Source organism: Pteronotus mesoamericanus, unplaced genomic scaffold, assembly GCF_021234165.1.
Source record: "Pteronotus mesoamericanus isolate MK-2021 breed Mesoamerican mustached bat unplaced genomic scaffold, CSHL_Meso_final contig_74, whole genome shotgun sequence".
NCBI lineage: Eukaryota > Metazoa > Chordata > Mammalia > Chiroptera > Mormoopidae > Pteronotus > Pteronotus mesoamericanus.
Genome location: NW_026555247.1, coordinates 13,165,660 through 13,230,104, shown reverse-complemented (window position 1 = coordinate 13,230,104; position 64,445 = coordinate 13,165,660). Strand labels below are relative to the sequence as shown.

The 64,445-nt window shown below is 36.2% G+C and overlaps 1 protein-coding gene across 1 annotated transcript; it reads right to left on the bottom strand.

Moving 5' to 3' along the window:
- Positions 1 to 6,185: 6,185 nt before the first annotated feature.
- Positions 6,186 to 42,953, bottom strand: LOC129078874 (desmoglein-1-like). Its single transcript, XM_054583846.1, has 15 exons — positions 42,909 to 42,953; positions 33,886 to 33,921; positions 33,488 to 33,619; positions 32,136 to 32,291; positions 30,226 to 30,370; positions 29,361 to 29,527; positions 27,098 to 27,232; positions 26,620 to 26,805; positions 24,279 to 24,538; positions 22,824 to 22,963; positions 18,363 to 18,671; positions 14,494 to 14,627; positions 14,097 to 14,160; positions 9,529 to 9,737; positions 6,186 to 7,253 (listed from the first exon to the last, which is right to left on the bottom strand). Exons 1-15 carry the CDS (start codon positions 42,951 to 42,953, stop codon positions 6,192 to 6,194), a joined length of 3,180 nt encoding a protein of 1,059 aa, XP_054439821.1. The 3' UTR covers positions 6,186 to 6,191.
- Positions 42,954 to 64,445: the final 21,492 nt, after the last annotated feature.

The following is a 64,445-nucleotide window of genomic DNA, read 5'->3' as shown; positions in this document are numbered from 1 at the left end:
TCTTAGGACGTTTGATGAAAAAAATAAATGAAAAGTGAAGTAGTAGGTACAAGAAGGTGTGTTAATGGAAATGCTTCAGGAGGGAGAGAGAGACAGAGTGAGGAAAGGAAAAACAAAGAGCAGACATAGCAAAGAGTTTACTAGGGAAGGAACAAGGTCCTTGAGTACAAATTGGGATTGTCTTTTTGTATAAGTAGGACAGTAACTCTATTGTAATAGGCAGGGGGAGGAAATGGTTGCACACACAGGTGGATATGTAGGTTTGGCTGAGGAAGATGAGTGGATTTGAGAGTGATGACTTATTATCTTACTAAACAATAGGATTAAGTCACCAACTAGGAATGGAGAGGAAAGAGGAGGTGTGGGAGGTTTGAGGACCAACAAGGTATAGAATAGTATCTAATCTATTAGATTTCAGCTGAGAAGTCTATCAGGATTGTAAAAAAAACAACAAACAGTTGATGTTGCTCTATGATTTAAGTTTAAATATTTAAAATGAAAAAGTCAATTCACTTGCATCATCTGTTTAGCCGTTTGTGTATAGACAGAAATGGAGGGTGAAAGATTTGGGATATGTAAGTGGAATAGCAAGGCAAGGAGGTTGAAGGTATTCATCAAGAGATGACTAGAGTTGGATTCTTAAAGCTTGATTAGAGAAAGAGGGAAGCTAAACTAACTATAGTGAGAAAGTGGTGGGAGTCACAAGCAAACGGAAGTTTTGTTGAAGGAGAGGACCTGCAACCATTGGAGTACTCAAACAAGTGAGCTGGAAGGATGAGGAGGAAGTAAAAGAGGCATCCAAGGTACTGCCATGCTGGTTATGACCAGGAAGAGGTGGCATAGGGAGAATGGGGGCCTGGGAACAGAATCTGGGGTGTCAAGGGCCTCACCCATGCGGTCATTTAAGTCACTGTGAACACCCTCAGGAATTAGAGAAGTCACAGAAGGCTGTGGGCCAGAATATGAGCCTTCTGTAAGAACGGAGACAAGAGGTCAGTTAATAGCACCTAGAGAACAGAGGGAGGGGGGATATAAGCAGATCACATATGTCTCCAAAGGGTAAGGTCTTGTGCAAGTTGAAGGTGACTGTCGCAGGGGACGGGAGGGGCAACATGTTGCGGGCAGCACCGCAGTGGAGCTTAAGGCTCCTGGATCTGAGGGTCACTGTCTGGAGCCAGCTGAGGAGGGATAGGGGCTCTGAATCCCACAGAACCCGTCCCGGGGTTGTCATGGATGGGGGAATAAACACAAGTTGTCGCAAACACTTCTCTGTTTGCCAGGAGAGGGGACATGTTTCTTCCCTCTAGGGAAGAAGGCCCTGAACCCCAGTGTCCAAAGGCTTTTATTGAGAACCACAAGTGCAGAGGTATACAGCAAAAGTCATCAATCAATGCCAAAAGGCTATGTTTACAGAAAACAAATAGAGATCATGGGTAACAATTGAAGGAACCCAAGAGACCTGCCTCAGGTCAGGATCTATGAATAATGTAAATTTCCTTCCCAGTATGAACCTGTTATCATAGCTTTTGAGGGAAGAACAACTCATGCTTAGAGGAACTTACTTCTAGGCCTGATTGTCCCTGGGAACCGCCCAATCCAGTTAAGGGCTGTACCTGCCTTTAATATTGTTTCAAGCCTGAGCCAGCAAGAGACAAGGAGACTTCTTTCAGATAGAATAAAGACTCTGGCCATCTCCAAGCTGAGCCGAGGGGTGCGGGCCTTTTTGCCCTTTCTCCATGTCCCCCGTGCCTATGTATCCTGCCCACACCAGCTGATGTCTGTCTTAACTCGTTTTCTCTGCATGAGAAAAATTTACCCATCATGGATCTCCAACCATCACAGGGTCAAGGAAGGGGATGCGAGGGGGGCAGGGGCTGCACCCCTGCCAGGGAGACAGGTTTCATCTCCTCAGTGGCCTGTTTTCCCTAGGCCTCCTTGATTATATCCGGCCTTGGGGACCTCTTGCCTGTCAGTGGGGCTACAGTCCCTGAAACCAGACAGGTGATAATAGTCCAAAAAGTAGCATTAGAGAGCAAAGAGGAGAGTCACCCAATAAAGATGAAAGGGTATCATTTTAAAGAAATAAAATGCTTATGCAAGCAAAAATAAATAAATTAGAATAGCAAAGCGAGAAAGGTAAAAGCGTAAAGATGTTAAAGGTATCAGATAAAAGTGAAAAACACAATTATTAATATGTATCCTTAACTCCTCTGTGCGGGGCTGCCCATGGCCATGCTCTGACGTCACTAAGCTGCACTCTGGAGAGTAGGCTCCCCAGTGAACAGGAACAAAAATTGGAGATATAAAGTGAAAATAAATTTTAACAGTGTGAATGAATATTTTAAAAAAACGTTCTTTGATATGGGCTGAAAATAATAACTAGATTTGATAACCTTTAATTATTCATTATAGTCTATTATCCAGCCCCCTTTATAATTCAAAAAATAATAAAAGCAATATTAATAATTTTTTTGCTGTAAACCTAACTCTTTGGGAATTACGAACCAACTTAAACCAGCCAACAGATGACCAAGCAAGAAATAGCACCCAAATAATACATGAACATTTATTTTGAAACTTGAAGGAAAGCCCATTGTCTGAAACATTATGAAAGATGGTTATTAGAGTTTAAAAGTACTTGTAAAGTAGCAAAAGAAAGGTACATTAGACTAAGCACAGCTTGGGAATGAAGAGTTTAGTAATTCTAACATAACTAAATGGCAGGACTGTATGCAAAAAATAGATTGCTGTTTTAAAATTATTTGATGGATAACAGGTTGATTCATTCAGATTTTTGTCCTAACATAAACTGAATAATCTAGAACCGGAAGACAGATTCTATCATGTAGCTACTAGTAATCTGTGTGGACTGGTATATTTCAGGGCAATGTGAAGCAGGTCTTAACAATACTGAAAGTCTGAAAAAAAGTTGGAATTTATTAAATAGGCATGGGAAATGTTGAAATACTTTTAAAATTTTGTTTCGGGCTTTAAATGTCTTTTCTAAATAAATAGCCATGGCCGTTTTAGCCAATAATTATAACATTTCTTACTTTAAACTCCTACTAAAGTCCAAGTGTATTATATATGTCAAATCCCAGATTACATAAGTTGATATAAATTTAGAAATGATTTGTGTATATAATTAAAAATATCCAGTGAAAGAGAATATGTTAATTTTTGGAGATATATAATTAAAATTTTGTCAGAACATTACATTGAATGAAAATTACGAAGCTAAAATCTTTGCACATGAAAATAAGATAGATGTTCTGATGAAGACCTATACATAACCCTAAATATATACTTTCATTTTGTTAGTTTTTCAATGCAAATTCAGTTAGATCAGGCAACATAAATAGAGGTAATAACATGTAGTGGATATATCTGGAATTCAGTATAAACTTAGCACAAGATGGTATTTTGTTTGATATTACATAGTAACGTAAGTATTAATAATGCATTAACTTTTGCCCCCAACTGCCTCTTTAGAAGTCAGATGCTTTCTAAACATTAAACACTGCTTTGAACTATGTGTATATAACGTTTAAATTATGTCTTCTCTTTTGTTGAGAAAAGTGATCAGAAATTCCATTTGCAACGTGGATTTGAATGATAACTATTCACATATAAAATAATTTGTACTTCTTTTATTAGGTGTATGGAAAAACCTAAGGCCTGTGAATTAGAGTAAAGCATCTAAAGGCAAGAATTAAATTTTCCGAAAAAGCTGTTCATTGAAAAATAATATGCCTTCAAATAACTGTTAGAATGGTCGATGTCTTAAAAGGTAATTTAAAAAAATAGGAATAAAATGTTAGAATATCGATTTGTAATCCTAAAAACAAAACAAAAAAAAACCCAAAACAAAAAACAATTTTAACTGAAATTATCTTCCTAGAAAAATTGATGAATAATACTGCTATTTTTTTCTCTGCATGTTCCATTGTTTTATGTAACTAATGGATCTTAATATCACAATTATTAAAGGTGGTCATTCTGGCAATGGATAGACAACCTAAAAAGCATATCTGAAAGATATCAGGAATCTCAAGAATACTTTTGATGATATATCATATCAAAGTAATAAATAGGATACTTGTGGTCAGAAAAGACTCCCTTTAACTAATTAAGTAATATTTAATTAGTAATGATGTTATTTTGCCAAACTCTGGGACATAATAATACTAAAGTATATTTCAATACTCTTTGACTTTATTTCTTGAAAAAGTACCCATCACTAATGGAAGCCTCAAATGGGAGAAAGAAGTAAAAGAAAGATTCCCAGTGAATGACTTTATTTACACCTCTGCACTTTGCATTCTACAGAACATTACAATTTTACATAGTCTACAGAGTTAAAATAAGACGTATTCTGTGGCTTTGAAAATATTGACATCATCTGCAGTAACATAGAACAAAATAGCTCTAGGTAAAATAATTCATTCCCCAGCCCTCTTTGACATGTGTTGGAAGTTGAATATTCTTTGATCTTGTAGGACTCTGGGAAATTTGAGTAACTGGGAGTAATAATCCTTAGGAGATTTTGTCATACCAGTTTTATTTTAGTCAATTCATAATAATATTGAGTTTTGAAAAGAGAAAGACATTCCTCTACCATGCAATGGTAAACTTACCTCTGGCTAAGAATGCTTGAATTCTATTTACAGACATTTACTCAGGCAACACTAAAGAGCAAACATGCAGAAACGACATATTATAAATAGTATATTACTAAATTTTGAAGCTAGAAAAATATAGCATAAGATATAATTTGGATTCCATAAATTGGAGCATATAAGCCAAGAATGTATTGACAAGTCAAATTAAGAATGGAAAATGTATTCTAGTGAGAAAATTCTTGGGAGTGGGACAGAATAAGGAAATAGGGGCCTCTAGTATAATTTCATTTGTGCTAACACAGTTTAACTCTGTTATAAGTTCCTAATTGATCCTTTCAAAATAGCAGCAGAGGGTGTTTTAAAAAAAGTACTAAACTCAATTTGAACTAATAGTACTATATTATTTACTGAACAATTCTGTTTCCCCATTAAACATTTAACATGTGGTAAAAACTTATATTTTAGATCCTGTTTTAAAAATTTCCCCAAAGCTTAACCATACATCTCAGCTTAAGTAAACCATTTTAACTTAGGAGATGTGAAATAATGAAGCTGAATATAAATGAGTAACACTAAAAACACAGTCTGAAAGTACAGTGCAGTTCCCTTCTGCTTCCTTGCAAGGTTGTCTATCACTGGTGAGGGTGACCACGTCGGTTGTTACCTGCTTCAATGTAAAAGGTACAACTGGCAGGTGTTCCCTTTACTAAATCAGAGCCACAGTGAAAAGGGAAAAGGAGTGTGATATCCTGCAACTTTACCAGTAGGCAATATCAATTACGATTGCATCTCACTGAACACAAACTAGAAGCAGACAAGTCTTGACTCCATAAAAGTTTTAGCTGCAGCCCCACCTCAAGATTCAGGCCCAGACATTGACAGTTTACCTAAAATGGATCTAACACTGTTGCCACTCTTACAGAATTCCACCCCCTGCTCCCCAAGAAGAACTTCTTATTTGAGGTTTATTTTATCTAGTGCAATTACTAAGTAGGCGTACTTGTTGGCTGGTGGATTTCGCTATGTAACCAAATTCTTTTTTCTTTAGTGGTTAACCATGGTCTGGATATGTGGTTGGATTTTTTATTTATATTATCTGTGAAATTGGCAGGGCATTTGCCACAAATTTCAAATTCATCCCACATACATGAATACATATGACATGTTTAGATCTTTTTAAATGTTGCCTGAGCTACATAGCAAATGTAAAAAGAGCAAGAGAATTGTGTCAATTGCTATCGAAAAGCCCATGTTTTTACATAACTGAGTTTTATTTCTTCCACATGCTAGAGATGCACTACAAACCATACAGAAGCAAAGAACATGACGTCTAAAGTTTTAGTTCCCTGTCACGATTCCAGTAGTATTAATATAAAAAAAAGTTTACAAATGCCAAGGAGAGCTCTTGCTCAACAGCACTGTTTCCATCTATTTTTCTCATTGTGGTTTCTTCTTGCTCCACAATTACCTTAGCACCTAGTTGTGCATCATAAATGACATTGTTAGCTTTTGGTGGTGGGAACTGAACCTAAATCACAATTACTGAGGAAAACTGTGCTGGGATCCTGGCTACTTAGTATACTGTACTGTACTGTACTTTGTGATTCGACTTCGGGCTGTAGTAGGAGAGGCAGATCCAAGGGTCTGGCTAAAGTGATGGTCAGAGGAGCTCCTCATGTGGCCACTGCTGACTGTGCCCAACATGCTGCTACTCAGGCCCCCGCCTCCTCCCAGACTGCTCAGCCCGGCACCACCGGCACTGATTCCAGCTTCACTGCCAACGAAGCCACTGCCGACTGTGCCACTGCCTCCAATGATCCCAGCTGGGCCACTAATTCCAGTTACGCCAGAGCCAGAGACAACCCTCTCGGTCACAATCACATTGTGGGCGTTCGACAGGTCGGGGTGCATACCCAAACTGCCCATCATGCCAGAAGTGGGTCGGATTACTCTCTCTGTCACTACCACATTTGAAGACTCTCTAGGATCAGGGATGGTCAAAGTGGTGGGGAGACCTGAACTTGGTGCAATTACTCTTTCTGTCACTATAACGTTGGACCCATCTCTCAAGTCAGGCATCTCTAACATTCCATGCAAATTGGCGCCAGAGATTGGGCCGACCACCCTCTCTGTCACCACCACGTTAGAGGCATGTCGATTATCATGAAAGTGGACAGAGGGCTTCAGAGTGCCAGAGGTGGCATAAGACTCGGTCACAGTGACATTACCATAGCCCAGAGGATCAGGAATAGGCATAGGATGCTGTACACCAGGTCCCGAGGGGTAGGTGCTCTCAGAAATGACTGTGGTAGTGCCGTAACGTGGGGAGATGGGCGGGGGTCCACTAGCAAGGGGCTCTGTTTCCTGCTGAGGGTAAATCGGGTCAGTGCTCTCAGGTGGCCATGAGGGATCAAGGTCTGGATATGGTTCAACACTTTTCCCCAGGCTGATATCTGCCAACTTCTTAAATTTAGGCCCCAGTGTATCCAAGAAGCTGTCATCAAAGTCTTCTCCAATGAAGCTACAACAACCCACAGAGCCAGCAGGGGAACCTACACCTTCAATATCATATATGAGCAAACAGTCATTGGATGGTCGTCCTTCTTCTTCATCTGCGTAAGCATATGCTTTCTAAATTGGTAGAGGAAAGAGGAAATGAAATCATGAGTACATACTTAATAATAATAGAAGTCCTTAAGTTAATTTTTTTTTACAGGGCATTACCAAAGAAGAATATAAAAAACAAAATCCTAACATTTAATAAAAATGCTCTAAAAACCATACAACAGGGTGAAAGAATTTTCTTGGAAATTATTTTAACTGTAATTCCAATATACATTTTGAATTTTAAAAAAATATTTAGATAGACTTTATAAGAGTGTACTTTGGACACAAAAACACAAAAAATATCACATGAAATATTTTATAAGCAAGTTAGAAGGAGGTACTTAAAAATGCTTATTTTGAAGTTCACCAAATTGTGTATTTTTTTTTTTGGTTTATTTAGAAAAGATAGCTGATTTGAGTTTTTCAGGATTGTGCTTTCCTTTATTCATTTAGTTATTATGGTGAATCTGTGAAAGTTATTTCATGTGGCTCTTTCAGCAAATCAACAGAAAAATTTAACTCTGGGTCTATGCTACTTTTGGATTGAAAACTGAAGGTGACCAAGGACAAATTTTAAAACTAGAATCTCCTTCAATTCAAAATGAAAGCCCACAGACATGCATACTTTTAGTTTATCTTTAGTGCTTATGATAATGGACTGCAAGCTTTCAGGTGAAGAATCAGAAATGCATTTGTTAGAAAACCAACTCACTGAGCCATTCATTCACAAATACGTTTTGAGTCCATACCTTTTGCAATACACTCTATTAGGAAATTAGCAAAAAAGTGACAAACAAAACTAGATAAAAGCTTTTCTAGTAGGGCTTACATTTAGTAGTATGAGACAGACAACACACAAACTTATTTGTCAGGAGGTGAGTACAAGGTACAGGGATAGAAAGTGATGGGATTTGATCTTTCAGGTAGAATGGCCAAGGATGGCATTTCCAAAAGTGATGTTTGATCAGAAATTTGAATCAAATGGTTGTGAGTACAGCAGATAGAATGTTGTGGGCAGAAGGAGCTGTAAGTGCAAAAGCTGGGAGGCAGAATTGTACTTTTCATGAACATATGAATTAACATATATTAATTTGTTGGGGTCTGGATAGAAAGCATTCCTATCGATTTCAGCAACAGACCTCGTTATTATCTACTCAGATTTGAAAGGCTTATACTAGTATCTTATTTCAAAATATCACCCACCATCTAAACCCTTAGGAGAGCTCATGAAGGCATTTTGCCAGAATATAGAAGGACATAAATTTTTCAAGGGCAGTAAATTCCTTAAAGCTTAAATATCACATGGCGTGTAACCACGGGCAATTCTGTCTCTACCTGCGGATGGCTAAATTAATTCTTACTGGTTCTTAGAATGTTCTGGAATTGTACTATAGCTCTTGAACCAACTTTTATTGCATGTTTATTATGTGCCTGGAACTGAGCTAGGTACTGGAAACACAATATAGAGAGCATGTATTTGAGGTACCAAAAAGTGTAGTAACATATAAACCAACAGATTTTAGCAAAGGTATGTTCTATTAAATGTACAAACAAAGAATAAAAGGTCCCTGATGTACAATGGAATGACTTAACAATTATTTGATTTATGATAGTGTAAAAGTGATGTCCATTCAGTAGAAACCAGCTAGGCCAAGCTTGGATGTTTGTTAGGTCAGGTGTATTAATGAACTTTCAATTTACCTCTTTTCAACTTATCATGGGCTTAAGGGGATATGACCCCATTGTAAACTGGGGAGAACGTGTACTATAGAAATACAAGTAAGGAAACACCAATTCTATTTTCAGTGAAATGGACAACAATAAAACTTCAGAAGCAGTCATATTTGAAACAGGGTCTTGAAAGATGGGTAGGGACTTAGGACAGAGATGACCAGATAAAAGCATTCCAGTATAGGCACAGAGTAAACAAAGACATGGAGGGCAACAGACTGGTGTGACAAAGGCAAAGGCACTTGGCAAGTGGAATTAGTAGTAAGGAGTAATTGGAGATGTGAGGGCAGGGGCCAATTTGCAAATAGGCTTATTTGTCTTCTTGGACTTGATGCCATAGACAAAACATAGATGGGAGTCATTGCCTGTTTCTAAGTGGGGGAGTAACAGGCTGCAGTCAGAGTTTTAGCTGTATTATTTAGCAGTACTATGGATCTCCAGGCATTTAAAGACTCGAGGCTGGAAGCCCAGCTAGGAGATGCCTGCTAAAGCCCCATTGGGAAATAGTGGGAACCTAGAGCACAGCAGTGCGGGATGGACAGGAAGGCATGGGGGCTAGAGCCCTTACCTGACAGAAGTAACTTTCCATGAAGTCCATATTCAGACCTCCTTCTCGACACTCCCTCATAGAATTTCTTCTGAATGTTCCAGAGTATTCTTGACATGTGTCAGGTGCTCCTGATGTTTTAACTGCATCGGTTAGTTCAAATCCTGTTGTTCTTTCTTCTCCTCCCATATCTTGCATTTCTCTACCGCCATACTCATTTGTGTAAACCCCTGAAAGTGTAAATCAAATTAAATTTACTTCATGTAGTGTGTTATAGACTGAAAATCAGTGACTTACTTTAATGTATGGTTTTTTCATCTAAGTATGCATTTGTGAGCCAAGGAAAAAACTGAAGGCAAAATCTAAATACAGGAATGAAAAATGTGATATAAAGTTCAAAATATTATCAATTAATTTCTTAATTATTGTTTTAAATTATTCATTGGTAACTATATATTGACTAGGAGAGAGGAGCTACATAGTGGTAACAACTTTGGAGATTATTTTATTTACTTATTATTTGTTTTTAACTGTACTTTTAAGTATACTTTATTATTTATACTATTAGTTGTCCCAATTTCATGTTCATGTCCATGGGTCATACATATAAGTTCTTTGGCTACTCCATTTCCTATATTGTACATCCTCAAGGCTATTCTGTAACTATCTTTTTATACTTCTTAATCCCCTCACCTCTTCACCCATTCTCTCCCTACCCCCTCCCATCTGGCAACCTTCCAATAACTAACTTCTTTTCTCTTGCTTTTAAGAGTCTCTTTTAATCTTTAACCTTTGGCCTTTTAATAGTGACATGTCTTGGAGTGGGACTCTTTACATCTATCATAATTGGGACTCTCTGTACTTCCTGGACCTGAATGTCTATTTCCTTCACCAAATTAGGGAAGTTTTCCTTCACTATTTTTTCAGATAGATTTCTGATTTCTTATTCTTTCTCTTCTCCTTCTGGCACCCCTATGATGCGAATTTTTGACTTCTTAAAGATGTCCCAGTGGTTGTTTATCCTATCATCTTTTTTTGGATTTTTTCTTGTTGTTGTTCTGCATGGTTATTTTTTGCTTCCTTGTGTTCCAAGTCATTGATCTAATTCTCAGCTCCATCCATTCTACTGTTTTTTTCCTGTAAATTGTCCTTTATTTCAATTAGTGTATCCTTCATTTCCAACTGGTCTTTTTTATGCTGCTGAGGTCCTCATTAAGTTCCTTGAGAATCCTTATAAATAGTTTCTTGAACTCTGCATCTGATTGATTGCTTATCTTCATTTCACTAAGCTTTTTTTCTGGAATTTTGACTTGTCCTTTCATTTGGGCCATGTTTCTTTGTCTCCTCGCTTTGGCAACCTTCCTGTATTTGTTTTACATATTAAGTAGAGCTGCTATGACTCCCTGTCCTCATAGCATGGCCTAATATAGTAGGTGTTCTGTAGGGTCCAGTGGCACAGCCTCCCCATTATCCAAGCAGGGTATTTGAGGTGCATCTTTTGTGTAGGCTGAGTACACCCTCCTCTTGTAGTTGAGCTTTGATTGCTGTTGGCAGGTCAATGGGAGGATTTATCCAAGCCAGTCAGCTGCAAGGACTGGCTGTGACCACAGACTACCAACCTCTGCCGTCCATGGAGGATCAGTTGTGCAGGGTCAGGGTTGTGGTCCTCCAATGTGATCTGTAGCTGTCCACTGGGTGAGCAGGCCCTGGGGTTTTCTGGGTTGTATAGGCCAAGGTCAGCCTGTGTTTTGCCTGGACCACCCTCTAGAGCTACAAAGCAATCTGAGATGGCTGCTACTTTTGCTGGGCTTGGAAATTCCTATTTGAAGCCAAGCTGTAAATCTAGAATGACTGCTTCTAATATTGGCCCTGAGGTCACTTAGCAAAAGGTATGAGAGTGGGGTGGGAGAAGGGTGGGGGGCAGTACTCACTGATGCTTGCTTTTGCTTGTTTGAAAGGATTTAGGAAGTTGTGAAACAGGAACCATTCATATGGAAAAGCAACTGGTAACTCTAAGTTGGGTGGGGCAGAGCTTCAGGGGAGTTCCAAGGTGGGGCAAACAGTAGTAGCCAGGTAATGGAGTATCAGATATGGCACCTGGCTGCTGGCTCTGTGGCTCTGTGGGAATAGTGTTCAGAAAAAGGACAGTGGTCTCTACCTACTTTTTTCTCTGGGAGAAAGCTGTCCCTTAGCTCTCACCTTGATGCCAGACACTTCAGTTCCTCCCTGTATGCCACTGGTACCTTTCAAGCTGCTACCGTGGTGCTGGAGCTCAGAGGGAGTGAGTCTGAGTAAGTCCGTGTGTAGGTTCATTAGGAGGAACTATTAAAACTCCAGGATTTTCTTCCACTGACTCAATCCCCTCTGGTTTTTGCAGCCAGAAGTAATGTTGACATATCCTCCCAGCACTGGAACCCCGGTCTGGGGGTCCTGGTGTATGGCTGGGACTACTTTCTCCTGAGGCATCCCTACCAAATTTTTATCCACCACACATGAGTGTGGGTCCAGTCTGTTCTGCATCTCCACCCCTCCTACCAGTCTGGATGGATGTGGTTTCTTTAATTCCATAGTTGTCAGACTTCCATTAAACTCTATTTCTGATGGTTCAGAGCGATGGTTATTCTATAATTTAGTTGTAATTTTGATGTTGTACGAGGAGGCAAGCTTCGTTTACAGATGCCTCTATCTTGACTGGAAATCTGCCTATTCATTTTTAATTTTCATGGGCTCATCGACATGAACAACAGTGTGGTGATTACAGATGGGAAAGAGATATAAAGGGACTAAATGGTAATAAAAAAATGCAATAAAAATTATTAAATAAAAAATTAAAAAAATTTCTTTCAGTTACAGCTTACCTTCAATATTATTTTGTTTAGTTTCAGGTTTACAACACATCGATTAAACCATCATATACTTTACAGTGTTTCCTTGAAATTCGCAAGTACTAGCTGGCACCATACATAGTTACTATAATATTTTAATTTTAAAGTAACAAAAATTGGGGGGAAATATCCTAAATTCAAAAAGTTAAATAGGATGAGAACACCCCAATATACGAGAAGCACAGAACCTCCAGCGAAGGCCCTGAATGACGGCTCTCAGAGAAGCAGCCATGGCTGTGGTGAGGGGAGAGGTTTGCGTGGGCTCTGGAACCTGCACTTGGACGTGAGGAGTGACTGGAAGTCTGGCAGTATTCTGGGTCTGTGAGCTACAACGACGGTCTGCACCGTGGGAGTGCGATGGACAGGCGCGTGTTGACATGGGATAGGCGTCCCCTGCTTGAGGATTGGAAAGGTCTTGATTTTAGGGTCGGTGTGTTTTCCATACTTCTCTTACTTTGGTGCCTCTCACTGTGCTCTCTTCAAGGTTTGGGTAACAGTTTGAGACTTAATGAGAGAATAAAGGCGTAAATAAATCCTGGAGGATTTGACAAGTCTTGAGAACTGATTGGATATCAATGAATACGGAGATATAAGAAGATGATTTTCTGCTTCTGCGGTGGGGGGGAGGCAGGTGTCATTAACAAAAGTTAATACATGAGGAAGAGAAATAGTTTTAAAGATTGGCATGTCCAGTTCTTGAATAAAGTCCAGTCTACAAGTTACAAACATCCTGTGACTCTTGCATATTAAAGAGTTCAAAGTAGAAAAGTCATGATTACAGGTTTGAAAAAGCCTGAGGGAAAAATAAGAGAATCAATAATAGTTACTTACCTTGAAAAAAGGAAAGCTGATGCAACTCTTTTCAAAGGCATAAGAAGTTTTTAAAAGTTAACTGTTTTTATGGGAGTGGTAGTTATTTACTTATTGTGAAAATCTAATTGTTCCTGGTGTCTGCCTATGAATTGGTCTAGACCTCTGCTGTAAATTAAATCGTACTGAGAGTTTTACCCACGTGCAAGGAGTAACTCTACCACATGCACACACCCTCAGGTGAGAGCTTTAAAAGATTTTGATAGAGTTTCACACATTCACTTTCATTTTGATAAATGGGGCAAAGCTTTTTAGGTCAACGTTGACGGTGACATGAAGATTGGATGCAGTATTAAATTTTGTCACGATAGCAGCTGAAGTCAGAGTGAATTTAAATCATTCATGAATTGTGGGGGTTAATTCTAGTCTCAATAAATGAGCACAGATATATTTTAATGGCATTGCACTTTATCTCTAATCAGTATATTTTGGTAGTAGATTTAATCTCAATAAATAAGCACAGATTTATTTTAACTGAAACATACTTTAATTCTAATTAGTATTTTGGGGGTAAATAAGATTTGCTCTTTTGAACCAAAAAAATTAACTTGTGTTTATGATTTAGTTATTCTTTCTTATTTACAGACATCTTAATCAGGTCATCTCTTAAGTACTTTCTAATGATTGAGAATGATGTAAAAAAATTCAACACTTAAAAATAATATTTACTGTAGATTTTCCCTTATTTAATTTGCAAATCATATGTTTAAGAAGAAATAATAGAAACATTTTAAAGACAAAGAAAACAATTGAGAAATAGTGAAGTATACTAAGAGAAAACATAATGACTTCTAAGTCATTTGTGTTATTGAAAATAAAAAAATAAAATATTACCTGAATTGTCAATACATTCAATCACATTTGCATTATCCAGTGGTACAGGGAAAGCGGTCAAATCCTAAAAGACAAGAAACAGCATTTTCCCATTTGTATTGACTTTTGACTCTATAGTCACACATTGGGTTAATTGTCAAATTAGCTCAGATTTTCTGAATGAATACTACTGAGGAACCTTTCAAAATCCATTTAAACAGGAACCTCATTCAGAAAGCCTCCCCTGGTTACTTCCACCGAATTGTGAGGCGCCTCTGATTTCTCTCCATTTTCCCCACCCGTTAGCCCAGAACAGAGAACAGCATAGACTGGCAGTGACCTCCCACATCTGGTTTCATGAGCACAGGGCTGAGTTTAGGTGACGACCGTAGGCCGTTTCTTACAGATGGACACTTACCGTGAGCTGAGGCTGTGGTCCTTCTACTGCCCATGACTGAATTGCTCCATCTGAACATTCAGGAACAGGCTCAAAGCCGGCTCCCCCACCAGGGGCACCTCCACAATCAAGATAGGTCAACAGAAATGGGACCACTGATGGTGAGAGGATGGGAATATTGAAATTAGCAGCGGGGCCATAGTAAAACCAAACAACTTGCTTTTCGTTATTAAATTTGAACCCTTAATATAACCCTATTTGGTCCTAAAATCATTATGAAGTTTCAGAAAATAACCTGAGTAACGGTGAGCTATCAGAATCACTGTGAGCTTCACTATACTAGGTGACAATCCATTTTAATTTGTAATATGGGATTCAGATTGCAGATAGCATTATACTATTGAAACAGATGCGTCTTCCCCCTGTCATTACTCAGGAAAATAGTAAAGGGGAGAAAAAAGAAAGCTGGAAAGACTCGTCCATAGGTCTGATTTTTCCTTTTCCTCTTCCCCGTCTTTATATTTGTCCGTTCACACATGCCTGCCCTTTTATCTCCAAAGGAACGTCTTACTCAGGCTTCAAGCAATTATCCCCTCGGAGGCTATTATTGGCCTGTAGACAGATCTCTTTTCTTGAACTTACTCATGCAGAAAGAGAGAACATTACACTGCTTACCAATATCTTTTACTATTAAGCAACTGGATTTTTCTTATCTGTGTGTTTCTCTCCCAGGGTTTTTAACATAATATGGTCTTAAACAAGGATTTGGAATTAACAGGTGTATGGAGGAAAGGACTTGTACATTTTTTACAAGTGAGGCAGGAGGGAAAGAAGAAGAAAGCAGGGTGGGGTGGGTCAGGAGGAGCGCAGGAAGGAGAGCAGGAGGCAGAGGGAAGTGCTGGGCAAGCCTGGGTTCCTGAGAAACAGGAGAAAGTGCCTGCACTCTTCTTGCTACCTGCCTGCCACTCCCCCCGCAGCTGGAGGACAATGTGTTGTGCCCCAAATGTATTCCTAGGGATGGGGTTTTCATGAAAAGCCTTCAGTGAGAGTCTAAGGCCAAGAAAACAGCAGAGCTCTGACTGTGACTGATGGTAGCGGGCGACCACAGTCAGCTCTGGGAGCCCATGGCAGCTGCCTCCAGGCTGCTAGGCCCCTCCCTGGCTTCCTGCTCGCAGCGCCACTGACTGGCGGGCAGCAGGCGTTGCGCTCAGACTCCCAGCAGTGCAGCCTGTTTATCTGCTGGGATACAGACATTTGTGCTTTAAAATGGCAGAGCATCTCACAGATCACGGTTCATTGCAGCTACTAAGATGAAAGCGTCACTTCCCCATGGCGTGATTACCCTTCTGAAAGACAAGTGACCTCAGCAGCATCTTCAAGGAGGGACCCTGGCTGGGCCTGGAGAAGGGAGGGAAGAGACAACCCAGCTCCTGGCCATGCTGTTTCCTGCCTCAGAGTTCTGGCTCCTCGGGGCTTCTAGCTCCAGGTTCAATGACTTCTAACTGTTGACTCTCTTAAGCCAAAGGGAAAGCTGTTATTCTCTCCACTCCCCCCTCAAATATTCTTAACCACCAAACAGTTTTTAAAGTTCTCTTAACCCGAGATTTCTGTGGTGTGTCTCTGAATAAAAGCACGGGGCACTTTGCCTGCATTATTTTTGCTTGTAACTGTTTTGTGTATTTTTGCTGTTTAAAATGTTCAAGGTTACTTCTGAATCACAGATGCATAACATGTTGAAAATGTGCACGTGAAATGATTTCTCTATGGTGTTAAGGAAACTGTATTGTTGTATGCAAATTATTGTTAATGTATTTAACTCCATGGAGTTAAGCCACAAGGCATTATTATTAGTGTTTGTGTTTTTTAGTGTAATAAATAATATAAACATTTTTTTTTTCTAAAAAAGAGTGAGAGAGGGAAGAAGAAAAAATGGAGAAAGATAATTCCAGGTGTTTGCTTTCCTGAAAACATGCCAGGCTTAGAGATAGCTTTGAATCTAGAGGTATTTAACTCTAAAGCCTATATATACTTTATAAATCTTTTAATAACTACATTACCCAAAAGTAGTCACCAATATAAAAAGCAGACTTAAAGTTAATGTTATATATTTTTGCAGCAGAGATAATCAGCACCTGGTAAATTTTTAATTTGAACAATATTTAATTTCAAAGCTTTAAAATTTTGATTGATATTTAATTTGTTCAAAAATGGGAAATTAGAGAATTTTTTATGTCTTCTCATATATCTATATTTTTAAAGATTTTATTTATTTATTTTTAGAGAGAGAGGAAGGGAAGGAGAAAGAGAGAGAGAGAAATGTGTGAGAGAAACATGGATTGGTTGCCTCTCACACACCCCCAACTGCGAACCTGTGCAGCAACACAGGCATATGCCTCAACCAGGAATCAAACGTACAGCCTTACAATTTTCAGGCCAGCACTCAATTTGCTGAGCCACACCAGCCAGGGTTTTTCATATATATATTTTATGCTTCATTCTGCAAATTTGCTAGCATTTTCTTGCCTTGGTTTATTTTGATAAGAATTTTTTTTAATCTTTCTTCTCTTTAATAGAACTTTCCATGGTCATTTCAATTTCTTATGAGGGAATAAGAATGAAATCTTATTATTTCACATATAAATCTTGTTGCTTGAAATTTATTTTCACTTGTGGAAAAATAGCCTCAACTTTAACCTGAGCTATAGGCATGTCCATAGTCTATGTGGTTGAGATGAATTCAATTTTGATCAAAAATTTAAAGGTGAATGTTATTTAAAATAGGAGGAAATCCAGTTTAGTAATAAATTTAGTGTGAATTATTGTATAGCTGCTTATGTATGTAAAAAAATGAAGGTAGAAAAGATATGTCATAGGTGGACTTGTTAGATTTCATATTTTGTATATATGTTTTAAATGTTTTAATTAAATAATGTCTGAGGCATGCTCGACACTAAGGTTTTATGATTATATACTTAAAAAAACGGCAATGTTTACATTAATTTAATAGTAATGTGCAGATATCAACCTATTGCTTTGGAGCTTTCTTTCTCATTCCTCAGAGACTGTAGGACCTGGCTCATCTCCACTCCAATTTCTGTCATCATCCAAGGCACTCTTGAAGACTGTTTAGAGAATCCGTTCGATATTACACCTTCATGGCTAGATAGTTGACTAGGTCTATCTAGTGACCATAAATGTTTCTGTGTGTGGTACTTCTATTTCATCATCAAAACAATGTTGCGTGGTAACAGATGACAAAATAGAGGCCCAGAAAGTTATGTACCCATTGAATGACTCAGACAATTACATTTAGGAGCTGAAGTTTAACTGTACATTCATTTAACTCTGCCTTCTATTAAGTCTTAGCAGAGCATCCAATCCCTCTATGGTCTGGTGCTTGTTTATCTTTCTAGTCTCAACTGTCAGAATACAGTCCTGCACATCCTTTCTTCTTCCTTATTGGAATCCTTTACGTCAGTAACCAGCACTTCATTCTTGGGGGGTTTGCCCATTGATATTTTTTCTCCTTGTATTGTGTTTCTTTTTTCTATTTATCAAGTTAGTTCTGTTAAAACCCAACTGAGAATTTACTTTCTCTATGTAGGCTTTTCTGACTGTTTTAATCAATTGTTTCTCATTGTCTTCCTTGCTCAAATAGCAATTTGACCTGCCTATTATGGGACTTCCCATTACACTAAGATTGAATGCTAATAAATTTTTATCCTCCACTCTGTAGCAGATATTTTAATCTTATCAATCCAGTACCAAGTGAAATATCTTGATAATTAATAAAACAAGAATTTGTAAAATACATTTTATCAAGAAATCAAAAAACTTCTCATAATTGTTTTGAGGTGGGGACACAGAAATTAGACTCTTAAAGTACTTACATCCTAGCACCAAGAATCCCATGATGAGTAGCCCAATGCCAGCAGGACCAAAATGTACGTTATCTGGGAAAAGGGGCACGAATCCAATAGGCTCCCTTGGAAAACCGTCTCCACCTTCTCCACCTCCTCCACCTCCTCCACCTCCTCCACCTCCTCCATCTTCATTGTTAAAGTCATTATCAGAACCTTTAAAAGTAGTAGTTTCACCTACGTATACAGGGGTAACTATTGTAGTAAGTTCAGGAGTGGCCCAGCCACCATTTTCTAGGTTCACAATAACCGTACCAGTACAAGTTCTTTGAAGAGCATCTGAAACAAGGTTTAAAAGTGGAAGAAATATTTTATACATTTAGTGTAATAAATGTTAGACAATACAAAACTATTTTCTTTTTGCATCAATACTTATTTCAATGTCTTTATTCCCGTCCATTCAGCAACTTCCCAAATTTTCCCTTGTTCGTGACTCAGTTTTTAAATCAAACCGTTATGACTATTAGTGCTCTTGAAAAACTGTCTCATGTGTCGGGAAGCATAAATAGTAGATGCCACAGAAAGTAAGTATTGGCCAGTGGTTTATTACAAGCCACAGTGGAGACATTTCTGGGCTGTTTTTTTATATTAGAGCTAGGTGTTTTCCGTTGCTGTTTTATTGTCTTTCTTCCTCAACTGTATTTGTTCTTTTCCTTTTATGAACTGACAAAATGAACAGATTTTCAGCAAGTTGGTAAATCAATTCTACAAAAGTTTCTTAGTGATAAAGCAGCATATTCTCAAACTCACAACCAATAACTCATAGGAGAGGGAACTGGCACTATTGGAGGTGGGGGCAAATTTTCAATTTAATTAGAAGGTGAAACACCTTAGTTTCATAAACAGATATTCCAAATTTCTTTCTTCTTGTCCTTCAAAGTTTCAGTAAAGCATTGTGTTCCTTGACTAAATACTGGGATAAGAACATTTTTTATTTGTTTCCATGTAATTGCTCCACACTTGCTGTTTAATTCATCCAACCAGCCAACAAACTAATCAACCAGGCAACCAGCATTTCAAAACAGTGGGCTGATTTTGAGTGCACGTGATACAAAGGGCAGTACATCAAAATGCATCTGCATTTAGATCAGCAGGTGCCTGGAAGCAGAGCTGTGGTAATGACTGCAAAAGGGAACTCCTTATGATGATGAGTATGTTCTAGGTCTTGTTCATGGCAATGTACAATATATATGGATGTATACATCTGCCAACAGTCATCAAGCTCTATACTTAAAAAGAGTGTGTTTTTTAAATGTGAATTACACCTCAATACAATTGAGTAAGAAATACATTTGAGTCTATATTTGAGTCCTTGTAATAAAATTGGACCATTAAATGCTATCAAAATAATCATATATTCATTCTATAATAATTTAACCAAAAAATAGTATATGTGTGTGGTGATAAAAAAGATAATTTTAAATGAAAAGTTGCTCAAGACAATATTAAAAACACATTGCTACAACCATTCACCTTTGATTTAAAAAGTCAGTCATACTTTACACCTATTTAAATGAATAGAAACTACTTGCATTTGTATTTTTTATGTAGTTGATCTAACTATTGTTTCCTAAGTTATCTTAAAAGGGATTTATTCATCACACCTGCACTATTTATTTTCTGTAGAATTTGAAGCTGACGATTCCTGGTTAGCAGTTGCTCACTACAGAAAAGCCACATTACTGAGAGTTCCAGGTACGACTGTCTTCTCCTTGAGAGGTGAAATTTCCAAAGGTGGCATGTACCATGTAGGAGTTTCTTTATCAACATATGTTAGCAGGCCAGACTTCAGTGGTCAATTCTATCCCTGCTGCAGTGTGGGAGTAATGTTGATGGAACATTAGCCTTTTCTCTAGCCCACTTGCAGTTATTTACAAGTGGTTATCATTGAAGCAATTTTTTAAAATTCCATAATAACCTTTGTTTTTGCTCTCTATTCCCCCTATGTTATTGAGATATTGTAATGGACATGTAACGTCATGTAAATTTAAAGTGTACAATGTGATGTTTTGATACACTTACGCAGTCTCGTTTGATTACTACCATGACTGTGTTAGCTAACATTTCTATCATATCACAAGGATACCTTTTCTTTCTCCTGTGGTGAGAAAATTTAAGATTATCTCTTTCAAGTACATAATATGGCATTTTTATTTATAATCGCAAAGCTGTGCATTAGATCTGCAGAACATATTTATTTAGTAACTGGAAGTCTGTAGTTTTTGACCAACATCTCCCCATTACCCACATTCACCAGCCCTTTTTCTATTATCTTACATGCTTTTGAACCATGTAAACTGTTTGTAATATTTTGAACCCTTAATCTTTTAAATGTCATGCAATCCATATTTATGAAGCTAAGAGTGCTGCAAAAGTCATCGTAGCATATTTTTTATGAAAGAGAATATGATGTATTATTCAAATTATATACATACTGCACTACTCCTCTCTATGAACTCAGGTCATCTAAAGCTAAGTACCTTTCGTCCAACTACAAGGAAAGAGAAATAGCAATATTTATGTACCTACTGTGACAATTTACATGTGCATAGCATATACTCTGAACTGTTTGAAATACTATACTCAACCTTATTATTAGTTATTATTAGTAACACGGTTGGAATATTTCCTTACATTATAGTTGGATATAGTTGGATAATGCATATAATTTGAAAAGTATAGAATTATATAAAGAACGAAACAGAAACAAAGACAAACACAGGCCCATTGTAGCACTACCCAAGGACTGTGTTAATACTCCGTTGTATTATCTTTTGGCCTTAATTATAATGCATAAAATTTACTTATTTAAGTTTCATTGATAGATCATATGGCTCATTCCATTTTATATTTTTTACTTTGCATTGTAAGAATTCTTCCATGTTTAAAAAAAGCATTTCATTAAAAGAGTTTCTGATGTCTATAGTTTTGTATGAAGTGGATGATGGTTTGTCTACTCAGTTACCTATAATTGATATTGCCCTCAATATTTAATTATCATAGATGGTGCTATAAGTAATATTTATGTGTATTCAGTCTTTTATATTTAGAGATTTTCCTAAGATTATTCAAATTTGGTAAAAATAAAGGAATGATTTTGTTGGACATGATTGTTTTAATCTCTGTTATATTAATAAAAATGTCAGCTCTCTTGACAGCTGTTGTCCATTGATGTAATCCTAGAGCCTGGTACAATGGCTGACATTTGGTTGCGATTCAATATATAGTTTCAAAATAAATGAATAAAGATATCCATGGAAGCACATAAGAGAGACAAGCATAAATCCAGACCATGATATCAAAGCCCATGCTTTTCATCTCAGCCCTGCTGATTCTACTGTTATTGTTTTGTTATTATTTTTATCATTATCATCACATATAATATTTATCTCCAGAAGGTTGCAGTTTTTATTGAGAAAAGGCATGCTTTCTGCTTGCCATAAACCTAACAATTTTGTAAGCTAAGTTCCATTTTTCCCTTCATGTCCCAATTAAGCTTGATGTTGGATGTAATAAAAGGAGTAAACTAGCAATTACTTAAGCCTATTTCAGTACTGAATCTAAATTAGGTTTATTGATGGATGGGATCACATTTCTATTTGCAATACATAGTTTTAAAATTACGTTATTTTGACTGTGGAAAAATCATTACAATTTTGTACAAATTCTGAATTATTGAATAACTTTAAAGAAATGTTATCTTTTTTTGTTAATCCATACAGATAGTGGAAATTGTTAACCCTTTTTTAAGATGATTGAAAGAGGGAAAATAGAGGGAGAAAGAAGAGAGGAAGAGCCGCTAAAGTAGCAAGTATTGCTACTAGAACTGCCCTCAGGAACTTTCCTCCTTCAGTGACCAGCCTAATTTAATTTCACTGTTTTGAAAAGTAATATAAGCATACTACTTCCAAAATGGTTACACAAAGTTTTACATCAATTTTTTAAAGACTATTTAAAGTTAAGTTAGATTGGTTTCTGGTGTATTAATTTTACAATACATACAATTTAAAAATTTTAATTACTTACATTAATAAAAACTAATATTTTTTGAAACTCTAAGAGCTTTACATATAGTAACTCTTTAAATCTGTATTGAAGACTGAGGGATAAAAGGATTAAATAACATCTCTAAAATCCCATATCTAGTAAGTGATGGTACAAGATACCAAACCAGTCTCACTCAAGAGCTTATGGTCTTATCCACTAATTGCTTTAATATCAATAAAGATTTCATTTTATAATACTCAATATAAGGACTTTTGTTGGAAAAAGCATTACTTCAAAATACAGTTATTAAGATTTTCATTTCTGAATATATAACATATATAACATATATGTGTGTGTGTGTGTGTATATATATATATATATATATATATATATAAAACTTCTTTGTATAACTTCTTAGGAGGAAAAAATAAATTACTCTCTTACCATCTATAGACAGAATTGTTCCTTCATATCTTCCATTAAGCATATTATATTGATCCCAGGTAACTTTATTTCTCAAAGTAATTATGCCTGTCTTTGAGTCAACGGCGAGCATATTTGCTGGGTTATTTCCCATTACATATCTGTATTTGAAAGTTAAGAGCACAAATTAATTTTAGCTCTCTAAAAGATGAGAGGGGGGTGGAGAGAGAGAGAAAGAGAGAGAGAGAGACTGAGAGATTTCATTTATAAAACATATGTTTCCATTCAGTAAGTCAGTACTTGTAACCTCTGGATATTTCTCATTATTGGAGTCAATTTTTTTTTCAGGTCAATTCCAGCTAATTGAGAACACTAATAAAGAGACAAAGAAGTAAATTTAAGAAAGAAGAGTTTCTGAGCAGCCACTTCTGATGGAATGCCTCTTAGGCCCACTTGGATATTGGAATTTTCCTTTAATGCTTGCATTTTGCTTTGACATTGGAAACACCTGAGTTATTGTGGAAGACCCAGATCCTAGGACTTCTCGAGAGCTCATAATAATTCTAGATCATTCTCTCACCAAAGAAGTTACTTCATCATTAGCTTGGCCGTCATCCCCTCCCTATTTCCACCCCCCCTCTCCACATACACAATGACTTCACAGGGCTTCTGTTGAATTCCAAACTATGTTTGTCCTTTCCTTGTGCTTCTGTCCTGTTTTCTATCCTCTTTTCTCTCCTCATCTTTCACATCACTCCTTTCCTCCCCTCATTTACATTTGTTAAGGAAGCACTGGGCAGTAACTCTCTGTGTCAGGCATTCTGCTAAACTCAGGGAGCAGAACTTTAAGGGGAACAGGGTGGTGGGTTGGAGGGTGACCCGCCCTCCATGAACTCACATCTGCAGGGCACAAGAGAGTTTATCGGCAATGGTGGCCCAGTGTGATAAGAGACAGATCAGAACTACTCACACAGTGTGAGAAGAGCGCAGAGAGCAAACTTACAGAGCCCATTTGGGAGGCTTTTCCCTCACTGTAATGCTTGGTCCCAAGCACATGCGTATAACATAAGTGCTGATTAAAGAAAAGAGAGTAACTAAATCTAGTGGATTTCAATCTGGGCAAATTTCCAATGGGGAAATCAGTCCATAAAATCTTCCAGGGTAAACAACCTTGATATGTGGTAATCAGCTAATTGGGCAATAAAATATATAAGCACAGGAGTGTCAAACTCTAAAGATACAATATTTCCACAATTTACAACTTCAAACTTTTACATCTTACATTTTATACAAATTATATGTTCTTAAGCTAAGCACTCTAAATTAGGTAATAGTTCAGTAGATAGTATTCTTTACAATTAGATGATAGTCTCTAAATAATGAAAAATATTTTAATTCATACTTAACATTTCTAAAAAGAATATATGTACTTAATCCAATATGTGATAAAAATTACTTGGAAAATGTCAGTCTTACCTAACAGTTGTTGAAGTTTGACCAGTGTCCTGGTCAGTAGCTGTAAATTCTCCCACTTTATAATTTTGTCCCATGTTACTATTTACTCCGAATGTCTTTGAACCTGGACGGAACACTGGGCCTTCAATTACATTTAACACAGTCACAGAGACTGCAGTAGCTGTGAGCTTGTACTGAGACAAAATTGACTGATGAAATTCAGCTTTATTTCTAACACCGATACTAAGTTGCAGATTCTGCATAGCTTCATGATCTAAGGGCTAGAAAATACAGAGTGAAATAGTTTTATTATATGAAAAAAATTCTAGAAATAAAAGAAATCTTGTGATAATAGGCAAAGAAATCCTTATGCTTCTTTCTTTAATTAAATATATATACATATAAATATATAATATATTCTTTCTTTATCTTTAATTCAGTACAAACATATAGACTATATGTAGTAAGAAAAAATCCAACTGTCTTAGATCCTTTGCTACAAAAATTGAAAATGTGTGAGTCCTAAGTGGTAACCAAATTAGAAACAATATAGATAGTCAAATCTTTGCATTATGTAGCGCAAAGACAACTTATGTTGGCTTTATCATTTCATGTATTTCAGAAAGTAGTTCTATATAGAGACAGTAGGTGCAGGACACAGTGGATGTCCCATCATTAGGCTGGTTTTATCTCTAAAGAACTTGTTAGAAGAATTTTACTACTGATAAAAATGTGACTTTCAATGTCAGGTATTAGAATGTAGCATATACATAATAGAAAAAAATTCTTATTTTTTTCACATATTGTGAAAGAAATATTTCATTCTATGAAATAATCTAGTAGTCATTTTCATTATAAAAGATGGTGTCAGTACCTGCTAGGCATAAAATCCTCAAACTATCCGTTATGCCAAATGTTTTTCTAAATTTTCACATGCAAGTAACTTAGATGACCATTTATTCACAAACTGAACTCTCCACTAAGATAAAATTTTTAGTCTTTGCTCTAATATAAACTCTATTTGCAATGTAAAGAATGGCTATAAAATCATGTATACATATATATTATACAGAAACACAAATACATATTATATATAGTATATATTCACAAAAAAAGGGAATATATGATATCATGTCTGGGAGAAAAAATCAAAATCATTCCCATTTTACAGAGAGAGGTATTGAGGAAAGATTAACTTTCTCAAGCGTTATAGTGGTTTGGTGTAAGATAGTTTAGGACTCCGTTTCCCCAGCATGGAATCCAGGCAGCGCGGTGGAAAGAATACGGACTGGGTAGCTAGAGAGACGGAGGTCTGAATGTCAGCTGTAGCACTTCCTCGTCGGGAGAACGCGAGCAGGTTGCGCACTCTCTCTGACCCTCGCAGCACCTGCCTGAACGTGGGCGTGGGCGCGCGTAACCTACGGCGGGGGTGCTGGGAGGGATGGCCTCCAGGCTCTGCACAGGGCCTCGCCACATGGACGCGAGAGCCACGGTGACACTTTATGAAACAAGTGATCACACATTCCTAAGGGGACAGAATTCCTTAGGAGTCTTTTCTGAGGATTATTCTGAAGGAAGGAAATAGCAAAAAAGGAATTATATTTTCCTAAAAAGATCCATCTTGCACGCACCACACACAGTCCATGTACCGCTTTCACAAATTTTAAACATAGACCGGGTAGGTCTTGCAGCACAGGGTGAAGTTTTCACTGCCAGCTCCCCAGGAGTCAGACATTCTGCCTCACGTCTCACAGGGAATTCTACTGCAGGTGAATCTGGTGGATCATTAGTCTACGGGGGACACAGGAAAACTCTAGTGACTTGGACCAAATCTCTAGTGTATTTATGTCATAATAAACTTTGGTCAGCGGCCACAATGAGATGGGAATGTGATTCTACAGTTAGAGTCTATTTCATTTCATAAAAAGACACTGGAGGAATAAAGAACTTTCATTTATTTGATGAATATTCTTAGTGTATAATGATTGTCATATAATGTAGAAATGGACACATTTTATAAAGGCTAATGTTCAATCTGATTAAAAATATTTTTCTAAATATTCTAAAACAATATTTTAACCATTAACCATACTTTTTCTGTAAGTATAAGGTAGGTTTAATGCTTGGAACTTCTTTCAATTCCTATGATCTGTGAGGGAATACTGTGTAAACAGAAGTGTTTCGAGTTAAAATTCAATGTCTGCTTTCATAAAATTATATAAGCAAAAAGTCTATGTAAAAGCTCTATTTCATATACCATTTAAAACAGTAATTTTCATTCTTTAATACACTCGTTTGTAAAATCTTAACATTTTATTTTAAGATTAGCATTTGGAAAAAGACAAGGATAATTATACCATACCTTAATAACCTTTAAAATCCCCACGTTTGTTCTTTCATTCATTTCTATGTCAAACCAATTTCCCTCATTTCCAGAGATAAAGAAAATTACTGCTATCCAGTTAGCTGAGAACTCCTCATCCAAATCAATGACTCTAATTTGGAGCAAATCTGAATACAGAGCATTTTCTTCAATTTGTATGGAATACTGAAAAAAGAAGTAAAAAAAAAACTTCTGTGAGTGAGAGAATTATACTAGACTTATATTGAATATTTACAGTTATTCAATATTTAGAAAAAGGATCTGTGTTTATAGTCAGACTTTTCAGTGTTCAAATATTTTCTCCCTGTGCTTTGAATAAACAAGCACAAAGTACACGTCTAAATTTGGGTTGCATGTGACTAGAGAGAACATATATATCTATCTGTGAATAGGGTTGTTCAAACAAATTTTAGGATGTCATGAGTAAAAATTATTATTTTCAAAGACAAATACTTACTGAAGGGTGTTCCATGTATGGGATGTTGTCGTTGACATCGAGGATTTTAATGCTGCAGTCACAGTCTGCTGACAAACCACCTGCTCCTCCATCTCGGTCTGAACCTCTTACAGCAAGAGAATATTGGCTATATAGCTAAAATGCACATTACATACAATAGATCAGTTGATACAGACAGTCCTTATTCTGTCTCTTGCAAAGTCCTTTTAAAATATTGCCACAAAAGTTACATAAATCTATGGTGGTGATAAGGGTAACAGATGATGGAAAATTCACAAATTGCACATGAATCAATATGAAAGTTGCCACTTCTAGTCTCTAGTCTCCAAAATATTTGTCCAACCTCATTTTAAAAAGCAACACTCTTAAAGGCCTCCTTCCGTATTCTATTCTCAGAATGTCAAAATGTTTACAGGGGATAAAGTGGGTCACAATGATCAGGAGGAAAGAAATTAAGGTTTATCAAGAATTTTGGTTTGAAATTTCCATACCTTGGATAATCAGCCCCCAGTGTGGAGGAATAAAGGACAGATAACATGGTTGCATTTCTCAGGGGGTGATATAGGCAGGTTGTGGCCGTGAAATTATTGATGATCTGTCTTCTTGATTCTACTCAAGGTGTTTAAATTTTGAGAAGCTGGTATGAGCTTTGACTGCTTTTCAAGAAATATGCATAACTGCATTCTCATTCGAAATTGTGATGTACTCTTAGAGGATTCATAGCTAGGGACATCTCGGAGTCTCCCCGTGGACCCCAATTAAGAATATGTGCCCTGGTGGCATCCCAGTAAATACAGAGTTCTTTCCCTCCTTACAGCTTTCACCACTACAACTCTTTCGACATTAAAGTACTTTCACTGGGTTCTTTAAGAAAGCTTGAGAAAGAGCTAAATAGTCCATTTCTTCTGATTATAGTTTCAAGCAAGTATAAAAGGAAATATAAGTAACCTAGAAACTGATGGCTTTTGGATCATTAAGAAGTGTTAATATAATCTGATTTATGCTTAACTTCTAGGCCATTAACAGGAGATTGTCATTTTTAAATAAGTCTACTGAGCCTTGGCTGGTGTGGCTCAGTGGATTAAGTGACCTCCTGCAAGCCAAAGGGTCACTGGTTTGATTCCCAGTCCGGGCACATGCCTGGCTTGTGGACCAGCTGCCCAGTTCAGGGTGTGTGAGAGACAACTGATCAATGTATCTCTGGCACATTGCTGTTTCTCTTCCTCTCTTTCTCCTACCCTTCCCTTCTCTCTAAAAGTATATAATTAAAATCTTTAAAAAAAATAAATAGCTATATTGACTAAAATTAATAGGGTATAACTTAGAAAGTAAAACTTCCTCATTTATAGCTCGTACAATATGTACAGGTCAGCTATATTCTATAAATATTAAAAAATAATGAAAAGTTGATGTTTTTACATTAAGTTATGAGACCACGGGGCATGGTAGAAAACCTATAATGCTGATCATTACCTGATAACAGTCACTAATTGTTTTCTGTTTTGTAAATGCAAACATTGATCTGGATGTTACTTAATTGTTAATGATCATTGTGTTTTTGTGATTCATATCCCAAGGTAATCAATGGGCTGTCAACAGGTGCAACACAGGAAGTAAAAGAAGATTTTTTTGTTGTCAAAGAAGTTTACAATATACTGTGTTAAAGAAAGATAAACAGCCCTGGCTGGTGTGGCTCAGTGCACTGAGCACCGGCCTGAGAACCAAAGGGTCACCCGTTAGATTCCCAGTCCGGGCACAGGCCTGGGTTGTGGGCCGCGGCCTCAGTTGGGGGCGGGCAAGAGACAACCATGCACTGATGCTCCTCTCCTTCTCTTTCTCCCTCCTTTCCACTCTCTCTAAAGTAACAAATAAATAAGATCTTAAAAAAAAAGAAAAAAGAAAGATAAACCAGTAGCTTAGCCTGTAAAAATTCTCGGAGCCTCAGCCATGTTCATGCACTGTGATTCTCCGAGGTGGGGGATATTCTAGCAAAATACTGAATGCATATGTTGTGGGCCCTCAGAATACAGTTTTCTTAAGTTGAGGCAAATGCTGGCAGATTAAATGAAAGAAATGACAGTATAAAATGTATGTGAGGAACCCCCTCTTTTCATTTTAAAGATGTTTTTATGTCATTACCATTATGTAAAAAGATTAGGCAATTAAAAATTTAAAACATAGTTCCTTTTTTCTCTCTTAGGTACTCTTGCTTTTAGAGTCAGTTCCTATGGACTAACCGCTCACTCAAAGAAAAAGAAATTACCTCTCTGTCTAGAAAATTATTCATTGTTCGAATTTCGCCAGTGTATCTGTTGATAATGAACATGGATGAATCAGAAGGCTCCTGGCTTATGATCTTGAAGGCTATTTTGGAGTTCAAATTATTGGGTTCATCTGCATCAGTAGCATTGAGTTTCATCACCAGGGTATCTAGAAATCAAGGAAAATGTATTGCTATTGGACAGTTTCCATTTTTGTCATAATATAGTATCTTACTTTTTCAACAACTTGTTAGGCTTTTTGGTTCACATCATGTGCACTTTTCCATTTTTCCTTTCTCCTCCTCTCACGTAGTCATATATTACCTCCTTTCTATACGTTTGCATTGACGACAGATCACATTTTACCAAGAACCTAGAGATTGCTGATAGTTAGAAAACATAGAAATGTTGGATTCTGCCTTTCCATTTCCTATTCTAGTCTAATGTTGTTGTTTTTTTAAGGTCACTGTGGTGAAACAAAATGATATTAAACAAACTGATACCATCAGCTTCTCAACTTTGTGGCACTTTCCTGATGTATGACCTTGGTCTCAGTTTCCACACCTGTCAATGGGGATGATAACAGTACTGTCCTCTGTGAGTTCATGAGCAAATTAAGCAGCTTCATGTGAGAAAATCATACACACTTCCTACTGGCTAATGCATCCTCAGTAAATATGTCTTATTGCTCTGTTTTGAATGGTCCCTAGTTCAGGGCTAGGGAAGTAGAAGGTTTAAAAAGATGCTTATTTAACTACATCCTTTGTCCTATCTTTCATCTTTACCATTAATGCTAGAAGCAGTTTTGATGAAGAATGATCTGGAAGCCAATATATGCTTAATTACTTAATAAAGTTGCTTACTTACTTGCATTAGAATTCTCTTCTATTTGTCCTAGAAAAGTAGACATAGAAAACACTGGAGGGTTGTCATTTATATCCAAGACCCTAACTCTGAGCTCAAGAACCCTCTCTAAATCTTGGCCTTGTGCATTTACGGCCCGGCAGTAGATCTGGAAAATAAAAGAGGAATAATTATATAATTCAACAAATCTTACATTTTTATTTTGCTTGGATCAGTACTAGGCACTGTGTAACTGAAAAAAAATAACACTACTGGAGTGTAAGCACAAGCAGTACTTACAGTCAATAAGTGCAGGTAAAAATGAACAAAAAATACCATTTGAGGAAAGGTCACATGACCAGCTATGAAAGGACGAACAGCAACACTAGGCTATCATAGGAAACGCAATGACTGAGGTAGATCTTGAAGGGAATTTCAACAAGTGGAGCTGGGAATCGGCTGGGTGTTCCAAGGAAAGGGATTCATGGAAGGAAGAAACAAAGTAATGAAAAGGCAGTGTTTGGAATTAGGAATAGGGACTACTGGGGTTGAGGCTGTGGTAAAGGAGAGTCCCATGGGAGCTTCGAAGAAACAGAGCGTTCGTAAGGTAGGTCGTGGCTATATGGGTGCTTGTATTCTCATTATTATTAGGTGTGTGCATAAGTATAATATAATGTATATTATTTTACCTATGGTATATTTCATGTAAAAATGTGTTGTGCTTTAACAAAAGCTAATAGGCTGGTATGCTGTTTTAGAGAATTTTGGGGACAACATTGTGGAAAATGAGTGAGGGATATAAATGTGGAATAGAAGACTAATAGTGGAAAGAATGAGAAGGGATTAGACAAAGAATATGCATGAATCACCCATGGACATGGACAACAAAGTGGGAATTGACTGTGGGAGTTGGGAGGAGGGATGGGGGATGGGTGGAGGAAGGCAAAGCGGGAAAAATTGAGACAACTGTAATAGAGTAAACATGATTTAAAAATTAAAATTAGCAAAAGAATGAAAATAGTCTTAAGAATACAGACAAGCAGTATGAATGAAAGCAGCAAGGCTATTTTTAGAGGTATTTATGGAGATGGATTGAATGGGGTTTTAATAGAAGAGATTACAAAATGAAGAAAGTTTTTCGTCATTAGTTTTAATATTAAGTACTAACAAGTGTATAGACTACGATGGAAGCAACCCACAGAGCAAGCAGAAAAATAAAGTTCTTGAATACCAGGTAATTATGGGAAAATGGAAACTCTTGAGCTATATTAAAGAAACATAGAAGGTTCATCTTGCTTTTGGATTTAAGGTAGACCATTTCTGAGCAGGCAGGGAGAATTAATTGTAGGAGTCTGTGGCAGAGAGCCTGAGATATTTTAATGGAGTTGGTATGAGGTCAGCTGCTTGCAGTAGGAATGACGTTAAGGGTTTGAAGAGTGAGCACTTAAGCTTTGTCATAGCTACCGTAAAGAACAGAGTAAAATTCATTTAAAGAGGAACTGAAGTCTTTCCAAGGCAAATGCTGTGCTCAGGTGAGCTTGAGCAACGTGCACTTATAGGAAAGTATGTTCACTAAGAAAAGGCTCCTGTAGCACCTATAGAATCATCACTTGGCCCTGGAGTTGGCGGAGACCAACATTCTCAACTGTATTAAGGAAAGTAAAGGTTGAGTACTTGCCCTCCAATGCAAATGCTCTAGTCTGCCACTTGGGCCAGGCCAAAGGTTAGCATTTTTGCTAAAGCAATTAAGCGAAACACTCTTCAGTCTCTCAGCCCTCTCTCTGTGTCTCTGGGTCATAGCTGCTCATGAATTAAAAGACAACCCAAAATACCTATACTGAGACTCTTAAAATGAAATCAAATATGAGCTGAGCTTGAGATATTCCAAAAATAACTTAGGACTGAACGTGTATATTGACACAGCACTCACTTACAATGAAAAACGGGGTGACTTCTCGATCAACTATGGATGTTATGTTGATTTCACCAGTTTTTTGATTAATCACAAAGATTCCCAAAGGTGGTTGATCAATTCCTACTCCAGAGATGTGGTATGTAACTTGCTGGTTTGCAGCACAATCTGAATGGATCTGCGGAAAGAGCACAGTTGAAAACATGACAGGCTGCAAAATAAGTCTGTTACACTTCATATATAATTGCTCTCTTTTTAAAGATGTGTTGAATGTTCTGTCCCTGTTATTTTGGGGGAAGTTCTGGAAGTAGGAAACTATTTTACTAGATAAGTGACGTAGTTACAGCCCTAATATTTTCAGTGGTTATTGTTAATGTAATAGAAGAAATTCTACGTGTATTTCTACCAAATAATAAAAAATAAAATTATCACCCTAATTCATTTAATGTATTAGATCATTTATGATTCACTCATTCCCTCATCATTTACAATTTGATTATATTATTTTCAGGCTCCATGCTAGCACTAAGTCTAGAGGAGGGAACTTGCCATCTTAAGGAGTAGACCAATTGTTATTACATTAACTTTTATCTTCCAATTATAAAACAACTTTAAATGTTGTTTTAGAGAAGATTGAGGTGGATTTACGTAGGTAAGAAAATATATCTGACTGTATGTAGAAGGTCTTAATTCTGAAAATGGGAGGATGTTTTAGCAGGAAAGTGAGGAGACCAGCTTAAATAAATGGTTATAGAAACCAGGACAGTTTTTTGAAATAAATTATTGTATGGGAGTATCTCTTGTGTGTATCTGTGTGAAAGTATTATGTTTGAATGTGTGTCAGTGTACATATATGTATATATTCATATATGAGTGAATTAGTGAGTAAGGATGTGTTTCTCAGTGTGCATGTGTGCGTGTTCTTTACAAAGACATAAAGGGAAGTGAAAGGAAAAATATTACAAAAGAGGGTACATGGTGAATGCTCATAAACAAGCCAAAAGCAGGAATTTAATTCTAATAGATTATGAGGCAGAAAGAGCAGACATTGAAATAGTTCCTCTAACTGTGCCGAGTGGTAAATTCATTACTTAAATCACTATCATTATAAAATCTAGAGTTTAAGGTAACACATGATTACGTATGTGTATTAATTTCACCAGTAAGGTGAGTCGGTGTTTAACTGTTTAAGCGAGTGCCTACATTTCTTAACTTATCCTTTTAATGGCTTCAATTTTCATAACCTGAATGACTATTCTGTTTTACATCATAACTTCTCAGTGAGATATGTTCATAAAATATTTAAAAGACAGGTTCTTTTGAAACTTTAACTTCATCCATTTTGATTTTTTATGTTTTGGGGTTGATACTCACTTTGGCTATCGGGTTCCTTTTAGAGTTGTCTTCACCTTCACGGCAGGCAGCAGCAAACTTGATCCATTCACGTTTTTGCCTTCTGATTGAATGCCACTTGATGGTGCCATTTTTAGTGTTATAATCTCGTACCTTGAATGGGCAGGGTAAAGTAATGGTACCTATTAACTTTTATTCATAATTCACATTCCATTAAAAAACTAGTAGAAGGGGTAGCTGTCATGTCAGAAAGGATAATTGTTTGGGAAGACTGGTAATTTTGAAATTCTATTAATTTCAACATAACATTAACTTTACTTATAAGGATGATTTTGGGGGTGGGGTGGCGGGGATATGTTGTTACTCTCAAACCATTTTCCTTGTTTTTAAATTGAAGAAAAAAATGTGATATATGTTACCTGGATTCGAAATTCACTGTTAATTTCTACCACCACCTATAAAAAATACAATAAACACAATATTTAATTTTTTAATAAACGCTTTCTAATTTATTTTATCAAATCATTAAAAAAATCAAACATCTGAGTCATTAAAATTATTTTCTCGGTCTAGACAGCAGGTGGACCTGGTTTATCTCTCAGGTCTGATAATGATGCTAATGATTCCTTTTCTTTTAGTTTTTACTTTCTAATTTTGCTTATCTTTTTTTCCACTGTATTTTTTAAACTTTTCCATTCTTAGCTTAAGCAGATACTCATAATCATATGAGCGAGGGTAATATAAACTAGAACACAGTGGAAATGAAAGTTGGAGAACAGTGTTCTCTTAGTAAATCCTGTGCCTGAAGAGCTGGAGATATTTGGTGTAGTTCAACAGTAAGTTATGATACTAAAACTTTTGACTATAGCTTTAGCATCTGAGCAGACTCAGTTGGAAATAGAAGAATAATATTTTGGGATGAAGAAAGAATACGAAGTAGAGAGTATCCAGGAAGCTTCAAAATATTTGCTTCTTTACATTCTAATTTTAAGTGAGCTATTTTCTATCACTCTTGAAAATCTTAAGATAATTTTGTACTTGCTTTGAAATATGAGAATATGAAGTTCTAAAATAAAAACAAATAATTGTATCTATGTATAAATGAGCTCATATTTGATGTTTTATTGTTTGCCCTAAACAAAGTTAGTGATATAAATGCATCCATCCATAGCAAGAAGAACTTTCAGACTGTAGTGACAAATCGCTGGGTAAGCAACTTACATTAGTTTTTTTCTCTTGCATTAAATAAGTAAGTTAGTCAACTATAGCTCTGCCTAATTTCAGCTCAGGTCTGGCCTTGACCTTTACACATGATTTTTAGTGTTAAATATGGGTAATTTAACTTATTTTTCTCTAAAAACCAAAGTCATTTTTAAAAACACAAACACTTATGTATTAAGTTTAACATATCAGCACACTTAAGACATTGTAAAACATCTGTCTAAAAAATTAGGTGTGAATTTGAAGGCTAGTTTGCATTTATTGTTTTAAATTACACTTAGAATTAATACACTGTGAATCTTCAGTTTTTGTTTTTCCCTCTGGCCAGTGTGGCTCAGATGGTTGGGCATCATCCTCCAATCTGAAGGTCATGGGCTCAATTCCCAGGGTGCATGCCTAGGTTTCAGATTGGGTCCCTGCTCTCGGCGCATACAAAAGGCAACCAATTGATCATTATTCTCTCTTATTAATGTTTCTCTCCCTCTTTTTCTCTCTCCCTTTGCTTTCTCTAAAATCAAGAAGAGTGTCCTCAGATGAGGATTTTTTAAAAATTACGATTTGCCTTTTAAAAACGCTAATAATTGCCCTGGCTCAGTGGATTGAGTGCCGACCTGAGAACCAAAGGGTCTCCGTTTTAATTCCTGGTCAGGGCACATGCCTGGGTTGTAGACCAGATCCCCAGTGCGGGAGGTGGGTGAGAGGCAACCACACATTGCTGTTTCTCTCTGAGTCTTTCTGCCTTCCTTCCCCTCTCTCCAAAAATAAATAAATAAATAAATAAATAAATAAAATCTTTAAAAATACTAATAATAGTAATTTCAAAATATAGTAAATAAGTTTATAATGAGTTTTAATTTCACCATTAAATTAAAATAAATTTTAATGTCTAAGTACATAGTTTTAAAAAATTGCCTTGATAATTCAAGAAAATTTGTACTATGGTCAATATGAATAATTTAAAAAGATAATATTGTTATTGTAGGAGTTATATACTCATGGTATATATTTAACATTAATCATTATTATTATCATCATTACAATTCATTAAATAAGTAAGTACTAGGCAACATGTTTACAGAAATCCATTCATTTAACTTTCACACATAACACATGGTCAATACTATAACTACCTTAATTTTACAGATGAAGAAATTGAGGTTTCGATATTAATGACTAAACACAATCCATTACAATTCAGCCTAAATTTGTGCTTGAGATGTGGGTTTTACAATTAAGTACAAAATAGCCTGTTTATGTAAATTACTAAATAAAACAAACTACAGGGAATTAACATTACAATGTTGAGAATTCAAAAATAAGTTCCAATTTTAATCTAGCCTCATGTCCTTGTGATTCAAAATGGTCATATACAATAATAATGACAACAATAATAGTCATACTGGGGGAGAGGGCTAAGAAGAAAAGCACATAGACCAAATGGTTTGGACAAGTAATCGAAATGTTATCGTAGAGTCCCGCTTGGGTGCAGAACTGAAATGATGTTGATGCAGCTGTGTGCCTCTTGCTACCTTGAACTCATGAACACTTACTCTTCTCATTTGTGGGTGTTGTATGGGGCTGTGGGGATACCTCATTTGTCTGTTTGGAAGCCAGTTCTTCATAGCTACAGGATTGCGTATTCATCTGTTATCTGTCTTGCACTTCCTTACCACACTGAAGTGTCAGCGCCACTGTTTGTTTTGGAGAGCCATGCCGGAGGCCGCTAACCTTCCCACTTTATGAAACTGGGTCATTCTTTTTCTCATGAGAGACAATTTAGGCAGAAGACTGAGTAGGTTTCACTGTATAGTCAGGCTCTCAATTGGATTAGTAATTAAAAAACTGCCAAGTCTTCTTAAAAACATGGTGTGCTGACATACCCATGTTGCCTTTTGCTCAGAGTCTAAAATAAACTCTGAAGCAAAGTTCTCTCTGACTTTTAAAGGAAAAATAATGAGATAAAAAGAACATTAAGTCAAGTCAGAAAACTTTCACTTTACCTGCTAAATTCAATGAGCTTCAGTTTTCTCATTCTTAAAATCACAGGTATTGACTAGGTTATATGCAGTTACCTTTGGAATTTTAACACCAAATCTCTATGTGCAGTAGGAAAATATTGAAGTTTCTTGATCATGAAAAGGAGATGATAAAGTTGTGGATTTAAAAGAAGACTTTGACAAAAATTGATGGAGGTGGTGGGAAGAAGCAGCAATTATAGGCAAGGGAGCAGTTGAATTTCTGTATCAAGTCAGTGCAGAGATGAGGAAACTGGGAAAGATCCAGGGAGAGATATAGCTGGGTTGAAACTGACAGAGTTTGAAAACAAGTGGTATGTGGGTCATTGCAGTTTTAAACTAGGAGATCAGGAGCAAGGCAGAAGCACAGTTTAGCAAGTTAGAACACATCCAGTTTGCGATGCCAGAGAAATGCCGGGTGAAGATGTTTAGTGATTTGAAATATATGTCAGCACCATGAACAAGAGTTTAGTCCTCACACATAGACTTGTGGGACACCAGCTCAGGGGAATGGTTGGAATCATGGGAGAATTTGAAATCCCTAAAGTAGAGAACACAGAAAAGAAATAGCCCATGGCTGAGGATGAAACCAGGGGAATTCCTGAGTTTATATAATTGGGAACCATGACACATAACCAAGAAAAAATAAAAGAGATAGAAAAGTGGCCAAAAAAATAGGAGGAAAATATAAGGCAATGTCATGAATGTCTAAGGAAGGAGAATTGAAAAACAGAGTGTGAACAAATGTTAGATGATATACAAAATGGAGCAGAGTGAATGCTGACAAACTGAGGTTTTCTGTGACCTTCAGGAGAATGATCTCAGTTGGATGGAACAGGCCCTTCCTGACTCACAAGGAGGGGGAACAAATGGAGGAAAAGAGGACAAAAAGATGCCTTTTTTTTTTTTTTTTTTTTTTTTAGAAATTTGGTGGTAGAAGAAAATAGAAGTGACAAAATAGGAGGATGTGTCCAAGGAGACATTTGGGGAGAGGGAGAGGTGGATTTTTCAAAGTAGAGTAAGAGAATAGTGGGAGATTTTGAGTTGAAACAGGAGAGGTTGAGAAAGTACTTGCTGGAGGTACGTGATGAGCAGGAGGGAGGAGGGGGAAAGAAAGGGCTCTGAAGACAGAGGGTAAGGAAGAGTGAGATAGTGGAGATTAAAATCAATCGATTAGGACAGGGAAATTGAAGGGCATCATACTGGATGATCCAGAATTAGGGTAAGGATAAAGTTGTTTTTTGGGTAATTAGGGGAGTAATATAAATTCCAAAATAATTTGGAAATATGTTCTGTGGAGACTGTGAATGAGATTTACTTAGAGATAAATATAAGAGTAGTCAAACGCATTGAGTACCTCTTAGTCTCTTGTCCCCCTTGATACGGACATAAGGGTAAGTTACCAGTTCACTTCTGTATATGAGCCTAAAACCTCTTGTAATGCAAAAATTCTGGTAGCACTGAATAATTCACTTGAAGTGAATCCTCAATGACTCTTCCCATCATCTATATTTTAGAAGCCAAACCACGTATGTTTTTTCAAAAGGAAAACCCATCAACCACAGGATACAAAATTGCATGCTAATTTCAATGAATCAATAATTATATTGTTTTGGGTTCTTTTTTAAATATTGTGTTTTACATTGTTTTACTGTAACAAAAATGGTCTTGAAACTAGTGATTTATAATTTTTATAATGAAAACCTCTTGCATTTAATAACTGTGAAGTGGTCTTCCAGTTACTTGGCATTTTTGGTTAAGCATTCCTTTCTAATATATTTAAGTGTTACAGACACCACAAGAATGTACTTATATAAAGCTAAAATATAAAAGATCGCTTCTTTTAAAAAACTTCTTTTGTGTTTCCTCTTTATTACTTGCACAAAAGTTAGCATTCTGCAGTTGACTTCTTGATAAGTTGATTTCTCTTATGTGTTCATCGGTTTATTTATTTGACAAGTATATATTGATGTGGATCCAAGGCTGTAATAAGACCTTTAAAGGCTTAAGCACTAGAAATATTATGGTAAGCCTTAGATGAAAAGTAAAGTAAACGTAATGCTACATCATAAAAATCAGTGTTAGGGAAACTCAACATGATTATTTCCATGTTTAATACCTTGACAATTTTTGGAATGTGTAGGGGAAGGAAAATATAAACTATCCAAAAATTCCCTTCTGATGCCTCTATGTAGTCTGATTAGATACCTACTGAGCAATCTTACATTGGTGCAAAGCACCATGAAACGTACAAATGTGAATCAGACAGATCCTGCCCTCAAATTACTTATAGTCTAGTAATTTTATAAGCAACAGTCAGCCATTAATTTGGGGGATGTGGGTTTTCATCAGACACTCTATTCTCCTATAAGTATAAAGGACTGAGCTCTATTCTCCTAGACTAGTTGAGGGTATGATCAGCAACCATTGACATTTAAGCTTCTTTGACCGCCTAAATCCATTTAAGGAATTTGCATGTCAAGCATCCATCAGCAAGGGTGGATGACCCAGGAATCTAATCTCTAAGGGTGTTCCCTCACTGGTGGGAACACAGGGAGTCTAACTGCAACCCTAAGCATGCCTCCTGCTTATGTGTTAGGTGATTCCCGTTAGGACATGAGGACATTCAGCAATAATGTCCTTGAAAGCATTATCAGAAATTCAGTGCTCTGGATATAGACAAGAATGTTGTTTTTCTAGAGTCATGAGCCCTGTTAAGTAGGCGTATTTCGTTAGTTATGGGCCAAGTCTTTGGATTTATTAAGGCAGCATTTTAAGTTTTTCTATTGCCTAAATCAGACATGGCAAAATACCTTTCCTCTGCAGCAACAAAAACCAATTAAATGATGATACATTTGAACTCTCCATTTTCATAAAAGTGAAAGATGTCGGTCTTAAAATGTGCCATGAAAACTGCACTTAAGAACCCTATGTAAGTGGAATTGATTTTGCTCAAATACAATTTATAAATTTTACTAACAAGTGAACAGAAATACTGCTTTCATTTTTTATAAAATTTTTACCAAAATACTAATATCTATTATATATATCATTATTAATATGTACTCGAGAAATCAGTAGTTTGTTAATTCTTCCCTTTTGTCATCACTGAACATAAATATAGGAATTTAAGATGTCCATTTCAAATAAGTTGATGAATTATGTAATAAAGTATATACAGGGGTGGGACCAAGTATGCTTACCATTTTAATACAAATAAATAATACAATAATTAATAAATAATAATACAAGAATAAACTGTGCTTAGCTTATTCACAACTGTAAGCCTATTTTTGTCCACACTTGTATTATTTTTTCCGTATTTTTTTCTAAGTGCTGAGAAATACTCAGGTAAACTCCTGCTTAAGTAATAAATAATTTCAGCTAAGTTCACAGTGTGGGCTTAGATTATCAGGTGGTTACAAGGCTTTTTGGGAAAGGAAATGCTAACCATGAAAATAGAAGTAGCTAGGCTGGTATCATGTCCTGAAGAAACTGGATCACTCTTCGTACTAGATAAAGATAAATTTATTTGAGTTTTTTGCTACAAAATTTGAGTTTTTTGCTACAGAATTTTGCTTTATAGAAAAAGACAACTCAAAAGTGATTGTACTCACTGGACCTAAGAAAGTTACAAGTTTTAAAAATCATTAAAACTATAAAAGCCCTACTGGTTCTCTTTTGCTTTCCCACAGTGACCATGCCATACCTTATATAACTGTCACAAGCATTCTCAGAGACTTCTTATATTTGGCACATAAGTAACATTGTTCCTTAGCTTAGCATAGCCACCCATATACTAATTTCATGGAAGCCAAAAGGTGCAAAAAATAAATGCAGATCCAATATCATTTATTTGACTTGCTGTGTTATAACAGGTATAAGCTATTTTCTATTCAAAGACTTGTCTAAATGGAATAATCCTGTGGCAATATGGGTCACTGTAAAAGCAGCTTCTTCATTTTTATTCTCCCAGTTCTAATCCACTTATTTGAACAACGTCTATACCTTCAGGTATATCGAGAAGACTACACAACATATAGATGTTTGCATACACAGCAAATAGATGGCTGCCCAGTTCTCAAATGGATTTGCATAAAAGGTACTACCAGTTTAAATGTCTTAAAGTTATACAAAATTTTCCAGCTGTGCTCCCTACTGTAGGTTTTCACTTATCAATTTTGAGCAGAATAGAATATAAAGGCTTTACATACATTTCTATTCTTTTTTTTTTTTTTTTTTTTGTAAAAGCAAACATTCATAGTGAGAGTAGCAGAAAGATAAATGAAAGAGTCTTCTACAGTGGTGGTCACCCTTCAGGAAAAAAATGTATTTTAAAGCAAAAATAGACTACAGAATTCCAAAGGACATTTATCCAAATCAAATGGTTAAATCAGTAAGTAGTGAAAATAAATTATGATTTTCCAAACCTTAGAAAGTGAAATGTCTTACAAAAGTGTTATAATAATGTAAAAGTGAAATATTTGAATTCATCATAGACTAAGTTCTTTGAGAGATAATTTTCATAAGGCATATGAGAAATGTGATTGATCCTAAGGTAAAATATGGCAAAAAACAAACAAACAGACAAACCATTCACACAAAAGAAACCTACCCAGACTCAGGAAATACAGTAAAAATGCCCAGAAATCTCTCTACAAAGAGAAAATTCAAAAAGGATACATGATTTTGATAAAATAATAGATTTTAATGAAGAATGACTATTGGAAAATGGCTGTTTAAAGGAATTTTATAGGATGTAAATAAAAATGTTCATATATATAATGAAATAAGGTATCTTTTAGATTAATGAATGTACATATGCATCTGAATAATCAACTGTAACTATAATAGACCTTAAAAGATCAAATTTCTATAAAATTAAAAATGAAAGTATTTTTTAAAATTTCACAATGTACAAATGCTCCTCTATCCCAATGACATACTGCGTAACACTCATTAGTTCCCACCACATCCCAAGTTATGGTATCAACTGATCCTGAAGGTCCATTAGAAGGTCCATGGGGTGGAGGTTATGTTTAAAAGGCAATCTGGCTCTAAAGCTACCAGCTTATTGATGCTCATTTATAACTAAACCCACTGGTTATGACGTGTCTTAATTAATAAACTAATGAAAACAAATCTTGAATCAAAGATCTAACTTGTTACTATCGAAATGCAACAATCCAGTTAAAACTTAAGCAAGCAGAAACAAATATGAACCATAGCACACAAATGCCCTGTGAGGTTGGATTACTGTTTAACTGGCTCTGCCTCTGGATTACGTTACCTTTACTATTAGGGAGATTGTGGTTTAGAAATTTGTGTCATGAGTGGCATGGAAATTGATGCAACACATAGGTTCTGTACTTCGTATTACCTTTAAAAGATAAAACTACTAATGTGAAAGGAGGACAATGATATACCTTTTTATTACATATGTCTGATAATTAATGTGCAACTTGTACATCATATGTCTGATAATTAATAGCAACTTGTATATTAAGATTTTCTTAAGAACCAGTAAGAACCAGTATTGTAATAATTACACTTCTTAATTATAGACATGCCTTCACTTACCATGTCATTTATAAATCTCCCATACCATCATACTTTTTTAAATAAAAATACTGCTTTGAATAAATTCAGAGGTTAACAGTGTTGGACTTTTGATATTAGTGATGGGGATCCCAGGCACATATAGAAACAATGAGGTTATCTTGATAGTGAGGCCAGTCACAAACTGTTGTTTTTAGTTTATATGGATCCTGTTCCTATGTTTTAAAAACTACAGCAGATCTACCAGCAGAGATACCAAAAGAGTATAAAAATGTTTAAGTTAAAAAGCAGGACATGCCTGTGCTATTACATTAAAAACACAGCAGCAGAAGAGAATTTGAACAACAAAGTGCTATTAAAAAGTGAGATGACTCCCCCAAATTTCATATTTTCTCAGAATGACACAGCAATGGCTTTGATGTCAGAGATGTCATATGATGAGCTGACACTGATGCATTAATACCATCTTGAGTCTTCAATTAAAGAGAGAAATACGATTTAAAAATCTAGTTCATAAAATCACATTGTCATTAACATCAACTTTTAATGGGTTAGGTTAGGGATAACTCTAAACAACACTGTCTAAAAAGTTCTCACTTGCTGACAATGAGAGAGATTATGAAGGTTTTTAAACAGAACCCACTTACCAGAAAAATGAGCAGCACTGCAGCTGTTCCAAAGTGCCAGTCCATCGCTGCTGGGCGCTCTCACATCCAGGACCAGGGGAGTGCTGCTTGTTCTCCTCTGTTCTTTTTCTTCCCTCCACTCAGCCGGTGTCTGATTGAAATAACTTCCCAGTAGATGTTCTACATGCAGGCTTCTGCCTTTGCTGGGAGAAGGACTGAAGCTACGTATAACCAGTCTAGATCCCCACCCTAAACACTTGGGCTGGTCTCATGAAGATGCTTAACAAGATCATCCTTGCTCCCAGGTAAAAGCTTAGGACACACCCTTCTTCAGACTAAAAGGCAGCTCTCTGTAGGGAATGGCAGATTCACTCCTTTAACGGAAGGTTTTCAGTGGCAGGTATTTTAAATGATAAGAAGTATAGAGAATGATGCAATCGATAGGAGGTTTTCACCCTCTGCTCTATTCACAAGTTGTTTAGCTTCTTCCCATATTAAAAAGGCAGTAGAATATGGATGAAAGTTTATAGCATTCCAAGAGGATTATCTGGCTCATGCTCATAGCCAGATACTCAGGTCACGGTGGAAAATTATAAACTTTCCATTTCAGTGGATGTTAGGAAATATCCAGTCATTTTCAAAGTTGCTTTTTATGAGACAGAAAATCTGCTAGTGTTAAGAGTGAGGATTTTTGAAAACATCAGCTCATGCAAGCAAAACTCTGATACTTACAATTATAAGGTCCATGCCTTTAAGTGACCAGCCTAAGTCCAGGGGAAGTCTCTGTTTTCTCTGAATGAATACATTCTCTCCCACAACATTTTTTCTCTCTTTCAAGTTTTGCCTTTTACAAGTGCAGTAAAAAATACTACAATATTACTACATCAGATTAAAAAGTAAATAAACAAAACTTCTAATTAAAATCCATTTGAAATTAAAAAAATGAGGATCTCTGTCTGAAATACACACAGAAGCTGCTGTTCAGGTGAGGTGGGTTAAAAGCCAGTTACGATTCCCAAGCACAGAGCCAAGAACCTGTAGAGTGAGCCAATTAGAACATGGGGAATGAACTGAAGAGACGGCTGCCCACACATGCAAATGGGAAACTGAGAAACCTTGAGTCTGTGAAATAAATAGTGACTCCCACAAGGCAGGCAGCATTTGACAGTGTTCTTGGGAAGTGTTCTCTTCACCTCCCAATGTCAGGTATAAATATTGTGTGTGGCAGGAAGTCTATGGAATTTGAAATGGTGATCTGAAATGAAAGACCTTTTGGATTGTATAAAAGTTGATTATGACCAAAAAGATGCTAAAATGTCCTAGAAAGGACATTTTACAAAATGTTTTACAGAAAGTTTTCCTTCTACAGAATGCTGTCATTTCACTGCAGATGTGTGACAAAGAAGGTTTCTCAACAGAGGTTTGAATATTCATGCTACTCATCATGGAGCTTAGAGGGAAGACACAGGCTGCCTATATCTGCTTGCAATGAATAAGAATACATATAATTAGAATTGGTTGATATGAATAAATAAAATAAAAGGAGACGGTCAGGCCAAATTTCTCATTAGTCGAGTAATATACAATGTGAGTGTCGCCCTCTGACTTGGGCTGAGCAATATGTTAGCAGGAGGGCTGCATGGCATGAATGACTGAGGACTCACTGGACACCAGGGAAGAAGGAGCCCACTCTCACAGCTTTTGCGTGGCGAGTGAATGATTGTCGACCTTGAAGTCTGGGTAGGCACTAGGGTGTGCACAGGCCCTCTTCAGCCAGAGCCAACCTTGGCTGCCCCCTAACTCAATGCCCTGCTCCAACAATCCCAATACCTAGAGCACTGGGAAAGCAGCAACCTCTCCAGCCCCTTTCTGGGAGGGGGTGTGACAGACCCCTCTGCTGCGGAGCGGTGGCTCCCTGGACCATCACATGGGAAATTAAGCACAAACGGGAAAGGGAAACTATGACTCACCATCCCTCCTCCTTCACCTCTTCCTCTGCTGTTTTCCCTTTCCTACCCATTTTAATGTCCTCAGTACAGAGCTATCACATAGGACATTCTGAAATGTGGAAATGTTCTTACCTGTGCTATCCAATATAAGGTTAGCCACTAACCCTATATGGCTCTTGAGCATTTAAAAGTGGCTACGATAACTGAGGAACTGAATTTTTAGCTTTATTTTGTTGTTGTTAATTTAAATCTAGACAACCGCTTGTGCCTGCAGTTACTATATTGCACCGTGCTTTTGTCTTCTAACTTACTCTCTGCCCCAACTCCATCTGTTCCACATTCAGCTCCTTTTCTCAACTGAGGCCACTCTAGCTTTGCTCCAGTTTCCAATCAGCACCTCTTGGTTCCCTTTCCTTTGTGTGCTTCCACAGTCTCAGTTGGTCCAGTCCTGTTTCCTGACTCTTTATTGATCTTATTCGCTAATGCTAACAGGTTAAGATACTTTAAAACATGGATAACACAAGCCCCTCTCATTTCCATGGTCATATTTTCCAGCCACCTCACCTGTAAGCTCACACTACACTGTCGCATACCTGTGCTCCTCAAGTTTGCTTCTTTAATATTGTCTCATAGAGCCCTGTTTCTACTCTGAACATTGTTTATTAAGTGTACCTCTACATACATACCGAAAGTCCTCTTTTCAATGAAATTTTATGAATCTGGAGTGATTTTTCTCTTTGGAATTTCCTTGGTAAACCAACAGATTTCTCACAGGCATCAAGCTTTTCCTGAGAAAGGGGTTTCCGCTCTTTCATAAGGCACTGCAAACTCTCGAATATCACCTCAAGTGTCTGCATTTCTACTTTTGCTCACAGCCTGGGATACTGCCATGTCTTCTTGAAAGACAAAATAATCAGCATCTTTCACAAAAAATGATGGATTCTACTGAACTTGAATTCTTTTATGTTTAATTAAAGTAACTGCTAATTGCATCCCCCTTTATTTACATAGCACCCATAGTATGGACTCATAAATGTCCATGGACATGCTTTTATGTTGTACATGAACTTCTGGATTCATATATTTGTCTAATCATAATGTGTCCTACAAACTGTTTAAAAATAAGTGAAACAAAATAATAAATCCTAAAAATAGAGAAGAAATTGAGAGAAATACATTAAAGAAAACAGAAACTTTGGTATTTGCCTCTATATTAATGTTTTAGGGCATTTATTGATTCCAGATCTTGTTCACGTTGTTTAAAATCAGACTTTTCCTCACCCTAGCCCTATGACTAAGTTTGCTGGAAGTTTCCCATACAATAAATAGTTGTGATTCCATCACCAGTAAGGGCACGTAAGGGAGGCATCTGATAGATGTTTCTCCCCCACATCGATATTCTCTCTCCTCCCTTTTCTCTCTCCCTTCCTGTTTCTCTAACATCAATTAACATATCAAAAAATGTTAAAACATTAGACTATTCCTCAATGAATCCCATTAAAATATCTGTGGGATGGAGATTGCTGTTTGATATTACAAGAAACTTTTCTTTTAATATATAATAATCAAATGCAACGTCTGATCCTTAGTTGGTTTTCTGTTTTGAACAAAACAATTATAGAAATAATTTTGGAAATATTTGAAGAAATTTAAATATGGACTACTAAGGAGTTACTAGCAATTTTAATAGGTTATATAGTTATGTCTTCATTTTTAAAAATACATGCTTAATTGTATACAGGAGAATCTTATGATTACAGAAATTTTCTTTATGGTAATTCAACAATAATACAATATATTAACAATTTTAAACTAACTGATATGATTTTCTTTTTGTTTTTCTTTGAAAGTTTTCATAATAAAATAAGAATATTACACTAAAGTACTAGTGGGCAAATTATAGCCATGGGCTAAATCTGGCCCACAGTCCCTCCTTTCCTCCCTTCTTTCTTTCCTTCCTGTCCTTTCCTTTCTCTTCCTCCCTCCTTCTTTTCCTTTCCTTCTTTCCTTCCTCTCTTCCTTCCTTCCTTCCTTCCTTCCTTCCTTCCTTCCTTCCTTTCTTTCTTTATTTCTTTCTTTCTTTCTTTCTCCTTCACTTGCTACTGTAATATCATGGCTGATTTTCCATGATAACAGCAGAACTAAGCAGTTATGGCAGAAACCATGTGGTCTGCAAAGGCTAAAATAATTACTTATCAGACCTATACAGAAAAAGCTGATTCTGAACTAGATGAATAGATTATAATTTGTCATACAAAATATGACTTGTTAGTAAATTAATCTGTCTTAATACACAAGATTTACAAGAGGCTACAAGATTGATCTTAAGAATGTGCATAGAAACCATGATGACAGAAAGGAATCACTAAAATTAAAGCAATTAATCACTGAGCAAAAAATAGATTTTTATAATCAAGTTTACCATAGTTTTAGTTTTATATTTTCAGAGAGACTTTGTATAATTGAGTAGAATAATTGAGAGAACTCTTCCTCCTTTTAAACCAGATTTAAGGAAAATCTGAATTTTATTTTTCTCTAATCATTTCTAGAATAAGAGTTCATATCACATCTTGAAGTTGTTTTCTCTATAGAAAGAGTATTCATGAGTGGGGAAAACCTCAAATGATTTTGAGAACATTGGAGTCTCTTTCAACACTTAAATATTTTATGGTAAAATAAGAGTAATGAAAAAGACTAACATTATTGTGTATTCTCTTAAAAATGAAAAATAGTTCTATTTGAGCATCTCCTGCATTACTGTAATAGATGCAGGGGAACATTCAAAAGAAATTTGAACTCCGCCATTAAAGAGGTAACACTGGAGCTGCAAACATACTGAGACAGAAATATTACCACTGCCTCTGGAAAACTTATCTATTCACACATCTACATGTATCTGTTAACTCATGAGTGAACTCTTTAGATTGCAAGTTCAAGTTAGGTTCTTATTACTTATAATAAATTATCATCATTTCAGTTTTACAATATTTTTTCTTTGGCTTATTTTATGCCTTAGAGTATGTTAGGGCCAGAGTTATAAACATGGATATGTCCTAGTCCTTGCCCTCACGTGGCTCCAGATTAGTTGACTAAGAAAGACAACAGATTTTTCCCCAACTTGCTAAATGGAAGCATGCAAAGGGTGCTTTGGGAATCTTTAGCCCAATGTTGCTGGAGGTGACATTAGATAAATCTTATGCAGCGTGTCCTCAAACAAGGTCAACACAATAAGGTCATTTCAATGTCATTTCATTAGTGGTGATGAGATGCTATAGAAACTTAACTCATGTATATACAATTCACCTATGGTAAAATTGATTTTGTTATACATCTTCTTGCTTAAAGACGAAGAACGTATCAATGATGTTAAGTGAGGACTTACTGTACTGTTAAAGGCTACACCTTTATGACATGATGAAATGGATTTCTGAAATGCTTGATTTCTTTTTTTCTTTGTTGCTTACCTAAATCAGCCCACACTATGCTTTCAAATTTATATCTTGTTTTGTCTCAACGTTGGCTTTCTGCCTTTGTTTCTGCTGCTATAGATCTGTTCGTGCTCCTCTTCCCCTGGTGTGCTCTGCCACACTTCTAATTGTACCTCTCACTCTTCCTTCTTAATCTGTGCTGTATTCATTGTCCAGAGTAGTGTTTCTCAAACATTGCTTTCCATGTGTCATGTCTCTTCTCAAGTAACTACAGTAATTTCATATTTCCTTATAGGTCAAAATATCTTTATATTGTAGCTTCTATATCATCAGGCTATTTACTGTATCTGGTGGAAACAAAATGCAATTGTCTCTGCAGTCTTAAAATTTTTGCCTTTGGCTTTCATTTTTTAAGGGTCACTTTTTGATAATGTTAATACCAATATACTTTAGATATTGATAAATAAGTATCTGTCTAGAATATTTTTCCTTTAAGGGTGTGTATATAGTCTATAAACAAATAAAAAGTTTACTTCACCATTTTCAGAAATTGTTGTTGACTGTGTTTTTAAAAATTAAATTCCATCATTTTTTGAGACATACTAAGAACTGTGCTAGGTGAAAGGAGAGTTGAAAATATGTAATAGAAGCTTCTTTCTTCACAAAGGCTATATTCTTGATTGCATCTCAAAGGGGTGATGAAGCTTGTCTCTACTACAAGGCACATTGATGTATGTGCTATAGGAAAGGCCTATAGTGTTTTCTGATCCCTGCATAAGGGAAATAATTCCCATGTTAAGACATTGGACAACACATCATGGAATAGATAGATTTTGAAATTTTCAAGATGACTACATTCTCAACAAATGAAGATATAATGAAAAAGAAAGCAAAAAGGAATATGTACTTTTTTAGGCCCAAAGGGGGTCAGATTGGACCTAAGTGTTTGTGAGAGGTAGCAGTGCTGATGTGTTAACACAATGTAGAGGACTTTGAATGCCTTCCTGAGGAATTTGTATGGTATTCCATAGTAGGCAAATAATCACTGTGGTCTTTAGAGCAAAATATTGACCTAGTCAAAGTTGTATTTAAAGAATCTACCCTGGATACTTTGTGATGAATGAAAAGAGAAGAGACACTAGGGAGAGAAAGATGAATTTGGAAACCAAACAAAATTGTCTCTAGGAATGTAAAGTTGTTCAATATTAGAATGTTTAATTATAATATTTATTATAAGAACTAAATTTTTTTTAAAAACCAGCTGCTATAGTTTTTTAAAAGTTTGATATACTTTATGTTTTATTTTTAATTGAAAGAATAAAATAGAAAGAAATGGAATGGTTACTAACTTGATAAAATTAATGTATCATATAAAAATCTACCATTATGCTTAGTGTGATAAGATAAACACATTTTTACTAAAATAAAAAAATATTTTACCACTATATTGCTTAATGTTTCCTGGAAGTATAACCAAATATAAATATTGGAGATATTTAAAATTATGACGATTCAGAGATCACAAATTTTTCTACATAAGAATTCTAAGAGAATTAATTAAAAATTGCAAATGACATAAAATTTTATTAAAGTGGCTGAGTACCTAATTAACAAACATAATTCAGTAATCTATAGCCTTATTAGTTAGGGAATATAATAAAAGATTTATAATAAAATAGTTTATAGTAACAACTATAAATGTAAACTACTTCATAATGAAGCAGAGAAGAAATGTGTAGAACCTGCATTGTGAAACATTTAAGTTTTTCTGAGACACATAAAGAACAGATAAATAAGTATAAAACTAGACTTTGTTTTTTCACAGAAAGATCCAATATGATACAGAAATTCTTCATATTCCTTCTTTTTGGAACTTAACGAAATAATTTTATATTCATATGGAATAACAAGTAATCAAAAATAGAAACTAAAATTCTAATATGTGAAAAATACAGTGAGTGAAGTCAAGCCTGGCAAGGTTTTAAACTTAATGCTATAGTAATGAACACACTTTGGAACTGGAAAATGAATTAAAACATCAATGAAATAGGTTAAGGAATCCAGGAATAGATTTAATGTGTGGTTAAGAAAAGAACTCTAGTCTGAAATACAGATGGATTTTCACAACAGTAAGAAAAATGTTCATAATTCAAAAGAAAGTATCGAGCATGTGGCTAGATATTTAGAACAAAATTAACATACTCTTAATATCAGAAAAGAATTTAAATGGAGAAAAGATTTAAATATGAAAGAAGCTCATCATAGAAGAAAAGAACTGAGTAAAAACTGAAGTACTCTAAGGTTGGGAATGTCTGTGTAAACCCAGAACCAATAAAAGACTGATGAATTTTAGAAGTATAAGAATTAAAATGTATACATAGAAAACAAGCATAACCAAAGGGGGAAAAAAGGCGGTAAGCTGGAAAAAAGATACTTTACATGTGTAACAATGAATGTTCAGTTCCCATAATATATAATGAGCTCTTGCATCTGTAAGAAAAATAACCCAAAGGTATAAATAGACAATGGACATAATTAGATCCTTTACTTAAAAAGACAAAAAGTGGTTAATAAGCAGAAGAAGAGGTGCCCAACATTACTTAGAATTAGATATATAAATAATAACAAAAAAATACAAGTAAAAATATTTCACAGATCAAATTAGCATTTGATAGCAAAAATATTAGATAACGTCCATTGTAGTGGAGTAAGTAGGAAAACAGAAAATTATTGTCTTGACTGAAAGTGGTTGTGAAAGTTTGTAGAATGTTTTAGGAAGACAATTTCATAATAGCTATCAAAAATATAAGTACATATACATTTTGATGCCACAATTTCTATTTCTCAATTAAGCCCCAGATACTTTGGGTACAACTAATTAAACATGCACATAAAGGAAGTTTTTTGCATTATTGTTGCACTAGTGAAAAATGGTAGTAACCCAAATGTCTATCGGAGCAGAATTTCTTAGATAAATTAGGGCATATTTGTATAGTCGAATAAAAAAATGAAATAGAACTTTATATACCTATATGGAAAGCAGAGCAAGTTACAGTAAATTTAAAACCAAGATATAGAACAGTTTGTACATACTTTTGTGTAAAAACATATCTTGTCTACACACATTTTTATATATGCATAGAAATTTTCTAGAATAATTTACAAAAATCTGTGTATTGAAAAATAAATTGTATGTTTAATTTTGCATTCCTCTCATCTATTTCTATATTTTATCATCAGCAGGTACTTATTATATAACAATATGTGAAAATATTTTAAGCTTCATAATTGATCTTTAGAAATGAGTTAATGTTATCTGTCCATCTGAAGACAGGTAGAGAGTTAGGATTAGAAATGTGTATGTGAAAGTTGTCAGTTTGAAGGTGACAATGAAATTGCAAAGTGGAGGAAATCACTTGGGGGAGCATGAGGAGAAAGAAATGAAAATGTCTGAAGAGACAATTTACATACTTATATTTATTTGCTAAAGGGGAAGAAAAGTCAGCAAAACAGATAGAAAATAAGTCCTTCAAAGAAGTAGCAGAACCAGTTTGGACCCATGTAATTTAAATCAAAGGAAGAATGTTGAGATGAAAAAGTTCCAAAACAGTCCTGACAACCTGAGGAAAATGAGAAGAGAGCCTCATTTTCCAACTTCTTCCTCAACAACCTGGCTCTTACTCTTCTGTTTCTTTGCAGCCATATTCCTTGCCAGCACCCATCCGGTGCCCTGTTTCCTTGTAGGCATGGCCCTACATCTGCATCCCACTCGCTGTCTGTAGTCTCTCACTTGTCTCACGCAAGAACAGCCTGCAAGTAGATCTATTCAGTCCAGGCCCTTTTTATTCTGAACTCTAGACTCCACATGCATATGTCTACTTGAAATCTCTTCTTCAGAATTTCAACACAGCTCAAATTAAACATGCTGAAAATTCATGTTCTCTCTTTCAGAAAGAGTTCTTTCCCTTTGACCAGGCAATAAAACTAAACATCTATCTAATTGTGCAAGACACAACCCCAAGAGATATTATTGTTACATTTTTCTTCTTACCCTTCTATTTCCAACCTATCACATGTTTTATTAATTTTACATCTGAAATATCTCTCTCAATTTCATTTCCTTTTCTCCATCAGATGAGCACTACCTTAGCCAAGAGAGTATTGTGCCTCCTCTCGATTGCTGCTGTAACTTCCTAAAAGACCCATGTGTGTCTGCCTGGACAGTTGCTAATCTGTTTACTACAGTTGTGCTAGAGAGAGTATTTCTAAGAGCAAACCTAAGCGTATTATGCCCCTTAAAAAATTTTCAACGGCTTTTTAGAAAAATGGGGTAAAAAAGTCAGGGTTCTTGTACATCTTCTTTTTGCAATTATCATATTTGCAAATTTATGTGTATTTGTGTTATCATTCCCCTCTGTCTTCACCATTTGACTGTTACTTTCTTGTAACTTGACTGGTACCATATTTTTAAAATCAAAAATTATGTTCCCAAATCCTGGCACAGGATAATGCTATATAAATACTCTTTAATTAAGAAAAAAAAATGAAAGCAATATGGAGCTTCAAGAAGGAAAAGTATGTGTTTCAAACTTTGTTAAGAATTCTAAGAGGACGAAGCCCCAAATTTTGAAAATAGATGATGGTTAGCGAATTGCTAGAATAATGTGAAAGTGGGTATTGACAGGAGTATCCAAAGAGATAGACTGTGGAGTGTGTCCTAGAAAGGAGGAAAAGTGAGGAACAGATCCCCTAAGTAATTAATTCTGAAGAAATGCAGGATATAAGTGTCTAGAGGTCTGAATGAGGTCAAAGACGTGTGTATTAGAAGCAAAAGAATGAGATTTCTGGAAGGAGAGTAGGTTGTAGTTTTAAACTTTTATATTAGAATTTAAATGTTAGAAGTGGAACAACTTCTCAAGGCTTAGGGTGTGGCTGTAGGAACTTTCGTGTATGACAGTATGATTTTTACTTTAGATATTATGAACAAGCTTCCCCAAAATTTAAAAGCTACTTAAAGATGGAAAATATGTCCTCCCTGTGGTTTTTTGACTTTGCTTAGGACCATGTATATACCCAATAAATATTTTAAGTTAAATAAAATTAAAGGCCTAGTTTCCAGAAATTCTGCCACCTTAGTTCTTATAGCATGTTTCTAATTTCTATGTCTCACAGTTACCTCCATAGAAGCTCTCTCCCATCAAAACTTTTGAAAAATACTTCGTATTAGTTGCATTCAGTTCCTCATCACTTGATCACAAACTGTGATTTATTTATATATTTTTATTATTGAAGATTTCCAGAATAAACTTGTGGTTGCTATCAGTGAGCAGTAAATATCTTTTGGCAAGTATGACAGAGTTACAGCAAGAAACTTGGCAACAGGTTTTTAAAACATGTTTCTGGTTCTTGGTAGGGTTTTCCAGCACAAGCAACTACAAACATCATCAAAATTCCATGATATAATCAACTAGGTACTAGGAAAAGCTGATGACTAACTTCTGGAACTGCACAGGCAAGCAGTCAGGCGTGTATACTATGTGTCTTAGAATCATGGACTCAGAGTCAGTGAGAAGACAGATGCCCAGTAAGACCTGCATATGTTCAGGGATATTGATTAGAAGTAAATATAAGAGAAAGCTCAATTCTATGAGGAGTCGTGTGAATATTCTAGCATCAACTTTTATTTCAGACTAATCATATAAAGGAGTAACAACAAAAGCTTAATAAAAGTTTTTACTGTAAAAAATACTTACATTCAGAGATACTACTTTGGTGGTAATCAATGCTTTGCACACAAAAAAGTGAAAACTATTTTTCACAGTGTTCTTAAAATGTGAATTTCTAGGTCTTATTTACATTTACTAAAGCCATATTTTTAGAGTGTGTGTCCCAGAAAACTGTATTATTAGTAAGTGCCCAACATGTGTTGGATTTAATAAAGTTTGAGACTCTTTGACATAGAAGCGTTGTTAATGAAGTTTTATTCCTAAACTGTCTTGGTGACTATATCACAGCTATTACAAAATGAGTAGAGAAACAGTGATCCTGGGAGCATTATTTATTTAAGCTGCTATTGCCAGTTTCTGACATTTTCAGTAATGTGAACAACCTGAATATTTCTGTTAACTTAGAGAAATTGCTTGGCATAGAGGAAAGAAGCAAACTTTGGAATCAGAGAAGCAGATCAAATTCTGGATCTTCTACTGGGTGGCCTTGGCTGAACCAATCACTGTCCATGAATTTCAGTTTTCTCATTTGAGAAATGGAGATGATATCTATTTAGTAGCAAGGGTTTCCGGGAATTCAATGAGGGGCAGGAGAAATCATGGTGAGTTTTTGGATCTTTGGGTAGTTCAACAGAGATTAAATGAAGCCTGTGAAGAGAAGTGTGAGAGAGAAAAGGAGCCAGGTTGTCAATGACTTCATAGCCATAAGGAGTCATTTCAGCCTGTCGATACTGGTTTTCCAATCCAAAACACTGTTGTCTCATGGTTTTTATTTTATTAGCATTACCGAAGTAGTTCCTCTGTTCTCTCTTTGTGCAAACTCAGCTCCATTTAACTCAAGCCTCACTCTCCAAGGATCCTGAAGAAGATGAATGGGACACTGCTCTGAGGAGGCTTGAGGACATGGAAGGCACGCAGATTGTGCTAGTGTCCTGGCCAGCGGGAAGGGTCATCGGCGGACACTTGCGTCCTCCCTGTGGAGGCTGCCAGGGAGTCAGGGAGAGCGGTGCACTCACTGGCATTGGGAAGCATCGGTAAGTATTACAGAGCGCACACTGGGCCGGGGTCTGAAGATATGAATACGAGTGAAGTATGTATGCAAATAATGAACACTTTTTTTAATATGCAGGTAAAAATGAATTAAAATATTACATGAATTAAATGTTACAGAAGTTACAAACTTCTGTAAGAGAAATTTGTACAAAATTCTATAGGAAAAAACAGTAATCTGCTCTAAAGTGTAAGAAGAGTCTTCACAGAACAGCTAACATTTGAGATGGAGCTTAATGGGATCTGGATGATGTCTGTAAATGAAGGATGTGGAGAAGGGAAGTGTATCTCTTTAGAGGGAACAGATAGTGACACAATCAACTGAACCAAAGCCTGGAGAGTTGAAAGAGACAGGGTTTGGCAAGTGATTGTTCTTAGGGTTAGCCCTGCTGTAACTGGCCCTACCTTATTTTACTCCAAGAAAAGATACAGGTGAACCTTCTTTTCTTGCTCTAGAGTGCGGTTGCAAAGGGATAGACTCACAAGCATGGCATGCCATGTGGTTATTACCGTCCCTTCCTGCCACCATTTCTTCATCAAGACATACCTTGCAGGTGTCCTTGCAGGCATCACTTGCTTGCTCACATCAGCCCTCATCAGAATTACTTTTTTGGGAAGGCGAAGGGTTGCTTTCCTGGAGTTTGTTCAACAGTTGGTTTATGTCACTCATCTGCGAAGCATCTAAGGCTGCCCTGTGATAAAGCTGCTTCTCCTCAGCACAAGTTGAATGAAACTCCTGATGGAAAAGTCTCATGTCCTTTTTATTTATACAGTCGGAATCTCAAACAACTCTCTTAAATGCTAGGTATTCCTCCCCAAACATTTGTTTAACGATTTATAATTGTCACTTATCTGTTGTCTTCTTTCCAGAGGGTGATCTCAGCCCGAGTGCGTGTGTGCATGTGTTGGTGCATATGTGTGTGTGTGTGTGGTGTGTATGTCTTTGCTGTTAATTCCTCACAATATATTAAATATTGTCCTTCTCTCACTATCTTTTGTTAATCCTCAAAACTTTTGGGTTTGGGGAAAGTCCCATTGCTTGATGTTTCATGGTGAAATCTCCACCATGCCTCTCCCCTTATCCTAGAAATATGGGATTTTGGGTGTTGAATAAAATTTTACTGATAAACCTGCTTGGGCTAGTGTCCTTCCATGCCAGGGTCCTCTATAAAAAGAGTTTTGATCTTCAGCAGTTACTTCCTCTTCACAGAGAGCATTTCCCGGAGACCTTCTTTGCTGTGAGGAAGGTGGTACAAATAGGGCCACACCTATGGCATCATCTGGTCCAAGTGCAAGCAGGAAATTCTCCTGATTCCCAGACACCCTCTTCTCCACCTACACTCAAATCCCAACCAACACTCACATGTTATAAGAATACCCATCAATTATTAAAACAACAAAAAAGATTCCATCAGTGGAATAATTTGAGAACGTGATGGATAGTAAATTTATAGAAACATGACAATTACAGAAATTCAATAGTTTATTCATGCAATAAACATGGATTGTCTTTATTACATGTCAGGTGTTATGGAAGGTGTTAGAGATCCAATATATCCATGAGGAGGTTGCACTTCAGAGAGCATGATGCTTTTGTAGAGAAAATGACAGTATTATCTTATATTTACATTTATATTATTTTTTTCTTTAGGTCAGTGAAGCCCCACCTATAAGCCAGGAACTTGGCTGGTTAAAATTATTGTAAGAAGCCTGTCATATCTTACATTTATTTACCCATCATTGTCTGTAGACTAAATAACTGGTAGAACCAAACTGATCTATTCTTCATTTATTATTTAAACAATTAGTGGTACTTACAAAAATTTATTTAAAATTTCAAATATTTATAAAATATTTCAAATATTTATAAAAATTATTACATTTATAAAATATAATAAAATTAATAAAATATAAAGTAAGTAAATTAATTTTAGCTTTAGTTATTGAGTATTTTCTTGACAGAAGTATTACAATCCAGTAAAGAGCTTTTACATAAATGCAAAGTACATAAATATTTAAAAGGGGAATCTCATATTTTAAAAATAGATAACACCTGAGAACCATTTAAACTGTTAAAATTAATGAGGCTAAAATATTTATTTTAAAACATATTTTTTTTTTCCACACACAGGGAATTTTTAAAGAGTTTTTGAAGATTTAATATATTCTTTCATTTATTCTGCAAGTACTTATTTAGGGATTAAAACTAGATGCTGTGCCTAGCATAGAATATTGCATAAAACCTGACAAATATTGGTAAAATTAACTGTTTAACAAGATATATGAATAAATTAATTTCTCTGCAATGAACCTACATTCTCATTAATTTTTACATCAAGTTGTGAATACTTTGAATAAAATGTTATTGACCCTGATAAATAATAGAGTCTTCAAGTATGAATGTAGGAAAACAAATGGGATGAAGCAAAACTCTGTAATTAGAAAACTTGGACAGAAACTTAGATTACCTATAATTCGCTATTTGACAAAGGCATGAATTCCCGTTATATCATATGTGTGATGCAAAACAGTTAAAAACATTTAAACTTTGCAGACTTCAAAAATTAATAATGTTTTGAAATAATCTCTGTATTCACAATTATCAACAGAATATATATACTAAAAAAAAAAACCAAGAATAAAATCAGATTCTGGTAGTGTGATTATCTGCTGTACGCATTTTACTGTGATAGAGATAGCCAACCAAGAGATTTTTAAATTTAATCCAAGTTTTTTAAAAAATATTTTATTGTTTATACTATTACAGTTGTCTCAATTTTTCCCCTTTGCCCTCCATCTATGCCCCTCTCGACTCCTACAATCAATCTCCACACCACTTGAGTTATGCATGTATGTTCTTTGTTTTATGCATATATGTTCTTAGTTTTTTATTAAGATATTATTTATTTTTAGAGAGAGGGGAAGGGAGGGAGAAAGAGAGGGAGAGAAACATTGATGTATGAATAAAACTTTGGTTGCTTCTCTCACAACTCCAGCTGGGTACCAGGTTGCAACCAAGGCATGTGCCCTGACTAGGAATCGAACCAACAACCCTTCGCTTTGTTGGACAATGTTCAACCAACTGAACTGTGCTGGTCAGGGTCATATATGAGGTCTGTACAGAAAAAGTCCAACCACTGTTACTATAATGACAATGGTTTGTGTGACATCAATGTAACCAGGCAGCCAAGGAGAGTGGACTAGAATGTATATGTGTGAACAATGATGACTTCACTGTGCTCATCAGTGGAGGTGGTAGTTGCTGCTGAGTAAGCATGTGCACTGTGTGGCCCTTGCATTCAAAAAGACGGAAAGAGTAGAGCAACGAATCTGCATCAATCTTTGTGTTAAACTTGAATATTCCTCCATGGAAACTATTTAGATGATTCAGAGGGCTACACCTCCAGGCACCTGGTAATGGGCAGCTTCCTCTCAACAATGTGCCCCCTTGTGCATCGCATCTCATGCAAAGTGTTTTGGTGAAACATCAAATCACCCAGATGACTCAGTCCCTGTGCAGCCCAGATTTGGTGCCCTGCAACTTCTGGCTTTTCCCAAAATTAAAATCACCTTTGAAAGGAAAAAGATTTCAGACTGTTGGTGAAATTCAGGAAAATACAACAGGGCAGCTGATGGCAACTGGGAGAAGTGTGTGAAGTCCTAAGATGCCTACTTTGAGGGGGACTGAGGTGTCATTGTCCTATGTACATGTTTCTTGTGTCTCTTATCTTATTCAATAAGTGTCTCTGTCTTTCATAGTGCGTGGCTGGCCACTTTCCGCACACACCTCCTGTTCTTTGACTATTCCCTTCACTTTCAACCAGTTCCCACCTCTGCCCTCCCGTTACAGCCGTCAGCCTGTCCCATGTTACTATGCTTTTGACTCTATTTTGCTCATTAGTTTATTTTGTTCGTTAGACTCCACTTAAGACATCATTTGGTGTTTGTCTTTCACTGACTGGCTTATTTCACTTAGCATAACAGCCTCCAGTTCCATCTATGCTGTTGCAAAAGGTAAGAGTCCCTTCTTTTTTACTGCTGCATAGTATTCCATTGTGCAAATGTGCCATAGCTTTTTTATCACAGTTCTGGAAAAGTTTCTTATTTTCTAAATTTAAAGTATAATTTAAATGAAATATTGCAGTTTTTTGGAACACAATATGAAATTAATTATTCATCTTTTTGGAAACATCTTTATTTTTCAGGAGATATATATGTATATATATATAATTTAATTGTCTCTAGATTTCAAGAAGTTATAGCACTTAAAACTAAACATTATCAAAACTTACTGAAAGGTAAGTGGATCCTTCAGTGGTCTGGGCTATGCCTAAAACCAGCCAATACTCGATAGCCATGAACAGATGGGTGGCTGCGGCAGTCCCAATCACCTTCTCAACCTAACTGCGCGTACATTTACCTAAGGACCTGCTACGCACTAGGGGCTAGTAGCACGTCAAGATGGCATTTGCAGAATCTAGCCAGGTAATAACCTTCCTGAACTGTAAAAGTTCATCAATTGTGAAATTGATGCTGTACTTTCCCAGACACCCACCTGAAAGCAGTATGGGAACAAAGTGGTGATATATGGTCTCCAAATTCTCTCAGTTGGGGTCACTATTTTACTTAAATGGTAAGCCCTTGATTTTCAAAATGATTTTGAAATTAGAGGCAGTATTAGAAGCTGAATGGACTTTCTTTGACTGCCTAACTACACATTTGTGCCTTTCGAAATCCCTCCCAGATTTAGCCATGACCATAAATGTTACCTCACATTCAGCCAGTTGTGCATGCATATGTTGAACTGCAATCAAATTTAGGAAACTTAGGAGCAGCTTCTCTACTGTCCCGAGTTCTCTGCTAGCTTATTATTATCTTACCACCTGCCTCAGTTGCTTTATATCAATATTACTATTATTTTGCTAAATTAATAGGTCTAGTAAATGTATGTTCTCAGCAAGAACTTGTTAAACTTGTTTTTTTTTTTTCTGAGTAGGTGTGTGACTCATTGGCGTAACTTCACAACATACTTGTTATTTCTCTGCACCAGCTTAAATTACTCAATAGAACTCAGTTTTGAAGACAAAGCATTTCAAATGCTTCAAAGACATGGAGATTTAAGAAGATAAGCTTTTCTGAAAGTGCTATTTAGAAATTTGTGATACTGAAAATGAGTTTTTCTTGGCAATATTCAAGGACAGTTGTGGTTAATATTTTTTACCATTTTTCCTTTATAAAAAATATTTTATTGTTTATGCTATTACAGTTGTTCTGATATTTCCCCTTTTGCCACGCTCCACCCAACCTGCCCTCCCAACTTCTCCAGTCAGTCCCCACACTGTTGTCCATGTCCATGGGTCATTCACTTATGTTCTTTGACTAATCCCTTCACTTTCTTTCAGTCAGTCCCCACCTTTTCCCTCCCCTCTTACAGCTCTCAGTCCATTCCATGTTTCTATGCCTATGGTTCTGTTGTGCTCATTAGTTGATTTTGTTCATTAGATTCCACTTATAAGTAAGGTGATATGGTTTTAGTCTTTCCCTGAATAGCTTATTTCACTTAGCATAAGAGTCTCCAGTTCCATCTGTGTTGCCACAAAAAGAATTCCCTCTTTTTTACTGCTGTGCAGTATTCTGTTGTGTAAATGGACCACATTTCCTTAAAGATTTTATTTATTTATTTTTAGAACAACGGAAAAGGAGAGAGAAAGAAAGGGAGAGAAATTTTAAAGGAAATCATAGTTGGAGCAAGCTTGCTGTTTTTGGGTCTCAGATTTCTTTTTCACAAAGTGGGAATGTTCTAGTCAATAATATGAGGCTCCTTCAACTTCTAACAGTTGTTGATTCTAAGAAATAAATATTTTTGTAATAAGTACATTTTGTTTTAAATTTGAGAGAAAGGGAACTTTGGAGTTGTGTTAAGTAAAGTTGCATGGTTAGCTCTTAAAAGGTCTAATTCCTTGATGATTTTTGTGTGGTAAACTTTTCTATTCTACATAATTGCAAATTACAATAATATGCATATATTTCCTTTTCCTCTTTAGAAGGTACCTTAATAATCAAATTCTTTTTGGACAGATCCTCTTCTCACGAAGAGCCACAGTGGCACTTTTTTTGCTCCACTAAGTGTGTGTTTAGGAAGCAGCTTATCTTCATTTCTTGTGTTTAAGGCCTACAACTATAAACTATTGCCCAAAAATGTATTAAGTACCCTAAGACATTAGTATGGTATCCTGTAACTTAGTAAAACTGTAAAGATAACTGTGTGAATTTCAAGGTGTTTATTTCATATTTCTTAACAGGTTTCATTTTCAAAGAGGAAATGTATACACTTTAGCAAATTCTACAGTGCTTACCCCAGTGTATACAGTGCTTAGCATACAGCATGTAGTCAATATGTCTTCAGAATAGTCAGATGTTAGGTTTGGGAACAATCATGGTGATTACCAAGTGCTACCACTACACAAAAGATACAGAGTCTGGGATGGCCAACAGGACTCATCCAAGGTCAGCTCAGGTCTTCAGATTCTGTTAGTGATTTCTTCCACATTGGCCTAGTATTCAATGTGAGAGTTCATAAATTTAGACATTTTTATTGACAGAAAAAAATATATAATTTGGTGTAAGATTGAAATGATTGCAATCTAATGCAGCAATTTTCAACTTTTCTGTGGCACAAATAAACTAATTACTAAAATTCTGCAACACAATAAAAATATATATTTTTTGCCAATCTGACAAAAAAATAGGTATAATTTTGATTCATTCACAACAGGCAGCTATTGTTCTGTTGGTTATGGTCTTTTTTTTTTTTTTTTGACAGTCTAAGAGAAAAGAGGTCAGCGCCCTAACTAAATAGTCAGACATTGCATGTTATAAAAATTCTTGTGACATTGTGGTTGAAAATCACTGACCTAACATGACAGTCAGGATGGTAGATAAAGATACTACTTACGTAGTCCTTGAAAGGAGCCAAAAAGGGTTATATTATCTTTACAATTACAAAAAGAATGCAAATTTCATTCAATAATTGAAATATAGAACCAATAATTGAACTATAGGGCCCAGATATTGTTATTGGTTTTTTTTCTAAGTTAAAGAAGTTGGTCTTTGTTCAGATTTCCAATGCTTAGGTTTTTAAGATTGCCTGTGTTTAAGAATAGCACATAGCTATTGGTTTTATAGAGGTGGGATAGTTGTTATTCAATTGATAGTAATGGCATTAACATACATGTTCTCCCTTTTCTTAATAAAAGAATAATAGATACACTAGCAACTTGCTGATAAAAGAATGGTGCCCTATTAAATTACCTTGTATTCTATTTATATGAATGTGTCCTGAGATCTAGATTCTCACATATAATTTGTTTAAAATGTTTACATTTAACTAGAAATATTATACAAACTGTATTTATGTGACCACTTCAAAATCGGGAAAAATGTCTGTCAAATTTATTTACTGTAAGTTACATCTCACAGGAATAAGATTATAAAGTAAATGGATGAAACAAGAATCACATTGATGGTAATAACCTATGAAAACTCTTAAATTACACATAAATAAAAAAATATACTTTGTTTTGTGAATACAATCTTATGTAGTAATATAAAGTTATACATATCTGATGTGGGGAGCTGGGCAGTAGTCCCAGAGTGTGTCAGCCAGGGTTCGAATCCTGGTTCAGTCATTTCCTATCCATGGGACCCTGGGAAAATTTGTTTACTTCTCTGTGCCTCAATTTCCTTATAGGTAAAATAGGACTAATACTAGCACTTACCTGCTTGTGTTAAGAGAATTACCTGATTTAATATTTATGCCAGCACAGAGCAAGTGCTGAATAAGTGTTAGCTATTCCTATTATAACACAGAAATACATGTAGAATAAGAAAGAGTACACATATATATGTTTCCAGTTTTTCTTAAATTCATGGTTGAATTCACATGAGTTAACTCTGTGCAGAATATAATTGGTATAGTATGTTCTTTCTTCTGCTATAAGTATTATATTAATTTATGTTCTCTGCCGTATATATGTGTATGCAGTGGGTCAGAGAGTAAAATGTATTCATTGTGGTAGGTTATGAGAAAAAAAAAAGATCAAAAGGGGCTGTCCTAGAGCCCCTGAATTCCTCCTGGGCTGCCTGCTCAAAGTGACTTGAGTGCTGCCTCTTTATTTTTTTTTCTTTCGGTTTAGTGAACAGTAAGCAGTAAAACTGGCTCCAGGGACGGGGAGTGAAGATAATGGTTTAAGTAGCTTGGGAGCACAGGTAATGCCTCTGGGTGTAGCCTGGGAGAGGAACAGAGGCGGTGGGTGGGGAGGTGTGACAGGGTGGAGGAGGAGAAGGCCTAGAGCTTGCAGCAACTTGTGCTCAGCCTCTGGGCTGGACTGCATGGCGGTTGGAGAGGCTCCGCTGAGATTAGGCCTGACGGTCCTTGAAGGGATGCAGGCTGAGAGAAGGCAGGGAATGCGTTTAAGTACGTTAAACACTCGCATGGTGTGAGATGCAGCTCTGAGGAAGCCAGCACTGTTGAAAACTGGGTAGGGAAAAGGAGGGTAGATGGGGCGGCGGGAAGGTGGTGAAAGAAGTTGGGGGGAAGAGATAAGAAAAGCTTGGAGTCAGGTGTATGCGAATCGTGACACGCTAGACTCCTTATGACTCATGATGATGAGTGAGGCAGTACTCAAGCCAATTAAGAGCTAAATCAAACAGTGGCAAACCAAGGTGATATTACTCTTTACAGTTTATACCAGATAAAACGTATGAGAATCAAACATTGTTGCTGCATTACTAAAGTCCAAAGCTGGGTTTCTGCGGCTGATGAGGAGCTTTATAGTCTAACTGTAAAGTTCAGAATGAGTTGAAAAAGCACACAGGTCATGGTGTGGTTTTCAGTATGATCTGCTTAGGGACTTTTGTAAAGAGATAGTGAATCACCCAGTAAACAAGCCAATGCTTATGGTTACACAATAAAACCGATAAACAAACTGAAGAGAGGCAATGAAGGGGAGTCATGGGAAAAAGGGCAGCTCAGGAGTTCTGGGGCTTTTTTAAAATTGTAATTGATCCTTTACCAGACGGAGCTCCCAACCGCTAATCACACCATTGGATGCAAAAAGGACCACCCTCTTAATCCCCAGACATTCCTGAGATTTCTTGCAAGGTTTATCAGAGTGTTCAGGAGCAGACCTGGTGACGGCATAGGCACCTCTGCCCTTGCCCAGACGATGCCTCCCCTCCCACTGGGGAGAGCTGGACCCCAAGGTGCAGTGGTCTGGAGAGAAAGAAAGAAAATGTTGCCCAGCTGTCCCAACCTGCACAAAATGAATTGAGAGTAACAGCTATGGACTTTAATCATTAGCATAGTAACCAGTCGGCCGCTACACAGGCCCCATACGTATGCTG

Bases quoted from the DNA above. Each gene is read 5' to 3' on its own strand.
- LOC129078874 (XM_054583846.1), bottom strand. From the start codon at position 42,953: ATGGACTGGCACTTTGGAACAGCTGCAGTGCTGCTCATTTTTCTG. The intron at 33,620-33,885 runs GTAACATATATC...TGCCCATTCAAG, and splicing joins ACAGTGAATTTCGAATCCAG to GTACGAGATTATAACACTAA. The intron at 26,806-27,097 runs GTAAGTATTTGT...TTCTTTTTTCAG, and splicing joins CATACATGGAACACCCTTCA to TATTCCATACAAATTGAAGA.